At 38.7% G+C, this 72089-nt stretch overlaps 1 protein-coding gene and 1 long non-coding RNA gene across 2 annotated transcripts; both read right to left on the bottom strand.

Moving 5' to 3' along the window:
- Window positions 1–26743: 26743 nt before the first annotated feature.
- Window positions 26744–49215, bottom strand: LOC115837264. Its single transcript, XR_004032318.1, has 4 exons — window positions 49091–49215; window positions 40397–40404; window positions 29275–29280; window positions 26744–26755 (listed from the first exon to the last, which is right to left on the bottom strand). It is a non-coding gene; the product is annotated as an uncharacterized LOC115837264 (long non-coding RNA).
- An 8655-nt stretch (window positions 49216–57870) lies between these two features.
- On the bottom strand, window positions 57871–71563 carry NMUR2 (neuromedin U receptor 2). The gene is made up of 4 exons (XM_003276551.4): window positions 70838–71563; window positions 64425–64509; window positions 61798–61923; window positions 57871–58841 (listed from the first exon to the last, which is right to left on the bottom strand). The coding sequence occupies exons 1-4, from the start codon at window positions 71561–71563 to the stop codon at window positions 58567–58569; spliced, it is 1212 nt and encodes a 403-aa protein (XP_003276599.3). The 3' UTR covers window positions 57871–58566.
- Between the last annotated feature and the right edge of the window lie 526 nt (window positions 71564–72089).

Below are 72089 nucleotides of genomic sequence, written 5' to 3'. Positions count from 1 at the left end.
TATGTTGAGGATTTTTGTGTCTATGTTCATCAGGGATATCAGCTTGTAGTCTTCTTTTTTTTATTGTGTCCTTACCAGATTTTGGTATCAGGATGATACTGGACTGATGTGTCACCATTGTTATTTATCAGTTTGCTATTTTCTTGCATAAATACTGGGCAAGGAAATCGCTGTCTGTATTAAAAGAGTATGTCATTTACAATAGCATCAAAACTTCTACATTCAGAGGAATAAACGTAAAAAAAGACATGTAACCCCCTACATGAAAAACTATAAAATATCATTGGGAAAAACAAAAGATAAAAAAATTATAATATATATGTGTGTGTGTGTGTGTGTGTGTGTGTGTATGTAGTATATATGTGTATGTGCCTATGTGTATGCACATGTATACATAATATATAGTATGTGTGTGTATAGGAATACATATGTCTATATTATATATATATATATATATAAAATTTGCCATAGCTTTATTACAGATTGTAAATATAGTAGCCTATGTTGTTGTTCTTTACTTTCACCGGCCTTGACACTTTAAATTCCCATATACATTTTAGGATTAGGTTGTTAGTTTGTCTTAAAAAATCTGATGTGCTTTCAAAAAGGATTACACAGAATTTGTAGATCGGCCTGGGAAGAATTGACATATTTATTTTATGCCAATATGTCTCATATGTGAACATATACCTTCATTTATTTAGCTTATCTTCTGTTTTTGTCAGTGATGTTTGTAGTTTTCTGTATCTATTGTCACATTTATTCCTAGGAATTTAGTGTTTTTTAATGCTGTTATTAATGCTACGCTCCTTGAAACTTAATTTTTCTAATTTATGGTGTTACTAATATATGGAAATACAACTAATTTTTATAGATTGGCTTTATTTCTAATGACCATGTTTAGTTTACTTATTAACTCTAATAGTTTATCTGTCAATTCTTTTGTATTTTATAAGTATACAGTCATGTTGTTTATTTAAATGACAGTTTTGCTTCTTTATCTTTTTATCCTTATGGTTTTTATTTCCTTGCTTTATTACACTAGCTAGGACAAACACAATGTTATATAAAAGTAGTGATAGTGTATATCCAGTTTCTCTCCTGCTTGAGGTATGTGTCCCTCAACCCATCATGACTTATTGATATGGTTTCCAGAAACCATTTGAGTGAAAGGACTTGATGGGCTGGTAACTGTTTACACGGTCTCTTATGGCTGGGAAGAATAGTTTGTTGCTCCTTCTTTCTTTACTCTGTTTTGAAACTATTCTTCAACTATATATGGAGGATCAAAATCTACTTATTAGGTTTTCTGGGGTAAGTGAGTATAAACCTCTTTCCTTGGTGTATATGCCATAGATATGATCTTAATTAGTATATAGTGAACATGTATTATCTATTAAACATTTATTGACTTTGTTTGCATTAGTTCATTTGATGATACCAATAATCCTATAAGGTAGCCATAATTATTTCTTTTGTATAGACAAGTATCTTTGGAATTAGAAATTATAAACTTGCCCCAAACCACTCAGTTGGAAGTGATAGAGTTGAGTTTTGAACCTAGGTGTTTGACTCTAGAGCCCCTATTCATTGTACAGTACTGATCCACATCAAGTTGAAATTTGCCTTTTTATAATTCCCTGGTGGCTGCACAGAAAAAGCATGCAGTTCCTTTTCCAAAAAGCCCTTTGTTTTTGTGAAGTTAGCTTTTATCAATCTTCTAAGTGTCCTCCAGATTAAATATTCCTAGTTTCTGTCATTCCTTGAATGACAAGGCTTAAAAATCTCTTTTGCTTTTCCAGTTACCAATTTCCTTCCCAAAATACCTCTCCAAGCATGGTGCTCAGAGGGAAGTGGGGCTGCCGATGTTGTATGGTTTGTTGAAATGATTTAAACTATGCAGTAGAACCTTGCCCTTCTCTGTTGTGATCCTTATACCCTTTATATTGCATCCTGAGATTGAAGCAACTTGGTATAGATTTTAGAGGTCAGAGATTTTATTCTGATCTTAGCAAAGCCATTTGCAAGTTATATGACCTTGGGCAAGTCACTAGATTTCCCAAAGCCTCAGTTTTCTTATCTGTAAAATATGGGACCATAACTCCTACCCTGGTTACCCCCAGCAAATGATGAGAGACTCATTTGAGATAATGGAGATAAAAATGTCATTTGCAAACTGTGAAGAGCTCTATCAGTGCTATTTTTAGCAGATGCATCAGGGTGTTGACACATACTGAGTGAGTGTTTGTACAGAGTGGAGCTGAATTCAGTCATAAGGAAAGTGAACAAAAGGGAATGTAGTGACGTCTAGCCAACATAAGGAAATGCTAAATGGGCTGTATAGGGGAGAAAAGGGGGAGAGTGGAATTAGCCTCAGGAAAGAAGGACATATACAGACCTGAGTGTTCAGCTGAGATTTTGGAGACACGGCCATGGTCCACAAGGTCAGTGAGGACCAGGAAATCATCATCAGATCTGGTGACTTGAGATGCTGAATTGTGTTTTTCCTTCCAGTGAAATGGTGAGGCAGAGCCATTCCTGCCTCCTCTCTCCAACCCATCCCACAAGGCTAATTATTATAAAAATTCTCTGCCATTTCTTTGCAACGGTCCACAGCCTAACTAATTTAAAAATGCAAATGAATGCTAAATTACAGTCAGGTTTGGAGCTTGTTTCCTGCCTACGCACGTAGAGAGGGTAAGCGTCATTGCTACAGCTGGAAATCAATCTTGAGCACCCTGGGTGATTTGATAATGGCCAGTGGCATTGCTGCTGATGTCACAAGATGCTCGGTTGATGGTGAATTTCAGCAGCATTGTGGACTATCAATCTTTGGCCTGTCTCTGCCTCTGCAGTGGCATACTGCAGCATCATGTTTTTTTTTCTCCTGAAAACCAAGGAACCCTCCCTCTGCCATCTGTCAGCCTTGTGATAGGCCAAGTGCTAAGCCTGACTCTGGTGGTTGGATGTGTCTGCCTTATAACAGCCCTCCTAGCTGTGGGCTTTGGGTCTGAAAGCCTGTTTGGTGATTACGATGATGATGAGAAATGCAGTCCTGTATGTCTAGTAATCCTTAGATTAGTGAGTCTCACAGTGACCTCCTAGGATCTGGGGTGTTTTTAAAATGCAGACTCCTGGGCTCCATTTTAAATATACTGCATTGGAATCTCTAGAGATGGATCTCAGAAATGACTTTTTAAAAACAGGGATTCCAAGTGATTCTTATGCATATTAAAGTTTGGGAAATACTGTCTTACATTGTAAAATGATGAATTATTGGGGCTGAAAGAAGCCCTAGAGAATTTCTTGTCCGGTGGTTTTCAGCCTTGGCTGCACATTAGAATTACTTGGAGAGATTTTTAATTCGCAGTGCTGGAGGTCCTACCCTCCACAAGTGTCATCAGAATCTTTAGGGTTGGGACCAAGCCATCAGTGTTTTAAAGCTCTCCAGTTGATTCCAACATACAGACAAGGCTGAAAATCACTGTGTAGTCCAACCCTTGCCTTTACTGTGGGGTACAGTGTGGCCCACAGGGGTACCGTCTCTGAGAGGGTCAGTGGGATGAAAACTCAGATTTCTTGCCGCTAATTGGTACTCCTTCTACCATAGAGATTGTTTCTCTTCGTTGAACCAGTGGCAACTCCTGTTCTCTCTCTGGTGTTCTATTTTATCCTGTAATACCTGATAATTTGATTTCCTTATAAGCCAGATCCTGTTCTCTCCATGTAGACCTCTGACTCCAGCCAGAGATCCCTGACTCAAGCTTTAGCCTAAAGCCCATCCCCAGCCATAGACTCACCCTCATGCCACCCCAAGTTCCCTGAGGCCTCCGTTAATTGGATAAGGCTTGCTGAGCAACTAGGCTTCTAGCTCTGGCATTAGTTCGGTGCATGTGACTTTTAAATAAACAATAAAACTTCTTTCAACTCTCTTTTCCTTTCCTTATACAGAGTGCATATAATGAATTTGGAGTGCTTTGCTGAGAAAGGGACTGCCTTTCAATGCCATAGCCTAGTGCTAGGCACAGAGCAGGCATCCAGTAAATATTTAATGATATAAATAATTAATTGAGCAATGCAAGTGTAAACATTACATAATCATTCCCACTGGCTTATCTTCTCCCAAGATGATTCACACATTAAATCTTATTTCAAGAGATTTGCTTGCACTGAAAATTTCTGTATAGTGTATCTATTTCCAGCCCTAGTGAATGGCTTAATGATACCTAACATGTATCTTTCACAACAAAATTTTGTGAACAAAATAACTTGAACTATTCCTTAGAACTTGATGTAATAATGGATTTTCCTTTAGACAAGGAATAATTATATCTTTACCCACCCAAGTCCTTTTGTCACTGGAAAGAAATGTAAAAGATGGGAGAGATACAGCCAACTAATGAAGACATCTCTTTTGTTTTATCTGTGCATGAACTAAAGTTCTGGAATTTTTGAACTTGATGTGTTTTCTTTCATTTGGAAAGGTCATTTGATATCAGTAAATCCTCAGTGTTGACTTAGGCTTTCATAATTTTTTGCCTATCATTCATTGTACCACTGTGCTTGTTTCAGAACTTTTGGATCATGAGTTTCCAGTTTATGGTTAGGGTGAAAAGCCAGTGGCTGTAATGAGGACATGGTCTAGATATTCATTGACAGATGTTTGCTGATATAAGCCAAGCAGTGCGTTGAATGCTGGGAATCCATTGTCTTGAAAGAGACCCACTTCCTGCCCTCCTGGGATTATGGGCTGGCAGGGGAGGTAGGTGTGAATCAAAGCAGCATACGAGTTTCTGAACAATCATAGATAGAGATAAGCATTGTGAAAGAGTGTGCCTCTGTAAGAGTATTTACTAGAGAAACCTGACTCAGGCCAGAGGGTCAAGATGGCATCCCCAAGGAAATGATGACTGAGGTGATACGGGAAAGAGAAACAGAAGCTGCTTGTGTGGAGGGGGCAGGGACATGGCTTAGGCAGATGGCAAAGCATTTGCAAGGCCCGTGAGAGGAATGAACGTGGTGAGTTTTAGGAACTGAAAGAAAGTTTTCAGCTAGGCAGGGTCACCCAATAAGCTGTGCATAAGGATGGGGAAGAGTCCATCTCTGACTGGAATCGTCTGGCCAGTGTATCATAACCTGACTTAGAAGGTTACTCTAAAGTATGTGACCTGAATTAGGGCTTAATCAGTGCTCTGGTAAGTGTCAGGATATGCCCAACATTGGGAGCAAGTTTGAGGCCAATAAATCATCTATATTTTTAACAAACATTTATTGAATTTCTACTATGTGCCAAGTAGGTTAGAGTGGGCCAGGAGAATGGAGTAAAAGTCAGTGTGCAATATGATTAGACATGTCAGCTATGAACAGACAGCTGTGGGGTTGTGTCTAGACCACACAATGTAAGAGTTTGTTCATGTCACCTAATTTTTCTCTTTCCATTTTTTCAATCATCAAATTGGGGATAATAACAGCCTTTTCAAAGGATGGTTATGAGTATCAAATGAGTTAGTGTGTAAAAAATACTTAGTGCCAGATGCATCACAGATATCTAATTAATATTGGGTCTCTGCAAACCAGCTGGAAAAAATAAGAAAAAAAAATCAATCTTTCTAAGCCTGGGCTTAAGATACTGAGAAAACCCCCAGAGTATCTCATGGGACAGGTGAAGAGACAAAGAGATTTCCTGCCAGCTGCGTCATCCACCCAAGAGACTCAGCTGGCACCTTCTTTGTCCCTGTAGACAGCAGCTTGCCATTGGCTGATGGTGGCAGTGGGCCAGTCACTGAATTTAAACAGAATTTTCTTTGCAAATTGACATAGCAATAAAATTATAAAACTGCTCTGTTTATCTTTCCAAATAAAAGACAGATTTTAAGTACATTATACCAGTGTAATTGAAAATCAGAAGCAAATGAGAGGATGTGCTGTAACTTCTATGCTAATGAGAGATCGCACTCTCCTGACCCCTAGTTAGGTATGGGAGGAGGAGCAAGTGGGGAAAAAGATATGCTTGCAGTATCCCTGTATGCAGAACTGTTTAGATGAGCTGAATTCTCAGAGTGATAGCTGCTTACTATTTGGGAAACTCAAAGCCCCAGATTCTCTCTAGGGATGCAAATACAGCAACTTGGATTTCAATTAAGATTCTGCCATCCCCATGATAGAGTTCTCTTAATCCTTCTTTAGAGGTGCTGCCTGGGTAATAAAACCTTCATGCTGCAGGCTGCAGGCAGGTTTGTTTAACCTAAGCTTAACTGACAAAGCTCTCTGAGACACGCTCACCTGCTTAGAATATGTGCATCACCTCCTATTGGCTGTGTGTGGGGCATTGCGATGCCTCCATGTGGTACAGGAGGCTGGCCGAAGAGTTCTGAATTGCAAACCTTCACAGGAAATTCCTGGGCTGGCCGGCCACCTGGCTTAGGTTGTTTATTTATTTATTTATTTAGTTGTTTTTATTGCTTTAGAGGTCTGCACCTGATGGTGGCAATGAGGGAGGTTGAGGTGAGCTTCCATCGCTTGGAATCCCACCATACCTATTCAACTCATGTCAAATTAAATTAATACTACTTCCATGTGAATAATTGAAGATATTTCCTCAACTTTAAAAGTGTGAAAGAAGGCATCTTTTAAGAAAATATTTGCTATTTAAAAAATACTAGCCATACACAATCCAGATAAGAAGAACGTAGTTTGAGACAAGTTCCGGGGAAGATTATCACCCTAAGCCACTCCTGTATATAGTTTTCCCTACTGATACGTGTTCATCCTTCTTTGCTTTATTCAACAGCATCCTATGGCTAACTCCTAAGCATAGTGATGCAACTCCTAAGCATAGTGATGCCTGGAGATACAGATTATCCTCACATGAGGCACAAAACAGGTAGAAAAATGGGCATTCATGAAGAGGGCTGGTAACAGTGTGTTGCCTGCAGAGAATGGATAATAAAATTTTGCTTGAAGAATATTGGCAATTGAGTATTTGCAGAATATTGACAATTGAGTGTGCTTATGGGGGCTTTCATTGATGAAATTGTTTAGAGAGTACTCATCTTTGGGCTTTCTGTGTGAGACTGACTAGAGTGAATTCTTAGGCCAGTGTCATCGATGGTCAGACAGAAGTTGCTGACTGAGAATGCATTTGGAGTTCCCTGTCATTTCTACTTTGACTTGAAATTCTACTCCCTGGTAGTCTCATATAATGAGGCCAGCATGACCTAGAGAATCAAGCGTGTCTATTTTTATTGGGAAACATATAGAGGTGATATAATGGTCAAGATGAGATCTGGCTCTTCTTGCAAGATGCCTGTAGTACTGAAGGAAAAAGTTAAACCATGTGGGCATTATTGTCAGTAATATGGACTGGATGCCCTCAACCAGCACAGAAATGCAGGAAATAATATTTTATTTTTTCTTCAATGAAAAACACTGGTAACAAAACCTGAGTTGTCCTTGCTCTGAGCACTCCTGAGCTGAAAAACCTTTTCTCTTTTTGCCCCAGTTTGCTCAACTATAAATGCAGTGTTGGACTAGATGATCTCTAACACTCAAATGAGGAGAGAGCTTTGGAGCCCTGAGATCTGAGATTGAGTCCCACCTTTAGCACTGATTGGGCAAGTTCATTCTTTTCTCTGGGCCTCAGCTTGCTATTAGACTGAGGGGATTGGATAAGATGTCCTTAAGATCCCTCTCAGTCCTGAAGAGTAGATGGACCATCACTATAGCATGGAGGCAATGATCAGATACTAGCCCCTGAAACATAGCCACATAATGTTGAGAATCTAATAGAACAAAGTTATCTTCCATCAGAGAGAATTATTCATCCTGTTCCTCAGTGGGCATTTTCTCTTCCATCTCCTTGGACTACTTTGAACATCCTGAGAGGCTCAGGCCATGCTTACTGCTCAGTGTTGCAGAGAAAATGCAGATAAATGGATAGTGTTGGGAATTCTATTTCTGCCTGTGCTGAAAGATGTTTTGAAGTTACCATATGCTGCAGGAGGTGAAGTGAGTGTGTACAGAGGAGAGATGTGATAAAGGTAACTTAGTTTGATAGCAATTCAAATGAAAAATCTTTGACATAAGGCAGCTGCTTCACATTAGAGCATTGGGACAATAGTTAATGGGATTGCAGCTGGATTCACTTCTATCAATAGAGGGAAAGATGGTCACAGTTCCACGTAGGAGGGAGAGAGTACTCAGCTCCAAACATGTCATGGGAGATAAGTTTCAATTTTGCTTGGAAGGAAGCATTAACATGGTGGGGCACATCCAGAGAGACAAGAAGGGAGATAGGTTAAAAACACATGGGATATAAAGAATAATTGAAGTTTGCAGGGTAAAGATGTTAAGCTGAAAGTGATGGGAGAAGACCCTGCTATGAGGAAGTGGTATGTGACTGCAGAAAGGAGAAGGGAGAAGATTTATGCCCTTCTAGATGAAACAATAGTCTGTTGTAAGGAGATAAAAACTGACAGGATAAAAAGCCTTTCAGAATTTCACAACAGTGGAAGGCATTTTTGCACTAATCAAGGAGGTTGTTATAACTGGGGGTGCTCAAATAGAAATTGGGAGATCTGTCTTCAGAGATGCTGTATTGAATGGGAGGTTTGGAAAGGAAACTCTTCTCTATATCTGTTATTTTATGCTGGATACATCAATAGAATTAAGCCCTCAAGGTATAGTTATGGTTCCTCTACTGACTTGCTATGTGACCTTAACTGGGTCACTTAACTTTTCTGGACTTCAATTTACTCATCTGCAAAATGGAGACGATAACATCTGTCCAGCAATACCCAATAATAATGCTGTAGAAGCCTGTGAAGATCGAATAATACATGTAAAAATGCCTTGACGAATAGGACAAACTGTGTGTAAATGACATATTAGTGATGTCATAATTCCTCATTCTCCAGTCCTTGTCTTGCCTGGCTGTACATCATTGTGATTAAGAGTAGCAGCTCAAGGGTTAGACTGCTTGAGTTTGAATCTCAGCTCAGCCACAGGCTGCATATGTGATCTTTGGCAAGTTATTAAGCTTTTTGATCCTGTTTCATGGTCAAAATGATAGGGCTGATAAGAGCAATGTTGATTTTAGAGAGTCATTGTGAGGATTAGTGCCATAATACATGTAAAGTGATTTTCACAGTGCCTAACACAGAGTATACTCTCTCTAAAGCTTTGTTCTTCTCACCATTATTATTATCAGCAGGCAGTACTTACATCTGTTCAGTTGATTGTGACACCAGCTGGCTGAGTTGTTGAGGTGTCTTTCAGAAATCTCTTGGAGAGACTTTAGTCCATCTCTCAATGTCCAAGGCTGCAAAGCACAGAGAAGGCCCATATCAGTCCCTCAGGGGAGATCTAAACGCAGCTACCAAAGTTTGTCAATTTGGCGACCCCAATTGTTTTCTTTTATTTGGAAGCTCATAATATTCCATCATAAATGTTTTATAATTGCTTCATGAATTATTCACCTGCAACTTAATAACCTTAAATTTTATGGGATTATGGTTTTATGGGAGAAAAACATTACCTACCTGGGACCCAGCTGTGAAGAGAAAATGCTGATGTTACCAATTTATTTTCACTATGCAATAGGAGTTTTTTTTCTGTAACTATGAAATATAGAATATTAATAAAAGAGCAAATAAAAAACTGAAAGAGAAGGAAAAAATCCTTACATTGCTCTTTTTAAAAAATTTAATCTCAAAACTGCATTTGCAATATTTTTTCCTATTGCCAAGGAGCTGATTTAGCTCCATTAGAGTTGGTTTCACCTTCTTTGGTGAAGCCAAAGAAAAATTGCTTGTTTTCCTTCCTTATGTACTTGGTCTTTGCCTTTCCTATACTTTTATTCATTACTGAATTATTATTTCATCTGGAATCATTAGTGATTTTTAAATTAGTATCACCCTCTTGCCATCCTAGACTGTTAGAGTGTTAGTTTTGAAATGTCAAAGTATCAGTTTTGAAATTTCTAATGCTGTCTAAGAGGAGCATTGTAATACAGTGAAAAAAGGGATAGTTAGATTTGAGTCTGAGTTTAGACTATCACTTAATTTATACATGACTTTAACAATTCCATTAAGTTTTCTCAGCCTTGCTTTCCTTTATAAGAATAAGACGCTACACCAATGTAAGGAACTAATCCAGCAATACAGGCGAAGGAAAGCTGGGATGTTGACAGGGCTGTGGAAGGATGAGTGGGAAGCTTGAAAGAGAAAGCTAGCTCACATCAGATAGCTGGCAGAGAAGTCAACTCCTTTACTTTGTGTTATGGTTTGAATGTATTTTCTAAAGTTCCTGTGTTGGAAACTTAATCCCCAATACAACAGTGTTGAGAGACAGGGTCTAATGGGAGGTGGTTAGATCATGGAACTCCACCCTCATTAATGGATTAACACTGATTATAAAAGAGACTGAGGCTGTGAGTTTGATCTCTTCCTCTCTTGCCCTTCTGCCTTCAACCATGAAATGATGCAGCAAGAAGGCCCTCACCAGATGGGCCTTCTTGACCTTGGACTTTTCATCCTCAAGAACTGCAAGAAATATATCTCTGTTCTTTATATATATCCCAATCTTAGATATTCTGTTATAGCAGCACAAAATGGATGACAACACTTGGATTTGAATTTTCAATGGGAGCAAACATAAAGCAATACCATCCTGTTATCTAATGTCAGGTAAGCGTGCTTACTCATCAGCTACTAAAACTGTTCTATTGAAATCACAGGACATGCATGCACTTTTTTTTTAGAATCAAAGAATAGTAGAAAGATAATAGAGATAATGAAAAGTCGATTCCAGCTTTCCTATTTTACACATAAGAAAACTGAGACCAAGTGAGGACGATAGATTTGCCCAAAGTGTTATGGTAGATTAGTGGCAGAATCTGGGACCAAAAGCCTCGTTCTTGTTTGGACATTTGTTTAACAGAGAAAGTGCCACAAATATGCTTCAGGTAGGGGCCCCTGGAATGAAAGACAGGGGGTCATAAAGAAAAGTGGGATGGGAGCAGATGTTTGGCAAGATGCAAGTTGGAGGAAGAAGGCTAAGAAATGTGATTCAACTGTAAGCAAATAAGCCCTACAAGCAATGCTTGGGAGTCAGTGGGTGTTTTTTTTGGACTGGTTAGACCTGAGCCATCCAGTTAAAACAGGACTAGGTGTCCCAGAAGTGGTACATCTTCCCCTCCCCACAATTTACACTGACCTCTAATAACATTTTACTAAAATGATCTGGGCCCTAATTAATTTTCCTGGCTGTTTTCTTTCTTATTGCTCTCCTGGCCACAAGATAAGAACAATGACGTCTTCTAATGAATGGAGTGAACAGTTGGGCTCAACTCATTTGTTCTAAATGGCTCTTTTTCCTCTGCCTAATGGAGCTTTGGGGATTTCCCCCGCTTGCTTTTTTTGGATGGATGATGGGGGATGACACCTGTTAGTGTCTGAGAAGACAGGCATTACCAATAACTTACCCTCTAGGGCACCCACTATCTGTAAAAAGATTATTGGTTTTGTTTCTGGAAAGTCTGTCTACCTGTCAGCTAAGGGGGGAAGAGAACTGACATTTGCTATTGTGCTTATTGTGTGCTAAGTATTTTTCTGAGTGTTCCTTCTCTGGGTTCCTAGAACATCCTGTGTATTCTTCTAACATACAGTTGCCAAGATCTGTTTTCCTGAAAACATGGCAAGCAACTTTAGGGCATGCAATACATCTATCTCATAGTTGCATTCTTAGTCTCAGTGTGACAGCCAACTCATAGCAAGTTCTTAATTAATAGGTGTTCAACTGATAAATGACTCCTGGGTGGTAAATACAGGCTTTCTTATCCAGTGCTTACCATCACCCTTACTCCTATTCATATTCCCATTTTACAGATAACTAAGGCAAGGCTCAGAGGGAATTGCCTAAGGTCTCACATGTGGTATATATAGTTCTACATGACAGGAAAAAGTTCAGGCTCTTTCCATTGATTAAACATGTTGATCACTTATAGGAACAATGTTTTATCTCTGGGTACCTGCTGAATTTCAGCATAGACCCCAATAAAGTGCTACCTTTGGAAGAGATATTGTGGATATATTCTCATGGCAGAAAAGATGCTATAAGCTACAGTAACAAGTTTACCCTGTACTTGGAGGCATTATTATGAACTAAGAGATGGCTTCAGATGTGGTAGAAGTAGACGTGATAAGATAGCATGTAAATTGGAGTCTGAGGAATTGTAATTATTAAAGGGGAAGATAATTTAGGATCTTCCCTGTATAATATTGCAGCTATTTTTTTTTAGCTATGGCAATGTACACTTGAAATTATTGACCCAAATATTTTTATTTTTAGTGGTTATGGAGCTATGTTGCTTAATGAGGAGATGGAAGCAGGCAAGAAGGGAATGGCTGAAAACCCTTGCATGTAGCAAGAATTAAAAACAGGTAAAAATAGGAAAGGAACAGGAAGAAGTAACATGCTGAGAGTTAAATCAAGGATGGACATTATTAAATGGAAGGCAGGGGATTTTAGTTTTGTGAGCATGGCCAAGTATGGGCTTTAGAAGGCCAAGACACTCCCCTGAAAAGTTTTTATAGGTATATTTCACTGAATATTTTATGTGTATATATACATATATTTCATATGTATATTGCACTAAACAGAAGGCACATAGATTTCATTTTTCAAAGTGATCATTAACTTTCCAAAAGACTAACAACTGGTTGTGGGTAAATAAAAGTAAGTCAAAATGTCCTAGGACCAGAGTTCCAGAATGGGGATGACAATACCTTTTTAAAAAATGGATTTGGCAGATGGATCTATGGGCAAGCTATAATACTTAACATTTATTCCATGTAAAACCTGTTTATACAATCAATTTAAGCCCCTTTTAATACCCCTTTACATGTTATTTTATTGATTCCTCACAATAGTGCTTTGAAGAGGACCCTATTGTTATCCATTTCATATTTGAACAGACTGGGGCATATAGAAGTTATGTAAATTGCCCAAAGTCACATTATTAGCAAATACAGAGCCATGATTGGAGCTAAGCAATGTAACTGCAGGATCTGTCATACAAATTACACCCTGTATGGCCTCTCTAGAGGAAAGAGAGTGCCTTCAGGGATGGTTGAAGGCTCAGCATTTTTGCATGTCTTCCTATATTACCTGACTATATGGCTCCACGATTGCAGCTATCCCAAATGACCTCAAGTTGGGTACATAAACTAATTGTCGGGAGGGATTCTGAAAGGATAAGGGCATGAGATACTGGTAGTCCCAGAGAAGCACCAGAAGAGTAATCCCATGGTGGCAGCAGTAGAAAGGTCTTGGAGATTTGGGTGGCTTAGGGGCCTTCTAATCATGGAGAAGCTTGGAGGACCCATCTATGAAAAGGCTTTCTGGAACAGGACTGCTGGAGAGATTGTAAAAGTTGATGCACCACCTATAGAATTTACCCAGAGTTTTGGGGATGCCCCTTTCCACTGGGGGTGAATGCAAGTGGCTTTCCCTGGATGTTTCTCTGTTGCTCAAGCAGCAGCATAGAAAAGTGGAATGATTTCAGGCTCTAGGGTCATGCAGCCTCGGGCCCTTAGCTAAGCTTGACTCTCAGCTCTTGTCCCACCTGGAAAAATTTCCTAATGTCTTTGAGCCCCCTTTTCTCCTCTGTGAATCTGGGGCAAGTACAACCGTCTACCTTAAAGGGCTGTTGTGAGAATTAAATGAAACAATGAAGGTTTGCATGTAATAAGCCCTTAGTATGTGGTAGCTGTTTAATTCCCTTACCCCAAGAAAGATCATGCCCATTATTTTCAGAAATATTGCTTGACCCAAACAGGTTTTTGTTCTCTTGCCAGACTCTCTTATACTTTCTTTCTCTAACCTGCATCTTCTAAGAGAATATGAGCATTGCTTCTCTCAGTTCTACATAAACTTTGCTCCTTCAAGGAACCAGGGAACCATTTCCAGCCAGCACTTAGAAAGAGAGAGAGTAAGAAAAAACTTTAATGTAATGGTGTGCTGGAGCTATCCTGTACTATCTCATGAGAGCCAATTGTTAATTGTTTAAGAATTTTGTGAGCTGGTTGACTTCACTTTGCTAGCTTGAAATTGATCTAGGTGGGAATATTTATACTACAGAAATGGTCTAATATTACAACTTAGAGTTCCTCTTTTCTTTCTTCTCTTCGAGAGCTTGTGTTAAAACATTGACCAGCACACCAATGAATGTTAATAGTTAGAAAGTGATAGTAGTTAGGAAGCATACCATTTGTCAGATGCTGTCCAAAATCTTTACATATAGTAGGTTGGTGCAAAAGTAATTGCAGTTTTTGACATTATGATACCAAAATTTTTTGCTATTACAATACCGAAAACCTCAATTACTTTTGCACCACCCTAATACTAATTAATTCTCACAACACCTTTTGAGGTGGTTATTTTTATCCCCATTTTATAATGAGGGAAGTGAGAAAGTGAGTTGCCAGAGGTTGTGTAGCTAGTTAATGACAGAATTGATATACAAACTAAAGCAGACTGGCTCCAAGGCCTGCGTTCATAGTCAGCTATTCCGCCTCTTGAGGATTCTTGTGAGGATTTAATAACTTATGTAAAGACTTGGCCCAGTCCTTGGTGCTTAGTAATTGCTTGATAAATATTAGCTGTTATTATTTATATCAAGAGTTCTTAAGTGTTTGAGGTCACGAAAATCTGAAAAAGAAAGCTTTAAATATCCTTTTTTTCTAAAAGATGTACATTTGTTTAGTGTGTACCTAAACACACACACACACACACACACACACACACACACACACACACACACGGTGAGATATAACCTTAGGGGATTCTGAACTCTTGGACACCCATTGATTCTAACTCTACCTTTTGGGGGCCACATATAAGGCAGCCAGTCTCTCCTATTTCCCCATACTGTCTTTCAGTGCTCCAAAGATAGGGATCAAATTTCCTTTGTGTTTATGTTTTTCCAGTAGAACATTCCATGTTTCTTCACCTTCTCTTCAGGGGCTGTTTGTGTACCCTCCAAAGCCACTCGCCCTCCTGCAGGTGTGCCCTCATTTCCTTTGCTTCTCATGGTATGAGACCCAGAGTTGTGTAGTCTTATAGCCTTCTTCATTTCCCCTGCTCTCTGTCTACCAATTGATATTTTTCTAGTTCCTTTTCTCCTCTAGCGTCCTAGCTCTAGAGGACTTTACAAGTTCTCTGGCATCTGAGATATAAAGTTGAGCTACAGTTTTAACACCCCTAACTTCACACACACACACACACACACACACACACACACACACCCCCCAGTATACATCTTACAATCAAACCATAAAAGAATTCTGAATTTGTGAACACCTATCTTGGGGATTCTTTACTTCCTTCATCTGGGCTTCAATGAACTGTAGACATCTAGTTTGGCTTTCTTCTGTCTTTTAAACCAGTGGCCCCCAAACTTTTTGGCACCAGGAACCAGTTTCGTGTAAGACAATTTTTCCATTGATGGTGGGCGTTGGGGGGCAGGGTCAGGATGGTTTGGGGATGAAACTGTTCCACCTCAGATCATCAGGCATTAGATTCTCATAAAGAGCTCACAGCCTAGATCCCTCTCGTGTTCATTTCACAATAGGGTTTGCACTTCTATGAGAATCTAATGCTGCCACTAATCTGACAAGAGGTGGAGCTCAGGCGGTAATGCTCACTCACCTGCTGCTCACCTCCTGCTGTGCAGCCCACTTCCTAACAGGTCATGGACTGGTACCAGTCCATCTGTGGCCTGGGGTTTGGGGATCCCCATTTTAAACTTTCCTTGTACCCTCATTTTGCTTCCTCAACCCCAACCCCCTGACAGCATGTCTGCTCTCTAGCCTTGAATTCCGGTCTCACTTTCACTCAACAAAAGAAGAATAACAACTAATAAAAATTGCTTAGACTTTCTATGTGTGTAAAATTTTGTATACATTCTCATTTAAACCCATGCAACAAACCTATGATGTAGGGGTTTCAAAGGAAATGGAAGCTTAGAGGGATTAAATAACTTGCCCAAGTTTTCACAGCTAATAAGTGGCTAAGCTGGAATTCAAACCCACTTTTAGGAGCTCTATCTTTGCATGCTTTTCTTTGGTGTGCACTGACTCCTTTTCCTGTATTGCAGCATCTAATCGTGGTCTGACACATGGTCCCATCCTGAATATCTGTATTTATCACCGGGCTTTAGAAGTTCATAGTGTTAATAAGACATAAAGAGATTTCAGTCACTGGGTATTGGGGGAATTCTTGCAGGTGGAGGATCTCTCAGGATTGTGCAAATACTGCCACACAAGTCCCACCAACCCCACCCCAGCCAACCAACCATGTTCCTCACTGACTAGGTCAGAGGTCCTTAAGACTCATCTTCCCTTCTCTTCAATCCCAGAAAGAAATGGGACTAAAGCCTTTATAGAAAATAAAGCCACCCCTCCCTGCAAAAGGACCCTGAGCTGGATTTTTGAGAGTCCAGAAAGCTTTTTGTATAAGAAATGTGATTTTTAAAAACCTGACAGGTAGGCATCCTTCCAGCTTTCTGTGGCTTACCAACGGCCCCTAGTGGCCAGTGGCTCCAAGTGCCATGAGCTGTAAACGTTGGCTTCTTCAGCGCTAGCTGCATGCCCTGCAGAGTTCTATTGCACTGCATTAATTCCTGATCAACATATTTTGCAGTACTGGGACAGAAAAAATGATGAAGTCTAAAACTCTTGGCAAAGAAAGCATTACGATGGGTGATCAAATCTATAAAACTGGCAGGCTTTCACGAAGGCCTCTCCCTTTTTAACATTCCAGACCACACACTTATGCAGTAGCCAATATCGTTATCTCCATGAGGTTCAGAGAGGCTGCTATGTAAAGTAGGCTACACACTGGTTAGCAGGAAAGATCACCCGGGTTTGTGTGGGCACTGGTCTGTGTAAACACAGGCTCTAACATTTGTCAGGCATGTCTAAAGCAGCCTGTAGGTTGTTTATTGGCAAAGCAGTCATCTGGTTTTGGGAAATAATGGTAGCTACCATTTAAGATTCACTCAGTGCTAGGCACATGATAAATGCTCTTATGTGAAATATCCCATACACTCTTCATAGCCACCACTGTGCAAGATAAACACCTCCAATTTACAAATGAGAATTCAGTCTCAGCAAGGTCAAAACTGCCTAAGGTCACATAGCTGAAGTGGAAGAGCTGGAAATTAGGGCCCAGGTTCTTTGAATCCAAAGCAATAGCTTTCATTTACCTTAATATATTGCATGTGTGTTCTCCTTCAAGAAAATCGAAGTTGTTAGTCTTTAGCACACACTCACCAGAATCATTCTCTTCCTGTCTCCTAACCCGGCTGTATGCTGGTGAGAGTTCTGGCTGATAAGAGCTCAGGGACTGTTGGCTAGGTGTGGTGGCTCACGCCTGTAATCCCAGCACTTTGGGAGGCTGAGGTGGGCAGATCATCTGAGGTCAGGAGTTTGAGACCAACCTGGCCAACATGTCGAAACCCTGTCTGTACTAAAAACACAAAAATTAGCCAGATGTGGTGGTTACACGCACCTGTAATCCCAGCTACTTGGGAGGCTGAGGCAGGAGAATTGCTTGAACCTGGGAGGTGGAGGTTGCAGTGAGCCAAGAGCATGCCACTGCACTCCAGCCTGGGCGACAGAGTGAGATTCCATCTCAGAAAAAAAAAAAAGGAGCTCAGCAACTGTGGATGTCTGTTGGCCAGTGCCCCTCTCAACATAAGACTTTATACTTGGGAGACTCTTTTGTGTGTGCCCAATGTGCTCAGAAATCCTCTGTAACTGCTGTGGGGTGTAGGTGGCTGCTTTTGAAGGGTCATTGGCGACTCACTCATTTTCTGGAGCCTTGGAGGATTTTAACTAGGGAGGCATGTGGACACTGCTGAGTCTAGTGGTCATTAGGCAGGCTTTGGAGTCAGGAGACATTGGGAGTTACTAAACCATTCAAGACTCAGTTTCCCAATCCATAAAATGAATCTTGTAGGGTTGTGGTAAGAATTAAATAGGACAATACATAGGATATTCTTAACATAGCACCTGTCACAGAGTGCCTTGCTAATGGGTTCATGTGTGAGGGACACGCTGTGACTCGATATAGTTCCCTAGGAAGGTTTCAACAGCAGTGCTAACCACGGAGAGACCTGGCCCCTTGTCAGGTGTCGGCAGATGAGATTAGGTTTTGTTTCCCTTGAAACACAAATCAGTTGACTTAGGGGTTGAAGCAAAACCAACATACTGATGGAAGAAAGCCAGAAGCAAAGAAGTCCCTCTCCTAGGGATGAACAGGTGGAGTGAAATAGTGACAAAGTCTTTATTCGGAGCCACATCCCCCAAATCCGTTGCCAGGAGAGTATTGACTTTTGGTAGGAACAGGGGAAAGAACCATGAAGGAATTAATTTGCCTCAAAAGGAATTGCCATGACTTAATGGCTTTATTGAATCCTTGGTTTTTAGCCCATTGATTCCCATTTACTTTAATTCAGGGCTATGTAGGAGCTGCACCATTAGTTTGCTTGGTCATATTGATTAGTCAATATCCCTCCTCCTCTTGCCTAGGGTTTGTCCTTCTTCACATATCACCATGTATCTCTTGCTTCTGTTTTCTGTCCTCATTTCCCCCAGTGCAGTGACTATGTTACATGCACATGCAGATGGTCCAGGCAAATCCTTGGAACTGGAAATAATGGCACTAGGCAGCTGAGTGGTGCCACCTCACTGTTAGGCTCTTTGTGCTAGTTATAACCATGCTTTTGCTTTGGGACTTGTCTTCACGCTTTGAAAAAAAAAAAGCTTTTAATTTTTGCATTCTTTTGGATGACAATTTCTATGTAGCTGTACCAGGAGGTTTTATTTAAGGCATATTTTTCAAATTTTAGTGTGTACCAGATCACCTGGGAGCTTGTACAAAAGGACATTCCTGGGCCTAACTACTTTGACTCAGTAGATTCTTGCCTCTTCCCCTTTTAAAAATTGAGATAAACATGACATAAAATTAAAATGAACCATCTTAAAATAAACAATTCAGTGACATTTAGTACATTCACAGTCATGTGCAGCCATCACCGCTGTCTGTTTCCCAAAACAGTTTTATCACCCCCAAGTGAGACCCTATATCAATTAAACAATCACTCCTATTCCTCTCTCCTCCTTGCCTTTGGCAATCACTTATCTGCTTTCTGTCTTTGTGAATCTACCTATTCTAGATATTTCATCTAAGTGGAATCATACAATATTTGTCCAGTTGCCTCTGGCTTATTTCTCTTAGCATAATATTTTGGGGTTTGTCTATGTCTCAGTACCTCATTTCTTTTTATCGCTGAATAGTATTTCATTTTATACACACATTTTGTCATTTAAAGAAGGACCTCACTTGGTTCTGCAGCTAGTGGTCTTTGGTTCAGCTTTGGGAATCATTGCAGTGGAGCTGGGTGTGCCCCCAGGCAACCTGATACCTTGTCAGAGCAGATTCTGGAGAGTGCCAGGCCCCAGCTGTCCCTTGGGTGTGACAGACCTTCAGAGATGGGCCTAACAGTGGATGACCAGGGTGTGTTCAGCCTAGCAGGAGAAGTATCAGGACAGAGATAGAGACGCAGGTAAACCCAGTGAAGTGAGGGTGTAACAACAGTATTGCTCTCATAGCATTGTTGTTTAAATTAAATAAAGTAATTTACAGTAAGTGGTTGGTATAGGTCCTGGCACAGAGAGAGTAGAGTGAAGCCAAAAGTGGCCATGATTTTCATTGCTTTTCCAGAAAAGGGGTAGTGTGCAGCTGGAGTCTGGCATGACTGGTGGGTAACTTGTGTAGACAAAGGGAAATGCTCTCAGCAGGGCCAGCCACTGTTCCAGGATTCTATAGCATTTCCAAGAGAATTTATGAGAATAAGACATGGCCCCTGGTGAGGGAGAAACAGGAGACCCAGTTTCCAACATAAGACGCTTAGTCCCAGCAATAAGGCAGGAGTCTTGTCTTAAAATGGAACATATTGTCAGAATAAAAGCAATCACAAGGCTAAACTAATCAGTATCCAAGTTGCTTGTCTGATTTCCCTACTAGGTTGTGAGTACAGGGAGGGTAGGGTTTATATCTGTCTATTTCTCTGCTGTGTTCCTAGCACATGATATAGAGTATGCACTCAATAAATATCTTTTCATGGATGGAAGGATGGATGCTGTGTTACCTGTCTAATGCCTCAGGACTGATTCATATTTTCTGAATCAGTTCCTCACACTGTTGGAGGAATATACTCTGCTATTAGAATATTTGTAAATCTGATAAAAAATTTTCTAAAATGTGCACATTTTTGATCCAGCAGTTCTAAATATTTAACCTAAGGAAATCCCTAGAGGATCATAAAGATTATGACTCAAGAACATTAATTGTGACATTATTTAGAATAGTGAAAACAGTAGAAAAATCCCCTGTCCAACAAAAAGGGAATAGTTAGCTATATTATAATACCTATATTCAATAGTATTTCAAAGCCATAAAAATAATGAAGATTGTTTAATAACATGAAAAAATGATCAAATTATGCAGTTAGTGGAAAAAAAAAGCAAGTTACACAACACTTTTACATAATGCTACTCTGTGTGTGTGTGTTTGTGAGTATAATACTGGAAAGATTTATCTTTGCTGCTGCTCTGATTACAGGTTATTTTATTTTCAAGCTTTTTGAGTTATTTCTGAAATTTCCAGTGTCTTTACTTTGAACCCGTGGTAATAACTTAGGTCTTTGACCTCTAGAGTGTGTCTGAACCTGCATGGGGTATTGAGTGGCTATAGCTATGGGGATTAGAAAGCTGCAGGGAAGGGCTAGAAACACCATTAGGCAGGGCCTCTGCAACATTCCAAGGATGGGATGTGCTGTTCTTGCAGGAGAGAGAACGTTGTCCACCATCTTTCGTGTCGTGTCCTCTTTCCTCTCAGATCAAGTGTTAGCATTAAATACTTTTCAGCCTGTAGTAGCTTTGATCTACATGGAGACTGGATCCATGTTCTGGCCTCGTAACACCTGAGATAATCAGTGGCAGATTGGTTTCAAAAAGATAAATTTAAACCTTGTATAGGATGAATTGACCATGCAAAGTAATTCTGTCCTGTGTTCCAGAAGATTAAAAGAAGAAAGTCTGGGCTGAGAAAGTGCAAATGGAATTAAGTACTTCTGTTTAATGGGAAACAAGATGACATCTCTTTAGGACTGGCTTTTTATATTTTCAGTTAACTGATTATAAGTACCCTCTTGTCCAGGCCTGAGGCTTTGTTCCTGGGCCAAGTGGGTCTGTCTGGTGAGGTTAGGTTCTCCCCAGAGGCTCTTGGGATTTTTATGCCAGTACATGACTCCTGCAGTTCCTCCAGAATTCCTCAATTTGATAGCATTCTAGAGGGGAACATGATTTACATTTATTATGGGACCTCCATAGAACTTACAAACCAACAGTGGTGATGTGTAGTGTGTGCTTTAAAGGGGAAGGATAGGTGCTAAAGGGAATAAGCTCCATGAGTGCTCTGAAAGTAAATGTTTCATTTGAGTCATCTCGGTGGTTGCTTCCACCAATGACCAATGCAGTCCCTTGATTATAATAATGGCTAACCTTTCATTGAGTGATTGTTATGGGTCTAGCATTGTGCTAAATGTTTTACATGACATATTAGAGTTCTCCAGGGAAACAGAACCAAAAGAGAGAGTGTGTGAGTGTATGAGTGTGTGTGTGTGTGTGTGTGTGTGTGTGAATAGGCAGAGAGACAGAGAAATAGAGATTTACTAAAAGGATTGTCTTACATGATTACGGAGGCTAAGAAATCCCAAGGACTGCAATTGGCAAGTTGGAGACCCACGAGAGTCAATGTGTAGTTCCAGCCTGAGTCTGAAGGTCTGGGAACTAGGAGAGACAGTTGTGTAAGTTCTGATAAAAAAGCTGGCAGGCCTGAGACCCAAGAAAAGCCAAAGTTTCAGTGCTATAGACTGAAGTTTGGAAAAGACTAATGTTCTAGCTCCTGCAGTCAAACAGGAGAAGTGTCCTCTTATGCATAGGAAAGTCAGCCTTTTTGTTCTGTTCAGGCCTTCAACTGATTGAATGAGGTCCACCCACATTAGGGAGAGCAATCTGCTTTACTGGATCTCCTGATTCAAATGTTAATCTCATCTGAAAACATCCTCACAGATACACTCAGAATAATGTTTGAGCAAATGTTTGGGTACTTTGTGGCCTTGTCAACTTGAGGAAATATACCATCACACATGGATTATATAATTTAACTTACACAGTCATCTTGCAAGGTTATCCCTGTTTTCATTCCTGTTTTACAGATGATGAAACTAAACCTTAGAAGGTTTATCGTTAGGATTCAAACCTAAGAAACTGATTCCGGGGGCCACATCCTTAACCATTATGCTATAATAAATGCTTTAAAATTGATTATTTACCAACTTCTCATATATAAATTTAACAAAAATATAATCACTGATAGATTATATTAGACATTCATTAATACCTATATAATGAGTAAATAAATGTACTGTTAACACCTTACATCTTCCCTCCAATAAATTTGTGCTTTGCACATTTCTCTTTACTTTGGGAGAGTATTAGCAAAATTTGGTGAGTCTGGTAGAGAACTGAGTTTCCCTTTCCTAATGAGCGTCCTAGGTCATACCGGTTGCATTTTAGGAAGAAATAAGTTGGTACATTAAGGTGTGGAGGCAGTAAAGACTCTCAGCATTGAGATATTTGTGTTGTGAAGAGATTGTGTAACCAGTTCACAGAAATTTGATTATTGGAAATAAGTGAAATCATTTCCTAGGGTTTGTCTTTAGTGGATTTGGATGAGGTTAGAGTCAGCTAAGCTCATTCCAGAATCTCAGGAGTAATGGCTCTCTGGGTTGATCATTAGTAGCAAGTGATATGTCTTGGAAATATGCTATGCAAATCAAATCCTGTTTTCCTATTGATTTTTATGCTTCTCTAAGATATCCTTCAGTGGACATTACTGTATTCTCTCCCATCTCCACTCAGTTTTTATCTTTGAAATAAATGCCTACAGGTAGGCATAGAGTGCTCTGAATTTGAAGAGTTGCTTTGGAAAAGCAAATTTACCCTCACAGTTTATTACAAGTTGAGTTTTTTAAAATTATAAATTTCCTTAAATCAGGGCACATCTGGATTTATAAGAAAGCACGGGAGAGAATTCTCTATTAAGGTGATGGGACATATTTTAATATGACATCTATCCAACTAGTTAATACTTTGTCGACTAGGTTTGGTTGATTGTTTCAATACTTTGAAAAGTACCAAGAGAACAATAAAGCTATTTCAATTTGGAAGTAGGGGAAAGTAAAAATAAGCAGATAATCTTGTTGAAATATTAACTTAATTAGGATTGACTCAGCCGAGAGGAATTTGGGGCTTTAGTGGCCCAGGCTGGAGGGAAAGGCTGGCCTGATCCTGGGTAAAAGTTCAATTTGTCCAAGTGGTAACTCCAGGCTAGAATAAGACCCATGTTCATAATTTGAGGGAATTCAACAGAGGCAAATTTTTTTATTTGTGAGAAACCAACCCCATTCATGCTAGTTCAAGGAAAGGAGAGTTTTGAAAGTTTACAGGGGCACTTCACAAAAGTGAAACACAGTATACACCTTGCGTCAAAAATTGTATATTTTGCTTAAAGCGTTCTAAGGATAGAATTTCCTCTTCTGTCTGTTTTTGTCTCTCTCTCTGGCTGTATTAAAAAATGTTAATAGGCTTTCTCTAGCATTTAACTTTCTGAGATAACTTCTCAGTAAGAACATGGCTGAGAATGACTGTTCTATCCCCGATTCCATGTAACTTACAGTATAAATATTCGCTAGTCTCTGATCAGGGATTTTTCTTTTCTTTGTTCAAACTTTCAAGGCAGAACATTAGTTTATTAGCCAGTTAGTAGGTTGGCTTTCCTTGTATTGGCTTTTTTGTGTGTGTTAAGTTGGCTATACCTTGCAGTGGATGACATGCTATAATAAAACGCACCTACCTTGACTCACCCCTTCAACAGGGGCTGGTGAGTGGAGGCTTCTTCTCTGAGAAGAGATTGCAGGGTTACCTGTATCGCAAAATTATGTACCACAATGAGTTCCAGCAAGGCCTCCTCAAAGAGTGGTATTCCTCTGAATCACAAGGTGGCACGTGTCTGGGAGCTCAGGAGACAGGATTCATTTCTCAGAACAAAGGGATTGATATATGTATGGTCAAAGCTCCAGCCCAGTAAGCTCAGGTTCAGTACAGAATCCCAATATCAGGAAGGGAATGGGGTGCAAATCAGGAACCAAGGTGGAGGTTCTGTCACATGGGGGACCAACATAATATGGGTTCTAAGAAGGCTTATAACTTAGAACCATGACTCCAAAATCCACGGGATACATAAAAATCACCTTGAGGTACTTAATTTCAGGGCACTCGCTGACATCTAGTAATCTGCTGAGGGAATTCTTTTAACAAGATCAGGTAGTGAATATGACACAGGGTCAGGTTTGGAAACTTGTGACTTATTTGGCCATCTGCCGTCTGCACACACCAGATTCTGAGCCAACCTACAGAAACAAGGGCCTTCACCTTCTCTCTTCCAGTCTGAGGCTGTTTATATCCTACCGCTGCCATTATAGTTAAGGTCACTGCAGAACTCTTTTATGTCAGAGAAGTAAGGTTTGTCTTGGTGTGACTATTGGCATTTATGCCAGATGGTCTGGATAGGCTGGACTGTGGTGGAAATCTTGAGAGATTGAATTTTGAATCTGTGTGTCCATAACAACTGAGAGAGAAAAGGTTAGGCTTAATTTTTTTTAAATGCTGTAAAGCAACATTGAAGCTTTGTTGATTGTAGGGAGACCCTCTGAAACTATTGCTATGGAATAAAAGATGAAATGCTCCTGATTATTTTAAATAGAAAATTGCATGCAGGATTGTGTAAAGACAATGCCAGGTTGGACTGCCAGTACGAGCCAACAGCGCGTGATGTGCTTCCTCCTGCAGAGAGCCTATGAACAGACGTGCAGTCAGGGAGGTTTCACATCACCAAGATTCCTATCCCAGAAAAGCAGATGTTCATAGCTCTGGGGATGGAATGCGACCCTTGTGGAAAGCCTATAAATGGACGCATGGGGAGCTCCTGTCCACATGGATAAGATAGGGCTATAAACGCCCTCATCTTGCCACGGCTCTTCTAGGCCTCTTTAGGGTTAAGGTATACTCCCTTCTGAGAATTTCTGGTCTAACCTGTTGTCTAGCTTCATGTCCTGTTTCTATGGATTGTTTGTAACCAGCTTTTGCTGCAACTGTTACTGCTGATTAATATCTTGCTAATCATAGATTATGGAAAGACTGTGTTTCTGTTTTAAGGCTCTGTTAGAAATTACTGATGCACACACAATATTGTAAATTCTTATCCCTGTATACTGTACTTCTGCATACAGATGTTATGTTAAAGGATTGCTTCATCCCCATGTGACCATCTCACCTCATAATCAAATGACCCTAAATCCCTCACTAACCTACCCCCGCCCTCACTAAACTTAATAATAAATGCTGGTATATCCAGCGCATTATCGGCACCACAGGACCAGAAGGCAGTGACCCCCCTGGACCCAGCTTTCGCTGTCTTGTGTGTGTCTATTATTTCTCGACCTGCCGATCCACCTGGGAACAAAGAGAGAGCCCCATTGCATTGCAGGCTTCTGGCCAAATCCCGCAATAGTTGGTGATATATGTCCATGCTGGGTCTTCTGGGAACCCTACTATGCATTTCCCTAACTCCGGGACCCAGGCTAGTTGCTGAGGCAGAGGGAAAGGAGAGCATGGCAAAAAAATGCCCTGGGTAAAGCTACTACCTCACAGTGACACACATCAGTACTGTCTATATTTTCTTGGCCAAATGAAGCCCTGATATCACCTTGGCAGGGACATAAAATCCTAAGATCGGCCTGGAAGAAGAAACCCGTTCCTAAGACCTAGCACAAAGGCCTTTGACTTGTTTTCTGCAGCGTCTCCAGTGTCTAGAATGTTGTCTGGCACATGGTAGGTACTTAAAATATGTATTGAATAAACAACGAACATGCAAGAGAAAAATGATAGTTTATATTCCACTCAGGGTTCACTTTGGTTCCTGGACACAGTTCATTTCCTAGAACATTTTAGAAAATAACCCCAGAAAGGACCATGTTTGTGAAAATTGCCTTTAATACAGATTATGAATGAGTAGAAAGCCCTTGGCTTGAGGAGACTCATTAGATAGGGGCTGCATGAGTTCCAAGTTGTGTTTTATATTGGTGTAGGGGGCATTTTTTCATGTTTCTACAAAGAGTGTTTGAAAGGTCAGTTTGAACAATTGTCTGACTCTCAGAATATTAAAAGGTGAGGTGCAGGACTCATTAGTGGATTTCACAACAGATCTGAGAGTAAAACTACCAAATTGATGATTAACTTTGCAGACAGATGTTAAGGGGATCCTGTTTTAACTAAAATTATGGCTCCTCTTGGGGTTACCATTGGTTCTTTCATGCATGAAATGGCCAAAAGACACTTAAATGGCTATCCTGGGAGACTTGGCTCCCACATCTGTAGACACATTGAGATTAATGGCCAATTCCATCTCCTGCTTTGTCCTCAATAAGCATGGGTCCTCAGACCCACTTCATGCCAAGAGAACAAATGTTTGCAAGTGCCCTTTCCATTTCTGGGAAATCTAAAATCTGCCCATAATTTGGCTAATTTGTAGTTGATCATAGGGAAGATAATGAGTAGGGAAAATCGAGGGAGCAGGGGACAAGGTTGCTAGGAAACAGATTCACTTCTCACATCCAAACAAATAAACTAAAGAAATGGTGTTAATGAGCCCAGTTACAGGCAGTCTCAGTTCTGAGGAAGCTGAGATACAGAAGTAGCATTACCAAGAAAAAGCATTGGACAGAGGCAAAGGCTCTGGGGAAGGGAGTGGGACATGGTGTTTCAGCACATGGATTTTGTAAAGAGATAGACTATAAGACGAGGCAAATACTAAGCTAATTTGTTAGAACAGATTTGCTGATTAAATGAAGTAGGGAAGTTTATGGAAAGGGCTTAGCACAATATCTACATGGAGTAGGTGGTTAGCAAATACCATAATTTTCTTGAGTTCCTGTTCTAGCTCTTCTACTGACTGCAGCATTTTCCTTTACTAGTTCAGATAATTTTTTAATCTTCATTGTGAATGAAGATGATGAATGATGCAAATTCTTATTCCACATCCTCTACAGAGATTGTTATGAGGGGAGATGTATGTAAACACTTGTTAAACTTAAAGGAATTTTATTCTATGAAGGACTTGCCTCATCATGATGCTGAATAGCCACTCCAAGGACCCAAGGAGTAATTTTACACAGATGGTGAGGACTCCTTCTCTGCTGCTTTCTCCTTTCTCTGCACCTGAAATTTCAATCATCTTAGCAGCTGTGAACTCTGATCTCCATTTCCTCAATCCAGTAAAACTGCCGTTGTCTGCTTGACCCTATCTCTCTGCATCAGAATTTAGAAAATGCCCTCAAGAAGAAAGCATTTCATGTGTCAAATTGGCTGTGCTTAGGGATACTCATAGGATACTATTTCTGGATATGTCTGTAAGGGTATTTCTGGAGATTAGCATTTAAATCAGTGGACCAAGTAAGGAAGATTGCCCTCACTATTGTGGACAGGCATAATCCAGTTATTAAACAACCAAATAGATCAAAAAGATGGGAAAAGGTCAAATTCACTCTGTTTGAGCTGGGACATCCATCAGACATTGGTGTTCTTGGTTCTTGGGCCTTCAGACCAGTGCTCACATCACTGGCTCCCTTGGTTCTCAGGCCTTTGAACTCAGAGTGAATTACAGCACCAGGTTTCCTGGTTTTCCACCTTGCAGATGGCAGATCATTGGACTTCTTGGCCTCCATAACCACATAAGCCAATTCCCATAATAAGCATCATCTCTCTGTCTACCTATTTATCCATCCGTCCATCCATCCATCCGTCCAGTTGATTCTGTTTCTCTTAAGAACTCTAACACAGAGTGTATTACCTCATGTGCTTCCCTTCTGTCAAAGATCATAGCCTGACATTAAGCCAGTGCCTGAGAACATTATTTTATATATATTTTTTGCATTTACAGCAGAGGTTAAGTCTGATACTTCCTACTTCATCATAACTGGAACTAGAAATTATCCTAGCTTTCTCAAAGTTTATTCTGCTTGGTGTGACAACAAATAAAATATCCTTCAAGTAAACTGACAAATCAATAAGATAATTATAAATTGGGCTATGTCCTATGAAGAAAAACAAACAAAAAATGGCACTGAAATAGAGATTGCAGGGTGGGGAGGGAGCGCAGGATTTGGGATATGATAATGCTTTGAAGAGGTTTAACTTGAAATCTGAATAATGAGTTGGGTCTCCCTTACATGAAGCACAGATAGGAGTGGAGAACCAAAGAACATTCTGTAGAAATACAGATTCTGAAGAAATATCACTTGCTAAAATTCATGCCACACAAACAAGAATGAGAATATTGTATTTACTCTGAATGCTGTGATTTTTTTTTTTTTTTTAAGAGACGGGGTCTTGCTCTGTCACCCAGGCTAGAAGGCAACAGCATGATCATAACTCACTGCAACTTTAAACTTCTGGGCTCAAGCAATGAGTGCTGTGATTTTAAATGATAACACATTGTAAATGCTATTCAATAGGAGACCTTGAAAGGGGATAGAAATAAAGAGACCAAGACCATGCCTAGGGGCTGTATGTGGGACAGAGTTTGGAGGTATGCTATCATGTGTGCTAACTTCAAATACCTGAAGGGCTGTTATGGAGAGGGTAGGCAATTCTAGAGCATGCGTTGGCAAACTAAAGCCCGGAAACCAAATCCAGCTACATAGTCTTCAAACTAATGGAGAGCTACCACAGAGATTTTTTTATGTTTTAAAATAACTACATTTTAAATGGTTATATTACTAAGTACATAATAGCCTAAATTTTGTCTCCTGGCCCACAAAGCTGAAACTCTTTATTATCTAGCCATTTAAGAAAAAAAGTTTGCTGACCCCTACTCTAGGTCTGTTACAATAATTTAATTTGCTGTAGCAAAAGAAATGACAAGCCAATCTGGAATCAAAATTCCCTAAGGCAAAAGAAACTTCCTGGATTGGGAACTGGAGGGACCTTCCTCATAGGTCTCTCCACCCCTGCTCTGTCACTAGACAGTTTTCTCCAGCTCAGCCATGCACAGAAGACTGACATTTAGTTTCTTGAGAAAAACGCAGAGGCACTGGGCCAGCTGGCTAAGTATTTGACTCCGTGGAATTGGATGGTTTTCTATTTGGTTGAGACAATCATGTGATTTAAAAACACACAATTAGTGACTATATCCAAATTGATAGATTGTTTTACTGAACTTAATTATCCCCCCAGCCTCTCCTCAATTGGATTTAAGCATAGACAAAGTCCTTGAATAACAGATTAGTGACCCAAATTAATCTGTCATAGGTCACCAACTAGCAGGGAAGACTAGATTATAAACTAGACCAGTTTCTCAGGAACTAGGCTATGGGGTGAGGTACTTCAGAAGGAAAACACTTGTTTTAGAGTAGTCTTCCCCAGCAAAAACCACACAAGTGATGGAATGTCCTGGAATATGGTACATACTTCATTCATTTGTGTATTTATCCAACAAGGAGCTCACAGTCCAAAGAGGATACAGATATAAATAATAGTGAGTGTGTGGAATATATATTTAATTTTTATAGGTTTGCAGGTATCTCCAGAGTGCTATAAAACTTACAGGACAAGCATGTAGGTTGGCTTTGAGGGAGGCCAAAATAGTTTTCTGGAGGGGATGGCACCTGGGAATCTTACAGAATGGTTAGAGGTTATTCAGATGAAAGGGCGTGGGGAAGATACATGAGTAGAATGATTTAGGAAAAGCCATGAAGAAACTTGGTGTTCTGAGTAGATCAGAGTGCTGAGAAATGATGCTAGAGAGTCAAAAATGGCAGGGCCATGCTATGCTAAGGAATTTGAATATTATCCTGAGGACAATTGGAAGCTAACAAGAGATATTAACAGTGACATGATTATATTTGAATTTTTAGAAAGATTGTTCTGATAGTACAAGGAGCTGGGTGGAATGACTTACTCAGACTGGGCTTGGGGGTTATGTCATGATTGCTGTTGCAGTTATCTAAGTGATAGATGACAGTGATGTAGGCAGTAGTAAGGGTGATGGGGAGAGGATGATGAAGTACCAAGGAGGTCAAATGAACAAGATTAACTGTTGCTGGGATGTATGCAGCAAATGAGGAAAGAGAAATCAAGAATTCATGTTGACCTCCTTGGTACTTCATCATCCTTTCCACATCACCCTTACTACTGCTTACATCACTGGCATCCGTAAAATAGACTGAATAAATAAAATATGGTACATACACCATGGAATACTATGCAGCCATAAAAAGGAATGAGATCAGCCAGGCAGGTGGCTCACTCCTGTAATCCCAGCACTTTGGGAGGCTAAGGCAGGTGGATCACTTGAGGTCAGGAGTTCAAGACCAGCCTGGCCAACATGGTGAAACCCTCTCTCTACTAAAAATACAAAAAATTAGGCGGTTCTGGTGGCGTATGCCTGTAATCCCAGCTACTTGGGAGGCTGAGGCAGGAGAATCACTTGAATCCAGGAGGTAGAGGTTGCAGTGAGCCAATATCACACCATTGCACTCCAGCCTGGGCAACGAGAGCAAAACTCCATCTCGAAAGGAATGAGATCATGTCCTTTACAGGGACATGGATGGAGCTGGAAGCCATTATCTTCAGCGAACTAATGCAGGGACAGAAAATCAAATACTGCATGTTATCACTTATAAGTGGGAGCTGAATAATGAGAACACACTAACACAGGGAGGGGAACAACACATACTGGGACCTGTCAGAAGGTAGGGGTTGGGAGGAGGGAGAGTATCAGGAAGAATAGCTAATGCATGCTGGGCTTAACACTTTGGTGATGGGATAATCTGTGCAGCTAATCGCCATGGCACATGTTTACCTATGTAACAAACCTGTACATTCTGTACATGTACCCCAGAACTTAAAAGTTAGAAATAATAAAAGATACCATTCAAATCTGTATTAAATGAGACAAGCATAGCAGGAGAGATATAAAAAAATTAAAAGCAAGGGAAGGGATAATTTGCAATATAAAACTGTACTGAGCACTGTGGGGGGTTTGACATAGGAATCAGGGAATGGTCAGTGGAATAAGTGGTGTTCGAAATAAGGATGAGTTTTCGTGAAGGAGAATTGGCTGTGTCTCTTATGAGGAGGTTGAAAGTGTTTGCAAATACTTGAAAGGCAGCAGTGTGTGTAGGGGAATCATCCTTTCAAAGGTAGGTAAGTGCTTACAGTTCACAGTAATTATTGCCATCTTTCCTCTCATTTGACTGTGGCAATATTCTCGTGAAAAGGTCTTGGGTAAGTAACATGATTTCCTTTTCAGAGGCTCTTGGGTAAAATGATGCTTCCAAACTCTCTACTTTGTAAGGGAAACCATGGCTTGAACCCACATGATACTTGAGTATAATAAAACAACATGAAGCTAGATCCAAATGGAAAGGTCAGGCACGTGCTGCTCGGGTACACACCTAGACAAATATAGCTCACTCAAACAAAAGACCTGCTAGCAAAAGAAGAGAGTCGTGCTTGCACTGTATATCCTAGAAGGTTGGAAGCTGAAATATGGGTATCAGACTGGGCATTTTAGGGAAAACTTCAAGGACACTGAACCAGAACCAATCAACACCAATGAGGTGGGTGGGGGTGACCTTTATTCTCTTACTCCTGGGAAGCTGTAACTTGCATGTAGCCATTTGGAAAGGATGTACCATACTTCCAGATATTTTTTAGTCCAAGCTTCTGAGACAAAGATTTAAAGTTGGAAGAACTCTAAGCAGCCATCTCACTCAACGTTTTCCAAAGAGTTATCTACAAAATGAGAATTCTACTGGTTGTTAGTAGGTAATACACAGAAAAAAAAAAGGGAGGATTTGTGGTCAAATAGCTTTGAGAAACTCTGGATAAACAGATATAAATATGTTTTTAAAGAAATGCTTTATTTTAGAATATTTTTACATTTACAAAAACGTTGGGAAAATAGTACAGAGTTTCCATACATCACAACTAGTTTTCTCTGTTATTAACATCTGACATTAGTGTGGTACATTTGTTACAATTAATGAACTGATATTGATACATCATTATTCATTACAGTTTATACTTTATCCAGATTTTCTTAGGTTTTTTTGGCGGGGGGGTCTGATGTCTTTTTTTTTGTTCCAGGACCCTATTCACTATAGCACATTACGTTAAGATGGCGTGTTTCTTGAGGCTCTTCTTGGCTACTATAGTTTATCAGGCTTTCCTTGTTTCAGGTAATCTTGAAAGTTTTTAACAGTACTGATCACGTATTTTGTAGAATGACTCTCTAGTGAAATTTGTCTATTTTTCTCACAATTAGACTGGAATTTTGACTTTTTTTGGAGTAAGACTATGTAGATAAAGTGCTATTCTCATTACGTCATATTAAGGCTATATACTATCAGGATGATTTAACCATTGTTGGTGTTAATCTTGGTTAACTGGCTTTGGTAGTGTTTGTTAATTTTCCCCACTTTAGAGTTACTCTTGTTTTTCTTGCAGTACTGTAATTTTTGGAAGGAAGTCACTATGTGCAGTTGATACATAATGTGTAGAAAGTTATTCTCTATCTCCTTGGGGCAGAGGATCTACATAAAGCATTTGGAATTTTTCAGCATGGGAGATTTGCCTATTCTCTTCCATTTATTAATTTAATTATTTATTTATATCAATATAGACTCATAGATATTTACTTTATACATTGGATTATAATTCAATATAATTTTATTTTGTTGCTCAAATTATTCCATCTTTGGCTACTAGGAGCTTAAGTTTCTTCCTATGTTCTTTTGACATACTTTCATCATTGTGGTTTTTTCTTTGTTTTGTTTTTGTTCTTGTTTTTGTTTTGTTCATTTTAGCATGTGCTTACTTTATGACATAAGATGTTTCAGGCTAATTTTGTATATTTTCTGCTCTAGTACTAAAATTAGGTATTTTCCAAGGAGTCTGTTTTTTAATATATGCATAGTATTAGAAACCAAGACCTGGGGGCTGTATATGCTTTTTGAAACTTGTGTGCCACTGCCTCTAGGAACTCTCAGCTGACAGATAGAAAAAGTATATATTTATATTAATTGATATATGTATACCTATCTATAAATATTTCTTTATGTAACATCTGTATTTATATTAAGCAAAACATAATTTCACATTGATGTCTCCAACTCTAATTCTTCACCGCACACAACATTCTAGGCTTCCTCTTGCTTGTCTGTAGTTTCCAGCTTCAGCAATGAAAATCTGGTTTCCATCATCTGTCATCCAATTAATTAATTGTTGAATTCCAGTATATATGCTTAGAGGTTTCAGACTTGACTTCTACTCCCTGGGAAAAAAACTTTATCAACTAGAGTATAGTGTTTATGTATAGTTTCTTTTGTCTTTGATCTTATAGATTCCACTAATTTCTAACATTAGTTTTATCCTACCCCTTTGAATAAGGTTGCTTTATGCATTTGTACTACAGTCTTTTGCCATATTCTGCATTTCATCCTGGGATTCCCCTACTTCCTAATTTTTTAAAAAATTTGCATGCCTAAGGTATACCCCAATTCCAGACATCTAGAAGGGAAGCAGGTGTTCAACATACACCATATTGTTTGCATGAGTAGTTAAGGCAAAGTGAGCCACCCTTATCAGTCCTTGGAATCGTGGAAACTCTTCTTACATCCAGGTTCCCAGATGCTAGCAGAAGAGCAACCTTGCAAGCAGGTTTTCCTATGGTTAATAGTCTCAAGCTTACTATGTTAACTCTTATGCACATTATATAAATGAAATCATACAGCACACAGTCTTTTTCAGACTGGTAGCTTTCATTTAGCAATATGCATTTTAGATTCATCTATATCTTTAAGTGGTTTGATAGTTTATTCATTTTTGTCATTGAATAGTATTCCATTGTTTGAGCATACCAGTTGGTTTATCAATGCAGCTAATAAATGTCTTGATTGCTTCCAGTTTTTGAAGATTATTAATAAAGCTGCTCTAAACATTTGTGTGCAGGACATAAGTTGTCAAATCAGTTGGATATCTAGAAGTGTGATTGCTTGACACTGTGGTACGACTCTAGCCTCGTGAGAAGCTGCCAAACTGTCTTCCAAAGTGCATTCCCACCAGCAATAAATAAGAGTATTTGTTGCATGTCATCCTTGCTAGCAATTTATTATCAAGATTTTTTATTTTTTCCTTTTCAAAAGGTTTCAGCTATTCTAATAGGTATGTGGTAGTATCTCATTGTTGTTTTAGTTTTATTTCCTTAATGACATATAATGTTAACATATCAGTTGGTGAAGTATCTATTCACATCATTTGTGCATTTTTAAATTAGTTTCTTTTTCTTCTTAGTGAGTTTTAAAGTTTCTTTGCATATTTTAGATACAAGTGTCTTATCAGATATACGTTTGCAAATATATTCTCCTAGGACTATTCCTTGTCATTTTGCTCTTAACAGTGTATTTCATGGAGCAGAAGTTTTTAGTTAAAGACCAACTTGCCAATGTTTATCTTTCATGGATTGTGCTTTTTGTGTTGTATTTAAAAACTCATTACCAAATTCAGGTTTTCATATGTTTTCTCCTGTTATTTCTTCTGGAAGTTTTATAGTTTTGCTTTTACATTTATATGATCCATTTTGAGTTAATTCTTGTGTAAGATATGAGATCTGTGGATAGGTTATTTTTTTGCATACGGATGTCCGATTGTTCTGCCACCATTTATTGAAAATACTATCATTTCTCCATTGAATTAACTTTGTGCCTTTGTCAAAAATTAGTTAACAAGGGCCGGATGTGGTGGCTCAGGTCTGTAATCCCAGCACTTTGGGAGGCTGAGGCAGGCAGATAATTTGAGGTCAGGAGTTTGAGATCAGCCTGGTCAACATGGTGCAACCCTGTCTCTACTATAAATACATAAATTAGCTGGGTGTGGTGGTGCATGCCTGTAATCCAGCTATCTGGGAGGCTGATGCAGGAGAATTGCTGGAACCCAGGAGGGAGAGGTTGCAGTGAGCCAAGATAGTGCCATTGCACTCCAGTCTGAGCAACACAGTGAAACTCTATTTCAAAAAAAAAAAATAGTTCACAATATTTGTGTGGGTCTATTTCTGGGATCTTCATTTTGTTATATTGATTTATGTTTCTTTTCTTTCACCAATACCACACTATCTTGATTACTAAAGCTTTATAGTAAGTCTTAAAATTGGGTAATGGAAGTCTTCAAGCTTTGTTCTTCATCCATTTTATTTCAGTTATTTAAGGTCGGTTAGCTTTTCATGTAAACTTTAGAGTTTATTGATATCTGCAAAATGGCTTACATAAATATGCTTTTATTTCAGGGCTTCTCAGAACCATTAGTGTTGAAATGTGAATTACGAATATCTAAGAAAGATAAATAGTTTGTAGCACTTTCCAAACTTATATGAATTTGAAATTCTATTTTTTTCTGGGCATATATTGCATGACTCCAGAGATGATGCCCTTAATTTGACAAAATGAAACAATGAAGCTCACTGAGAAAAACGTATCTTGCTAGGTTAATAATTTGATGAGGATCAAGGACTGAACTAAACACTTATTACTTTATTTTGTGGCTGTGAATATATTTCAGTCACATCTGTCTGTGGCACATATCTTCACATATATCTCAGATAATCTTATAGTTAGTTACAAGCTCAGAGAAGCATAATGTAGGTATTATCTGGCCTGAAAGATTTCAGTGATTCATGGTAGATGAATAGCTTTTCATCTAACTTAGGCTTTGAAAAATAGTGATTAAAAGTGATTATATATTAAATATAATTTTCTTCATATTTTGATGATGCAGCATTATACAATTTAATATTAAGGATAATAGTAACATAATTCTTATTATCCCTTACCTCCAGTGTCCATTGGCACTCATCCAATAAACATAATGGAGTTGGGGGACACTCATTGAAAAGTATAAAGTAGCGAAGAGAACATATTGAAGTAGTTGTGAAGCCCATCAATCTCACTGAGCTTTCATTGCCTTTAAAATGCATTCCCCTGACTCTTCTCACTTTCCTAAGGGTAATGGCGCTGTTTTGTTACTCTGTTTACCTAAATAGAGCTGTACTAATGAGTTATTCTAAAAGGCTTTAAGATGGTTAATATAATTGGCCTCTCAATTAAATGCTTCTTTTCTTCTGAACCTCCATCAACTTATTCAAGCACTTCTGAAAGGCCGTCGAAATCATCCTTGAGGTCCCCAGACTAAGTGGTTACAGAAATGACAAGGTGTGTGCCTTTCTAGTACCTCACCCTCTGCTTGGTTTATGTCTTTTTATTGAAGTTGAAAACATCACCAGTGGATGGTTCTATTGGTGGACTGGTAAAATATCCAGATTATCAGTTTCTAATCATTTTGTGATCATGCATTCTGTGGTGGGTTGAGTAGCGCCTCCCAAAGAGAAATATCCAAATTTGGCTGAGCGCGGTGGCTCACACCTATAATCCTAGCATTTTGGGAGGCTGAGATGAGTGGATCACTTGAGGCCAGGAGTTCCAGACTAGCCTGGCCAACGTAGTGAAACCCTGTCTCTATTAAAAATATAAAAATTAGCTGGGCATGGTGGTGCATGCCTGCAGTCCCTGCTACTCAGGAGGCTGAGGCATGAGAATCATTTGGACCTGGGAGGTGGAGTTTGCAGTGAGCTGAGATTGTGCCATTGAATTCCAGCCTGGGCAACAGAGTAAGGCTCTCTCTCAAAAAAGAAGAAAAAAAGAAAAGAAAAAAGGAATATCCAAATTTTAACACTCAGTAATATTGAATATGACCTTACTTGGGGTCTTGGCAGATGCTATTAAGTTAATGATATCAAGATGAGATCATATTGGATCATCTGGGTAGTCCCTAAATCCAATGGCAAGTGTCCTCATAAGAGAAAAAGAGGAGAAGATACGGGAAGAAGAGAAGGGCATGTGAAAATGGAGGCAGAGGGTAGAGTTCTATTGGAGAAAGTCAAATGCCTGGAGCAACAGGAGCTGGAAGATGTAAGTAAGAAAGGATTCTCCCGTAGAGGCCTTGGAGGGAGCAGGGCCCAGCCAATACCTTGATCTTGAACTTCTCAAGTCCCCTTATTCTAGGACTATAAGATAATACATTTTTGTTGTTTTAAGCCATAAAATTTGTGGTAATTTGCATATAATCTATGCACATCCTCCGATATACTTTAAATCATCTCTAGAATACTTCTAATACAATATAAATGTTATGTAAATAGTTGTTATACTGTAGTGTCTTATTTGTATTATTTTTATTGCTTTATTATTATTTTTAATTTTTTAAAAAATTTGAATATTTTCAACCCATGGTTGGTACAGAACCTGTGGATTAGGAGGGCCAGGACTGTGTTCAGAACTGGCCCTGCAGGTATTATATACTTAACATAGAACTCCCATTGCAAGCCCTTTGGCAAATTGCAAATGTCAGAGAAGGCAAGAAATACCACTGGGGCATTTTTCAGAGCCCAGGGAGGCTTCACAATTAGACTAACAGCTTACAAGATAAGTTGAGTATAGCCAATTGAGAAGGATTGACATAATTCTTCCTTCTTAATTACCTTAATTTTATGCATCACATAATTAATTGAATGACTTAGTGATTACAGCTGCTTTCTCTATCTTCAGCTAGGGATGAAAACAAGTTGCCATCAGAAACATAGGTGGATGGAGGAAAAGGAGAGATTAGGGAATGGGTCAGAGACAGCAGTCTGTACAAACTCTATGCTCCATAGTGATACAAAAATCACTGTGGTCTTTTGCTTCCGAAGAATGTATATGTCTTCCTGGTAAGAGGAAAGGAAAGGGAATGCTCAGATTCTAGGACTAGAGTTTAACTTTGACATTTTGGGCCAGATATTATTGCAGGAGTCAGCGGGGCTGTCATGTCCATCGTAGGATGTTTAGCAGTGTCTTTGCTCTGTCCACTAGATATCAGTTTTCCCACTAGATAACAGTCTCCACAAGTTATGACAAATAAAAATGTTTTCAGACATTGCCAAATATCCCCCTGGGGTCTTCCCTGAGAGAACAACTGAGATCATCCCCAGAAGAGAACAACTGGACTAGACTGTTGATTAGGTTAACCATTGGTTACAGGGCTGCTATATGCAGCTACATAAGCTGTGCAGTGACAATTTCACAGAGCGCCATTCTCACAGACTTCGATATTGTTGTGACAACTTATTTCAGATTTTTAAAAATATCTGCAACCCAAGGGTTTGGCCTTTAATGTTGAGCCTTTATAGGCTAAGAACATGTACTTCTCAATTTAAATACAATGTAAAAATTTTACAAAAGCCGTGTGTCCATCAGAATATCTGATAACTTTAACTTCTTAGAAGATGAGCCACTGGGATCACGTTGATCTCTGCCAGTGTTCTTGCCTTCCTCCCCACTATTGCCTAGACCTTATTACAGGGTGAGCATCCAAAATTCACAAAATAAATCTGAAATCCTCCAAAATTTAAAACTTTTTGAGTGCTAACATGATGTTCAAAGGAAATGCTTGTTGTAGCATTTCGGATTTCAGATTTTCAGATTTGGGATACTAAATCAGTACAGTGCACGTATTCCAAAATCTGAAAAAAATCTGAAATCCAAAACACTTCTGGCCCCAAACATCTCGATAAAGGAATACTCAACCTGTATCATCAGTAACTGTGTCACCTCTGAAATCTTTATTTCAGGTATCTTACTCCCTGATTGCCAACTTCTGTGCTCTTTGTCTTGATTCATCTTGTCCTCTCTCTACAACAATATTTTTACCCCAACTGAGTCTCCAATGCATTGACCTCATCATTTTACCTCTGACTATTCTTTTACCTACATTTGCCTTTTTACCCAGTTTAGACGCTCTTGTTCATCATGGTAATCATTCCCTTGTAAACATCCTCAATGACCTTGCCTTTCTAGCCCTCTGATACATTAGTATGGCTAAACCAATTCAGATTGAATTTAATTATTTACCTTGTCTGAACCTGAATTTAAACAGATGAGCATTTGTACCCAAATGAAAAACACACATATGGTAGGGTGACCCATTTCAGCTTAATTTCAAGATGTCAGACTTCAAATGGACCTCACACTGCCTAGAATTTTTGCCCTGGTAAGTATGGTTTCTCCTTGTCAGGACAATTCTTTCATACTTTACTCCCTCGGGTGTCTTACCATCCCTGTCTCCTTATCTGATAACCTTGCATGAACAAATAGAAGCAGGGGGGACTTTCTCATATACACATTATCAAATCCAGAACATACCTTTGTTTGGATCCATATTTATGTTTTCCATCTTTTCACTGCTTCTACCAAGGGTCAGTCTCCTGTGCTCTCTGTGCCAGAGACTGCAACTTCCTCAATGATTCACTTCTGTGGTTTCCCCTACCTCTGACAGCACAGTTTCTTCCTTTTAACCAAATTATTCCAATCGCATATGAATACACTGTGGGTTCTCACATTTTACATTGCCCTCCCATGATCCACATTCTACTTCTTCATCATCCTATTTCTCTCTTCTTCTTCATAGTAAATAATCTTAAAGGAATGGTCTGTATTCATTGCATCAGGTTCCCTGTCTTCCACTGTTTCTTTAATCTACTCCAGTCTTGCTTTTACCATCATTACTTCTCCAAAACCTTTCCTGTGCATGATAATCTTGTTGCCAAAACAGGTGGACAGTTCTTTGAACTCTTTTTTTCACCATTTACTATTGACCTCTTCTTGAAGCTGTTCTTTTGGTTTCTAGAATACCACTCTCTCTTAATATTCCTCTTGTCTCTTTAATCATCCTTTTTTTGTCTTTTTGTTTGCTGGTTCTTTCTTCTCAATCCTACCTTTAGTTGTTAGACTTCTCTACCTGTTGGTTCTGGATGATCTTCTCTGTCTACACATTCACATACAGTGACCTCATTTACTCCATGGCTTTAAATGCCAAATGGACAAAGATGGCCCTGAAATTTATAACTACAATACTATATTCTTTCCTGTGTTCCAGATTTATATATCCAGCTGAATCTTCACTATCTCTAATTAGATATATTATAGGTATGTCAAATTCACATTTTCAAAACAATGTTTTAAAATTTCTCTTTTTTCTTCTTTCAGGTTCCTCTTCAACACTTTCTCATCTTAGTAATTGACACCCTTACCCACTCAGCTACTCAACCCAAGAACCCAGAAGTCAACCTTGATTTGTTACTTACTTTCATTCCCTGCATATAATTCTTCAGCATGACTTTTCATTCTGTTTCTGAAATATATCTTCTTTCCCTTGTCAAAAGGGAACAATACCAGACATTTATTAAAGTTGGCAAGACAGATTTTATTTAGACTACTTCAATAGGGGAGAGAGACACAGTATACACTGAGCTCAACTGCAGCTAAGACAAAGGTGACAGAGGGTTTTAAAGGAAAAACAGAGAAAATACAAAGGAACTCTAGGGAAGTAAAAAGGAGGAAATAAAAAAAAGATTAGGGGAGCAGTGGAGCAATAGAAAATTACAGAGGGCAGTAAGTGAAGAATTACTGAAAATGGTTTGGGAAAGTTGGGTTGGAACAATGTATATTTCATGGTTTGGTGGCATTGTGTGTCACCTTAAGGGACATGGTATAGTACAGGTGGCAGCCAGGCTAAAGTTTGTTCAAGTCTCTTAGCACAATGTTTGGGCAAATGCTTTGTGCTGTGTGGAAGTTCATACCCTCTTCACTGTTACCACCTTGTCTGTCATCTATCATCTGGTCTTTTGAAAGGGTCTCTTCAGTGGTCTTGCACCTATTTTTGCCCAGTATAAAAAAAATTGTGTGTTAATTATGGAAATGCAAGTCAAAACCACAATGACGTACCACTTCACACCCACTAGAATGGCTATAATAACAAATAAAAATAAAGACATAACAAGTGTTTGTGAGGATGTGGAGAAATTGGAAACTTTATACATTGCTGGTGGGAGTTAAAATGATATAGCTACTTGGAAAACAGCTCGGCAGTTTCTTAAACATAGAGTTACCATATGACCCAGCAGTTTCATTCCTAGATAACTACCCAAGAGAAAGAAAACATATGTTCACACACACACACACACACACACAGAGTACCCAAATGTTATTGTCTGTTCACTATGGATCACAGAGGGGCTCTGTTTATTGCAGTCACTCAGGGATCTAGGATGACGAAGCTGCCATTGATCTCAACAATTGTTAGTTGTTATTCTACAGGGAAAACATCCTCTGGCAGATCTTGTATCAGCAGTTGATACTCATTACTTCTACTCACAATTTAGAGGCTAGAACTAGTCATGTGTCCCCAATTAATTCAAGAACAAGGAAGTGCAATCCTACATTGTGCTTGTGAGGTAGGAAACCAGAAATGGTCAGTGAACAGGTAAACGACTATTCACTTCCCCACTCCAGAGCCTGAGACCGTGCTGTTCTCTCATCTTGGTATGATGTTCCTTCCCCTCTGCACAGAGCTGGCTCCTTTTCATCCTTTGGTTCTAGAATTTCCCTTAGAGAACTTCTGTGGTAAGTCAGTTCCAAGCAGGGCCTTAATTTTGTCCCCATTTCTTTTGAGCTCTTTATCTCATCCTCCAATGTGTTGTTATAACCCTGTTTATGTCATAATCTAAAGTTATTTGTCTATTTCTTTGCTTATTTTTTACTGACTATTCTCCCTACAATGTAAACTTTTTGAGGTTGTAATTCGTATTCTTCTCTTATTCAATTCCTGAATCTCCAACATTTAGAACAATGCCTAGCAAGCTCATAATAGAAAATCAGTAAATATTCATTAAATAAATGAATGAAGATGCTTTCTTACCTTTCTACCATTTTTCATGCTGTTCTTTCTTCCTTTCTCAGACACAATACTATGCATTGTCTAATGTTCTGAGCTTAATGTCATCCTCTCCATAAACCCTTCCCCTAGTGACAGGGGTAATTTCGAAGTGAACCATGCTCTCATAAAATTTTACTTATTCCTTTTTGGATACCAGACACTCTGCCTTGCATCTTTGTAGTTGTATGCATGACTCTCCACCATTTCCTATTCCACATCTTGGATTAGATTTATACAGCCTTAATACAAAGTATCATACCTTACGAATGTTTTATGTCCCAGTACCAAGCCTATTCAACAAATATCTACCAACCAAATGTGTTCTAGAAAATATTCTAAATGCTGGGGATACAGTAGTGAACAGCCCTGGGGGGGCTTATTTGCTACTGGGGCACATAGAACAACAAACAAATAAATATATAACTAGAAGTGATAAGCACTTTGAATAAAATTAAAGTAAGATAAATGGGACAGACAGTGAAGAAGGAGTGGTTAATTAAAAAATGTTGGTCAGAGAAAGTTTTTCTGAGATGTGATACTTGAATAGAGCTCTGCATGAAATGAAGATGCAAGCCATCCATGCACCTGGGAGAAATATGTTACAGGTAAGCTCAACAGCAAGTGCAAACGCCATGATAAATAAGCCAGAAGAAGCCTAGTGTAACTCATACGCAGTGGGATGGGGGAGAAGGCAGAGAGTTGTTGGGACCGCATTTTACATTGTAGGCCATGCAGTGGGTCTGGGTTTTGTTTTAAATATGTTGGCATGCCATGAGTAGATTTTGAACAGATTAAGGTGGTTTAAAGCATCAAATCAACCATGAGGGTCTCCTCCACGAAGAACAGTCAGGAGTGGGGGCAGCAAGAGTGGAATAAAAAAAAAACAGTTAAGAAGCTATTTGATAGACCAGGTGGGAGAGGAAGGTAGCTTGGATTCGAGTGGTAGTGCAGAAATGTTTGAGAAGTGGTCAGAAGGTGAGAGTGGTATTCAGGGAGTCAAGAAAGAAAGTGTTTCAATAGAGAGGGGAATTAAAAAAAATCAGTGCTGCTGAGAAGTTGAACAAGAAGAGGATAAATAATTGATACCTAGAGGTCATTGGTGAGCTTGATGAGAGTGGCTTTCCTGGAGCAATGGAAAGAAAATCCTGAGTGAAGTGATTCCAAGAAAAGGTGGAATATGAGGATGTGGAGACAGAGAATATAGATTGATGCAATTTTGCTAGTAAAAAAGAAACATATACATGAGAGGGGATTATAAGGATTATAATGTGAAATGAATAATTACTTAAAGAATTAACATATTATTTTTAAAACAACACACAAAAGATAGGAAGAAATTGACTTATTTAGTCTTCTCTCTCCATTCCATTAACTTCTCCCTATCCTCAGGGAAAAGAAAGACCTTCTGTATGGATGAGGGACAAAACGGACTCCGGGGAGACCAGCCAGGCCACTTTGCTTAAAGTAAAGGCTCTAGAGGGAAGAACGGGGAAAAACAGTAGAAACACGCTGGGGCAAAGGCTCTCTTGTCCATTTTAGGATCTCTGTCTCTGTCTTGCCTATCCTTTCTTGGCCATGACATTGTTTTCTCCCATTTTGGGTTTCTGCCTAGTGCTTCCGAATTTTACTTTCCTGAAAGCCAGTTGTCCTGGCAAGAATGCCTTGTTGAAGACGGAAAAGGCAGGGGTAATCAAAATAATAAAAATGAAAGCTAAAACAAAGTCTAATTGTTTTATGTTAAAAAGATGAATCGATTCTGTTTTTTACCTCCAATATTTTTCCTCATCAAAGAAATAAGACTTTAAAAATGGAATCAGGTTGTGGACCTAGAAGAAAAATGACAAAAACAAAAAGCAAACAAAAAATCACTTGACTGTTTTTAGTGTACACCAGGGGCAAACTACAACCCACGGGCCAATCTGGTCTGCCGTCTGTTTTTGTAAACAAAGCTTTATTGGAACACAGCCATGCTTATTTATTTTCATATTGTTGATGCCTGCTTTTGTGCTACAATGTCAGCATTAAGTAGTCGTGACAGAAAGTATATGGCTGTAAAAGCCTAAAATATTTGCTATCTGGCTCTCTAGGGAAAACGTTTGCTGACTTCCTCGTTTACACTAATATTTCCCAAAATGTGCCCTCAGTGACATTACCTCAGTAGGGTACCATGAGCACACAGGATTGGAAAATTTTAAATTAAGTGAGGGTAAGCAAATTTATTCAATGTGCAGGACTCATGGAGGCTTACATGTGCCACTATGAATTATGAGTCTCTAAAAGGAAGGTAAAGTGTTCTTTGTAGGCTTAAAGATAAGATATTAGGGGAATTAGGAGGGGAATTTAGTTCTGAATTCTAAAAATGCCTAGATCCTGGCCTGAAAGACACCTCTTCTTTTCATAGAATTCTGGATAAGTAAAATCTATAAGGAAAAACTATTTTATTAGTAGTTCTTCAAGTAGCCAATGCCCCAATATAGGGCTCGCCTGTAAATGATAATGTTGAAACACACAATATGTAATTTAAGGCATACAAGGGGCTTCCTATCTTCCCCTGGTTTAAATCTTTAAATATTACTATCTCATGCCAGGCTCATGGATAAAGGTAAAGCTGAGTAAATGGACGGAGAGCAATATGGCAGAGGTCTTCACTGGCCTTGGTCTAACTTCTGTGTCTGGAGGTGGGAGACAGAAGAGATGACAATCAGCCATATCTGCACAGAAACAGCAGTGTAAATGGAAGTGTGGGAGAGCACTGCAGCCTTGTTTATGCTTTTAAGACACAGTGATTGCATCCAATCATCATAACAGTCCAGTCACTAACCCAAAACTCTGAATAATATGATATACAATTCTTCCTTCTTTACTGCTGACAGACAATTAAAAGGCATAAGCAAGAGTGTCCTGGCACAGTAACAGGATGCTGTAGTACATTCTTTCCCTACAGTTTGCTGACGTTCCCTAACTTATCTGACTTCAATATCCTTTGTTTTTCACAAAACTCATAGTGAGACCAATCTTCTGGAGACAACCCACTCGATTTTTAGTGAGCATAAGAATTTACTGGAGATTTTTGATTAATAATAATTCCCATCACTGTACTCCAGCTGAAAGATTGCATTTCAGCAGGCCGAGGAGCCTGCATTTTTTTTTTAAAACTCCCACTTGGTTCAAAAACAGGTAGTCCACTGGTCATAATTTGAGAAACAGTGGTCTCAAGGTTAGCTGGAGAAGCAAAAGGAGTCCTTAAGCTGCTGTGTAGTTCTGCCCTACTCAGTAGAAAAGGCTGGAGTAAAACTCCAGGCTGGTAACTACGCTTGAGTTAAATCATGCTACCTATCATCTTTGGAAACCTCTGACACAGTTGGCCTAGACTTTTAGTTTGAAATTTTGGCAAACTGAACTCTCTGAGACATGACTCATAAACCAGATCTAGAAAACCTGGAGAGTCTGAAAGATTGTAGGGGCCCTTTGTGTGTCAGAATTGGTTGAATCATTTACATAAGGAAACAATAGTTGGAGGACTTTTTAGGGTTACACTCAAGAAAGATTAAAATTCAGTTTTCTGTGTTATTTAAATATGCTGTCTGGAAATTTATAGTATCTCCCTTTTTGTAAGTCACTGATAATGTTAAGAATGGTGTAGATGACATGAAAGATCTTGCATGGTTTGCAGGCAGTTTTCAAGAGAAATAAAGACTTATGAGAACAACGCAAATTAAGCTGTCTGAAAAGAGAATGAACTGCCTTGGTAGCCAGCAAACTTACATAATGAAAAAATGTACAAGCATAAGATAGATTGTAGAGGGAATTCAAATATCTCACCAGTTCTAAGGTTCTATATTTTAAAGTTCTAAATTTTAAAATTCTTAGCAGCTCTGAGATCCTGAGTCTGTTGTATCATCATTTCATACCTGTTTTTTGGATGACAATGCCAATTTTACATTTTATTTCAGTAAATATAACTTACATGTCCACTTGGGGGTAGTAAAGTATTTTTTCAGTATCTCTAGGGAGTCTTCAGCATTTCCTTTGCATATCCATTAGATGCAAGTAAAAATAGTACCAACTAGATGTTGTACTATTTCTTTCAGTTTGTAAATGACAGTTTCTTCCAGTGCATACATAAACACAGTGGAAATTATGGGAAACCAGGTTTTATTTTATTTTTCTATTTTTTCTTTTTCTGCAATGCCCAGAGAATTAAAAACATACAAACTAAAGTGGTTTTATCAGCAGCAAATATGCCCAGAGTAGGTCCAGGCTGAATGACATTAAAGTTAATTCTACAATGGTCCCATTACATTTAATTTAATTTAATTCAAAATAAAACAGTCCCAAGGTGGCTTGAAAGTTTCTGTGTTGTAAAGATATGCCAATACTTGAGTTCTTCTCCTCCTCCTAAATAATTTCAAGATTATTAAATTTTTACCGTAACAACAGTAACTTAAATTACACCGATACCCAGTGGCTTAAGACAACACTTTTAAAAAAATTATTATTTCACATTTTCTGTGGGTGAGAAATCCAAGTGTAGCTTAGCTGGGTGTCCCTGGCTCTGGGTCTTTCATGAGACTACGGTAAAGGTGTCCACTGGGGCTGCAGGCACCTTATGGCTTAACCAGGGAAGGGTCTGCCTCCAAGCTCACTGGCAGCTGGTTCCTTCAGAGAGAACTATTCAAGAGAGGGAGAGAGAGAGAGGGAGGTATGCCCAGGAGAGAGGTCAGTCTTTTTGTAACCTATTCTTGAAAGTGACATTCCTGGCCAGGCAGCAGTGGCTCATGCCTGTAACCCCAGCACTTTGGGAGGCCGAGATGGGCGGATCATTTGAGGTCAGGAGTTCGAGACCAGTCTGGCCAACATGATGAAACCCCCATCTCTACTAAAAATACAAAAATTAGCCGGGTGTGGTGGTGGCACCTATAATCCCAGCTACTCAGGAGGCTGAGGCAGGAGAATCACGTGAACCCGAGAGGTGGAAGTTGCAGTGAGCTGAGATGGCGCCACGGCACTGCAGCCTGGCAGCAGAGTGAGACTCGGTCGAAAAAAAAAATAAAATAAAAAGAACGTCCTGTCCTTTCTGCTATATTCTATTCATTAGTAAAAAGTCAATAAGTCCAGCCCACACTCAAGGCAAGAAATTAACACAAGAATGTGAATACCAAAAAGTGGGTATCATTGCAGGGGTCCATGTTGTAGGCTGCCTAACATAGATATAAATTTTACAACTAAAGAGTTTTAAATTATTTCTCATTTGAAAAGTTATTAAGGTAATATTCCTTGGTTAATCAGATTTCTATTTTATGGGCAGGGAAACAAGAGTGTGTCTTGCACTGGTAGTCAGCAGACATAGGTGTCAGTTCTTCCTCCACGATGAGCAGCTGCAGCACCTCAGGCACATTATGCAAGTAATGAATCTTGATTCCTCTGTCATCGAAGAAAGCCAGTCTGAGTACACTCTTTAAGATCCTTTCTAGTTTGGAAATTCTTTTTCAACAAAAAATCAAATTCCCTTCTAAGAACATCTAACTGTCTTTCCTCTAGACCAGAGTTTCTCAACCTCAGCACTATTGAAATTTTGGGTCAGATGATTTTGGGGGCCATCCTGGACGTTGTAGGATGTTGCACTGAAACCCCGGCCTCTACCTACCAGACATCAAAAGATAATCAAAAATGTCTTCAGACACTGGGGACTGAATCTAACATGCAAATATAATTTCCTTTTCTATAATATCTTGATTTTTTTCCATCAAGAAAAAAATCTATAAATCAATACACAGGTGTTAATAACTTAAATGTATTTTTAAATTTAAAAGATAAGTGATCTTTTGAGGTAGAAAGTCGTGGCCTGGAGGTGAGAGGGTGTTTCTAGTGATTGTGTCAGGAATTGGGGGTGGGAAAGACGCACTATTCATACTAAGCATGAATCATGCAGACTCACAGAAAATGAAATGACTAGAGAAAAATCTCTAGGAGCCACAGAAGCAATTGTGTGACAGTATGTGTGAGTTACTGTGATGGACAATTTTTTAAAAATTTTATTTTACTTTAAGTTCCGGGATATATGTGCAGGACATGCAGGTTTGTTACATAGGTAAATGTGTGCCATGGGGATCTGCTGCACCTATCAACCCATTACCTAGGTATTAAGCCTCACATGCATTAGCTATTTGTCCTGATAACTCTCCCTGCCCCATCCCCCCAACAGGCCCCAGTGTGTGTTTTTTCCCTGCCTGTGTCCATGTGTTCTCATTGTTCAGCTCCCACTTATGAGAGAGAACATGCAGTGTTTGGTTTTCTGTTTCTATGTAAGCTTGCTGAGGATGATGGCTTCCAGCTTCATCTGCATCCCTTCAAGGGGCATGTTCTCATTTTTTTATGGCTGCATAGTATTCCATGGTATATATGTACCACATTTTCTTTATCCAGTCTATTGTTGATGGGCATTTGGGTTGATTCCATGTCTTTGATACTGTGAATAGTGCTGCAATAAACATATGTGTGCATGTATCTTTGTAATAGAATGATTTATATTCCTTTAGGTATATACCCAGTAATGGGATTGCTGGGCCAAGTGGTATTTCTGGTTCTAGATCCTTGAGGAATTGCCACACTGTCTTCCACAATGGTTGAACTAATTTACATTCCCACTGACATTGTAAAAGTGTTCCCATTTCTCCACAGTCTTGCCAGCACTTGCTGTTTTTTGACTTTCTAATAATCGCCATTCTAACTGGCATGAGATAGTATCTCTTTGTGGTTTTGATTTGCAATGATCAGTGATGTTGAGCTTTTATTTGCATGTCTGTTGGCTGCATAAATGTCTTTTTTTTGAGAAGTGTCTGTTCATGTCCTTTACCCACTTTTAGATGGATTTTTTTTCTTGTAAATTTGCTTAAGTTTCTTGTAAATTCTGGATATTAGACCTTTGTCATATGGGTAGATTGAAAAAAATTCCCCCATTCTGTAGGTTGCCTGTTAACTCTGTGAAGAATGTCAATAGTGGTTTAATGGGAATAGCATTGAAGCTATAAATTACTTCAGGCATTATAGCCATTTTCATGATATTGATTCTTCCTATCCACAAGGATGGAATGTTTTTCTATTTGTTTGTGTCCTCTCTTATTTCCTTGAGCAGTGCTTTGTAGTTCTCCTTGAAGAAGTCCTTCACATCCCTTGCTAACGGTATTCCTAGGTATTTTATTCTCTTTGTAGCAATTGTGAATGGGAGTTTATTCATGATGTGGCTCTCTGCTTGTCTATTGTTGGTGTATAGGAATGCTTGTTATTTTTGCACATCGATTTTGTATCCTGAGACTTTTCTTAAGTTGCTTATCAGCTTAAGGATCTTTTGGGCTGAGATGATGGGGTTTTCTAGATACAGGATTATGTCATCTGCAAACAGAGACAATTTGACTTCCTCTCTTCCTATTTGAATACCCCCTTTTTTTTTCTTACCCAATTGCCCTGGCCAGAACTTCCAATACCATGTTGAATAGGAGTGGTGAGAAAGGATATCCTTGTCTTGTGCCGGTTTTCAAAGGGAATGCTTCCAGCTTTTGCCCATTCAGTATGATATTGGCTGTGGGTTTGACATAAATAGCGTTTATTATTTTGAGATATGTTTTTGTTCTGTGATGGTTAATTTTATGTGTCAACTTGACTGGGCCACAAGACACCCAGACATTTTGGTCAAACGTTAGTGTGGGTGTACCTGTGAGGGTGTTTCTGGATGAGATTAACATTTAAATTCATCTGAATGTTAGATTGAGTAAAAGAGATTGCCCTTCCTAATGTGAGTGGGCCTCACCTAACCAATTGAAGATCTGAATAGAACAAAAATGCTGAGTAAGAGGGAAGTTCTCCTGCTTGAGTGCTTGGGATGGAACTTTGTTCTTCTGTCCTTGGACTGAAGCTTATACCATTGCCTTTCCTGGGTCTTTAGTCCTTAGACTCAAATGGGAATTACACCCTCATCTCTCCTGGGTCTCCAGATATCCAACTACAGATGTTGGGACTTCTCAGTTTCTACAATCATCTGAGCCAATCTTCCCTTCCTTCTTCCCTTCCTTCTTCTCTTCCTTCTTCCCTTCTTTCTTCCCTTCCCCTCCCTCCCTCCCTCTCTCCTTTCCTCCTCCTTCCTTCCTTCCTTCCTTCCTTCCTTCCTTCCTTTCCTTTCCTTTCCTTTCCTTTCCTTTCCTTTCCTTTCTTTCCTTTCTTTCTCTTTCTTTCTTTCTCTTTCTTCTTTCTTTCTTTCTTTCTTTTCTTTCTTTCTTCTTTCTTTCTTTCTTTCTTCCTTCCTTCCTTCCTTTCTTTCTTTCTTCTTCCTTCCTTCCTTCCCCCTTCCTTCCTTCCTTCTTTCCCTTCCCTTCCTTCCTTCCTTCTTCTCTTTCCCTTCTTTTATTCCTTTCTTTTTTATCTATCTATCACCATCATCCATCTATCTATCCATTCAATCATCCATTCTACTGATTCTCATTCCCTGGAGAACCCTAAGGAGAGTTATGATAAGAGAAAATATGGTCATGGAAAATTTCTCGAAGAGATGAGTTGAGAAGAAGGTGGAGAGAAGAATTTTAGGTGAGTCGCAACTTTTCTAAGAATCATATTGCAGAACCTGGCACTTTATGACACTTTAAGTGTTTTTCCATCTACCCTGGGTTTCTCCTGTTGCCATCCTCAGCTCATAGGCTCACAATTGACAAGGAATTGCTCCTTGATCAAACTTTAGTTAGGCTCCTTTGAGCCTTGTTTTTACTAGGCCTCTCTGTGGCCCCCGTCTTTGGCCTGCTGAGGCCAGTTTTAGCTAGAATCCTACTGAGGTATTTTACAGACCTCGATATTCAGCCAGGCTTCTTTTCATATGCTTTTATCTAATCAATTCTCTCAGTCTCCTAATACCTAATAAAGTTCCTCTGGGTAATTTTTATTGTCTCCCTCACCCTGACTATTGGCTATAAATCCCCACTTGTTTCGGTCATATTTGGAGTTGAGTTCAATTTCTCTCGCCTATGGCGCTAGTCTCTCCCCTATTGTAATTGTGTTGAATAAAGTCTTGCTTGCCATTACTAACAAGTTTCCAGTGCAACTTTTTTTTTCTTTTGCACCATTAGGAAATGACACTCCAATAGGTAAAAATTACAGGGTGAAGTTTGAGACTGAATTCTAAGACCTTCTTTCAATTTCAGTCAAAGCATGATTTTAGATTTTTAAGAATCCCAGTGTGAGCCACCCAACAGTTACCTAGCATATTTTAAAGCTATGTCCTTCTGCTGTCAAGAATTTGGTATGTGTATAAAGAATACAAGCTTTTTTTTTAAAAGCTAATCAAATTAGATAGATAAACCTATTAATGAAATTCTCTTAAATGAGACCCAAAGACATTATTACACGTTGAAGAAGTATGCTTTTTTATATTATAATTTATTTTCTAAATTATACAGGCTATAGGTACCCCTCGTTCATTAAAGGTAGTGAGGTATGGAAGGAGCCATGGGCCCAAGTCAGGATAAATCAGTCCTGATATCAACCTATTGACTCATTGTTTCATCTCAGACAAGCCATATTTCCTTTTTGTGCTTTAGAAAGTTGGTATAGATTTTTAGCTAAGAGCTGGAGGTCTAGGCTTAGAACTAACTGGCTGAATTAAATCTCATCTCCAACATTTATTAGCTGTGTAACTGTGGGCAAATCACTTAAGTCCTCTGTTTCAATGTATTTTTGTTCTATGGGATGGGGATTATGATAGTGTCCATCTCTTGATAAGGTTAAAATAGATGATAAATGTAAAGCTATTAGTAGAGTAGCTAGAAAAGTCTCAATTAACATTACTGATACATAAAAAACTGTTGAACTAGATAATCTTCAAGGCTTGAAGGCTCCTTCCTTTTCTAAACGTCTATAAAATTCATAATGTACATAGGAGTTCAAAATAGGCTGCATGTCTCTATTGAATCAGGGCCACAGCTAAGAAGAGATAGTGAAAGAATGACTATAAATTTCCTTTCAGTCAGTAATCTGAAAACCTTATAATGTATTTATCGTGCATTTCCACATACTAAAAAAAAAGCCTCCAGCTAAGTAGAGGAGAATGTGAAATATTTGCATTTTTTTACAGTGAATCCTGTGGGATATTTAAAAACAGATGTATAGGAAAGATAAGTAGATCTGTTGCTATTTTCTGCACTAATATTAATGGACAGCATTCCACAGTAATACTTCCACTGTAGGTTAATTACAAAATGCTGATGAGGCTTTCATGTCATAATTAGCATGCTTCAGCCTATTTTATCTGGTACCTCTGGGTCAAAACTCTGGTCCATTGACTATTTTTTTCAATGAGTTAACCACAACTTTAAGTGGCCTATAATTATAACAGTGTTATTGGCATTTATTCTAAAAACAAATCACATATATTACAACAAGATGGCAGAATACCAGCATATTAATAGCTAGTGGTGTGCTGATAAGCCAGCTAGCTGGGAGAGGAAAAAAGCCCTGATTTGTGGTGTTTGCCAATTTCTGCAGTATAAACATTTTCACTGTGACTGATTTCAAGCTATCAATCACTTGACAACAGGCCTTCAAAAGTCCTAAATATTTAACAATAAGCTTTTATAAGCCAGTCCAAGCCAGTACCAGCACACTACTGAACCGCTGATGATTTTACATACTGAATTCTTATGTTGGAATAATGTTACTTCTTTAGCTGTCCCACAAATATGTTCATTCAATTAAAATTCATCCATTAAGAGAGTATCTTTATTTAAGACTTAAGTGCACTTTACAATAGAGATTATAATAATTTGAGTCACAGACTACTTTGAGGAGCTAAGCAAGGCTATATACATTTTCTCTCCAAGGGGGGAAAAGTACTAAGAATTTTGAATATAATTTCAGGAGATTCTTGGATCTCCTTACATTTGTTCATGGGTGTCAGATTTAAAACGCCTGCTATTTCTTTGTGTTAGAGAAACTAATGTGATAGGCAACATTCTGAATGTCATTGCTTCAGTTCACTAAGCTTACAGATTACTGGAGTGCTAAAAAGTCACTATCTCATTGCAAAAGGGTTAAGTTACCAATACAGTCATGTGTCACTTAGTGATGAGGATATGTTCTGAGAAATGCATCATTAGGCAATTTTGTTATTGTGCAAACATCATACACAAAACTAGCTGGTATAGCCTACTGCACACCTAGGCTATATGGTATAGCCTATTGCTCCTAGGCTACAAATCTTTACAGCATGTTCTTGTACTGAATACTGTAAATAACTGTAACATGGTAGTAAGTATTTTTGTATCTCAACATATCTCAACATAGGAAAGTTACAGTAAAAATATGATATTATAATCTTATGGGACCACTTTCACATATTAGTCTGTGGTCTACTAATGACTGAAACATTGTTATGGAGCACATGACTATATTTTATTAATCATGTTTGCTATGTCATTTTCTATCTGTGATGTTTACTGTGATATTTACTTCTGTCATTATTCTAAAACTCAGAGATCACAAGGAATTCATAAAAAGATCATGAGGTCAACCATTAGAAGCATTAAACAATTTAATTTTGTTTTCTCCCTTTGTTCTATGAATTTTATATGAACCATTATATAAGCTAACTCTAGAACTTGTGATATTTTAATTTTCATTTTGAAATACATACTTCCTATATGTATATATGTACGTGTGTAGGTGTATGTATAAACAAAAACTCAACCAACATTCTTTTATTCATTGTTTCCTTTTTGAATCTTATTTCCTCCTGACTAGGTCAAATCCCTTTTTCATATGGTCCCAAAGTACTTGTATTTATATTTTGTGGCACACTTCACAATCAGATTTAAGCAATTAATGTTGTCATGGTTTTCAGAAATAATAATCTCTTCTTCTAGACATCAACTTTCAAGGGCAGGAAGTTTATAACCTGGCATGATGCACATCTCCTAATGTCTCCAAGTGAAGATGTGTTTAAGGGAAGAATTTATGTGTAAATAATTATCTGATACAAGTTTTTAAAAGAAAAAGATAAATGAGGAGGAAACGAAAAAGGACAAAGTTTTAGTCAAGCAGTCAAATTGCTAGCTTTAGTTTTAGTGTGTTTCTCTATCTATTCACTGACAGCAGCAGCATTGTTAGTCCTGGTAATTGGGAGTTAATGTTAAATTGATGTTTAAGGACTAATAGATTATCATTCAAGAATATCTCTACCTTAAAAGGCAAGTAGAAAATTAATTTCTCCTCCATTTTTGAGGTTTTGTTTTGCAGAGCCTTTTCAACTCAATCCTCGAATGACCACAGAATTCTGTCCACTAATGTAAATCATCATGAGAGAATTCTGATTTATTAAAACTGAGTTGCAATTAGCAGAGTTTCTTTGTTTGTTTTAATGTTGAGTATCTGAATATGACTATTAAATTAACAAATGATAATGTCAGAGACCAATACCCCCATTTATCATTGGAATCATTCATTCAACTTATGAACAATTCAGAGGCTAAATGCTGGAACTTTGGTGTTTCAGCATCAGTAACTCCTGAGATTGGGAAGGGCCTTCTTGTACCATAGGGACAGCAGGCATGTCATTATAATCACAACTGATTGGGTGGCCAACTGAAGGTCAGGTATCCCTGTCAGAAACATAATCTTAGTCTTTTGTCTCTTAATATGGTTCCATTTGGAATTGTTGCTTAACTCAATACACTGAAATATCAAGCCAACTCACTTTATCACATATTTATTGAACATCTACCATTGTGATAGATATATTGCCATTGTTCCAACAACAGAAAAAATGAACACCAGATACATCATGTCTTTGACAAATTTACATTTTGGCAAAGCAAGAACATAAATCACTGAAATAAAAAGCAAAGTGAAGAAAAACCTTAAGAGACATAAACTGACAGAGAAGTCAGATACAATATCTATTTGAATAAATCAAGCAAGGCTTCAGGGAGGAAGCACCACACTGAGATGAACATTGAAGGATGGGTAGGATAGAAACAGATGGAGATTGGAGATGAAGTGGGCCTTCTATGCATGAAGAGCTGCAGCTGGGAAAAACTGTGGGATGCATTTGCATAAGAACAGCAAGTAATTCCATTTGAATAGATTATACATTACTTGTGATGGTATAATGGAAAATTATTCTAGGAAGTAGTTTTGTCCATATTACATGTGTGAAGAGCATTATGTAGGTAATAAAAGACTGAGTAAGTAAAAGTTATGGGTTTGAGACCAGTTGTTGCCATTTGACTTGTCTTGATTCCAAGATAGTAGAGCATACTTCCATCTATACTATATGAAATTAGACATTAGAAATCCAAGTCCAGACCAATTTATAAAAATAACTAAGTTCCTGTTTGGTATAGTTTATGCTTCTTTTGACCTTCGACCACAGCCCCTCCCTCTTCTCATTCTTCTCTAAGTTGAACTTCTTAGTTTGGATCCAATTCCTAATGAGAAATGACTGGTAATGACTTGGCGATTGGGGTGGTAGAAATAATCATTCTAAGGAGCATTCTCATGTTATAAGGGGGAACTCTTAAAGTAAAAAGCTGTAGGACTGTAAGGAATCACATTATAATGACAGTATATGAGGCAGTAGGCAAATACAGGCATACCTCAGAGATACTGTGGGTTCAGTTCCAGACCATTGCAATAAAGCAAGTCACACTTTGTTTTTTAGTTTCTTAGTGCATATAAAGGTTATGTTTACACTATATTGTAGTCTATAATAGCATGAAGTTCTAAAAATGTATATAACTTAAAAATATTTTGTGGCTAAAAAACAAAAATTATAATCTAGACTGTCAGTGAGTCAATCTTTTTGCTAATGAAGGATCTTGTCTCAATGTTGACAGCTGCTGACTGATGAGGGTGGTGGTTGCTGAAGGGTGGGGTCGCTGTGGAAATTTCTTCAAATAAGACAACAATAAAGTTTGCTGCATCCAATGACTTTTACTTTCATGAAAGATTTCTCTGTAGCATGCAATGCTGTTTAATAGCATTTCACCCACAAGAGAACTTCTTTCAAAACTGAAATCAATCCTCTCAAACCCTGCAGCTCTTTTATCAGCTGTTTGTAGAATATTCTAAATCCTTTGTTGTCATTTCAACAATGTTCACAGCATCTTCACTAGTGGTAGATTCCATCTCAAGAAACCATTTTCTTTGTTCATCCATAAGAAGCAACCTCTAATTTGTTCAAGTTTTATGATGAGGTTGCAGCAATTCAGTGACATCTTTGGGCTCAACTTCCAATCCAGTTATCTAGCTTATTCTACCATATTTGTGGTTACTTCCTCTACTGAAGTCTTGAACCCCTCAAAATTACTCATGAATGTTGGACGTGACTTCCTTCAAACTCCTGTTAATGTTGGTATTTTGACTTCCTCCCATGAATCATTAATGTTCTTAATTGCATCTGGAATGGGGAATTCTTTTCAGAAGGTTCAATTTACATTGCCCAGATCCATCAGAGGAATCACTATCAATGGCAGCTACCACCTCATGGAAATGTGTTTCTCAGAGTTGAAATTATTCCTTGATCTATGGGCTTCAGAATGACTGTTGTGTTCACAGGCATGAAAACATTAATATCCTTGTACAATTCTATCACAGCTCTTGGGTGAATAGATGCATTATTCATAAGCAGTAATATGTAGAAAGGAATCTTTTTGTTGAGCAGTAGATCTCAACAGTGGGCTTAAAATATTCAGTAAACCATGCTGTAAACAGATGTGCTGTTACCCAGGTTTTGTTTCCCCATTTATAAAGCACAGAGTAGATTAAGTATAATTCTTAAGGGCCCTAGGATTTTGAGAATGGTGAATGAGCATTGACTTCAACTTCAGGTCACCAGCTGCATTATCCCCATACAAGAGAGTCAGCCTGCTCTTTGAAGCTTTGAAGTCAGACATTGACTTCTCTTTTCTGAGTATAAAAGCCTTAGTTAGATGGCGTCTTCTTCCAAGATAAAACTGTTTCATCTGCATTAAAAATCTTTTTTTTTTTCTGTAGCCAACTTCATCAATTATCTTAGCTGTAACTTCTGGATAACTTGTTTCAGCTTCTACATCAGCACTTGATGTTTCCGTTTGCACTTTTATGTTATAGAGAATGGCTTTTTTCTTTAAACCTCATGAACCAACCTCTGCTAGCTTCCAACTTTTCTTCTGTATCTTTCTCAGCTCTCTCTGTCTTCATAGAATTGAAGAGAGTTAGGGCCTTTCTCTGAATTAGGCTTTGGCTTAAGGGAATGTTGTGGCTGGTTTGATCTTCTATCCAGACCACTCAGACTCTTCATATCAGCAATAAGAATTTTTTGTTTTCTTACAATAATTTATGCATTCACTAGATTAGCACTTTTAACTTTCTTTAAGAGCTTTTCCTTTGTATTCAAAACTTGGCTAACAGCTATGAGAGGCATAGCTCTAAGCCTATCTCAGTTTTTTTACATCCTCACTAAGCTTAATCCTTTCTAGCTTTTGATTTAAAGTGAGAGACTTGCCACTCTTCCTTTCACTTACACTTAGAGGCCATTGTAGGGTTCTTAGTTGGCCTAATTTTAATATTGCTTTGTCTCAGGGAATAGGGAGGCCCATGGAGAGGGACCAAGATGGGGGAATGGCTGGTGAGTTGAACAGTCAGAACAACACAGTATTTATTAAGCTCTCTATCTTCTATGGAAGCAGTTCATAGGTTTCCCAAAATAATTACAATAGTAATATCAAAGATCACTGACTACAGATCACCATAAGCACATATAATAATAATCAAGTTTATTGTGAAAATTATGACAATTGACACAGAGACATGAAGTGAGCACATGCTTTTGGGAAGAAAGGTTCCAGCAGATTTGCTCAACAGCATTGCCACAAACTTTCAATTTTTTAAAAAGTGCAATATTTGAGAAGCACAATAAAATTAAGCACAATAAAACAAGGTACGCCTGTAGACTGCTGCCAAGGGACACTGATGTTGGCTTCTCACATCATATAAAGTAGAACAGCATGTACATGTCTTCCTTTTGTGGCTCACAGTGGCCATTGGTAGCAGGAGTGACAGCCTGACTCAGAACGTAGATGACTCAGCACAAACCATTTCCATTAATGGAAATTAATCAAGATATAGGTGCCATGCTTTTCCAGTCATGTTCTTGGCTTGAAAAAACTAGTGAAGGGGCATGAGGCAGTTAGGATAGTGGAAAGATAACTAAAAATCAGGCAGTTCTGGATTTTGAAACCAGATCTAACTCTCAGTTTTCATGTTTATTAAAAAAAAAATTAGCAATGGATACATGAGTTGTCAGAGCTATTCTACCTCTCTAATATCATATGAAAAGGCATACATTATGGGATGTTCCTCTCTGAAGTTTTGAGGCATAGAGGAAAGTCAGCTCTGAAAGAATTCAGGTTTTGTTAAAGTGGCAGCTTTGATAGTTTCTTCATGACATCTGTTCACTAGAGAGGGCTGTTGAGAGGTGAGAGTTGTGCACGGATGACTGACATGGGAACTGGGGACCTGTATCTTCGGTCAGCTCCACAGAGTGGCATTGTGTCAGGAAGATGTTCCGCTGGGCAGGTGGCAACTGTGGGTCATGCTGGGAGTGCCACTGTTTGTGGAAAGAAGAGATCACATTCTGGAATGCTGCCTGGAAGCGGCGAGACAGTAGGTTATAGATAATGGGGTTGACAGCTGAGCTCAGGTAGAAGAAGACACCTGAAATGCAGGGGATTTAAAAAGATGTGCTGAGAAGAACTTGAGTGACCGGCATGAAGGAAGAAGCATAAATATTTACAAAGGCCTAGAATCCCTGTGATTGCCTCTTTTGGAAGTGATAATACATAGAAGCCTCTAATCGAGAATACAAAATGCTCTGAATAGATCTTCCACTTGTGCACTTAGCAATCAAATACAAAGATTAAAGAGTCTTGGAGTAAGTTAGGCTGACATGGGATCTCTCTGAGATGTTCAGCAACTTTCTTTGATCCCTACTTGTTTAATTAAAGACCATGTTTCCATAACATGAATGAAAGATGCTTAAATATCAGAGGGAAGAGAAACATTTCTATCTCATTGGAATTTTACTTAAATCTATAATTTGGAATTGCAAGTAGTAGAAGAAGGTAAATCAGCCAAGGCTTAATTCCTGCTGAGACTCCTTATAATGCTAAGATATGGCTTCAAAGAAATATTCCCTAGTGTGCTGTTCCTACCTACCCTTTTCCCTTGATGGTTCCTCCACCTTTTGAAGAATTGTATTTTACCATTTATTTCCTCTACCAATTAACCTTCACATTGTCATTTTCCTGTTTGGAATACACTCTTCCTTTATTGCCTTTTTAAATTTTATTTCTCTAAAGCCCAAAATGAGCCCAAGTTTGGGAATCAGAGGACCTAGTTTCTGATCTTGGCCCTCACACATCCTGTGGCCTTAGACAAACCCTGGCACTTCAGTTTCTTTCTCTGTAAAATGGGAATGTAATTTCCAGCCTAACCCACCTCCCTGGATTATTGTGAGGGTAAAGTTAAGATACCATCCACAGAGAGGTTGAGAATGGCTAAGAATGTAAAACAAGTGATGGTTAATATTGCCAACAGATTCCTTGTTGTCCTTATTTATGTGGTTCAGGACATTCAGAGTGCTATATGCCTTGTCTACAGAATAAACTTGGAAGAATATTAAAGGAGAACATTTTTATGCATTAACACTATTAGTTCATTCAAAAAATAAATATTGATTTAACTCTTATTATGTGCCATGAACTTCAAGGCACATTGGGAGGCAGTGAATTTAGACTTTGTTCTCCAAGATCTTGGAATGGTACTGCAGAGACAAGATTTATGGCTAAGTTAAATAATTAACAATACAACAATACCAAGCAGCATCTGTTAAGAACAAATATGAGATAACAAATCATGCTATAGCAATTCACATAATAGCAGAAACACAAGGACTGTGATAGTCATAAAAGATTTAGTGGGGGGCGATTGAACCCTAGCCAGGCCTCAAAATGGGTAAGAGATAGTTGAGGAAGATAGGAGAGGGTGTTGCAGGTACAGGGTATATAGCATGCACAAGTATTCAGGGGCAGGAATGGCCATATTGTGCAGGAATAATGTGCAGAACTCTCTAATTACCAATTTGATAAGTATATGGTCTATGAATAAAAATAATAAAAGTTGGAGGATTAAAAGGCAAGTTGGGGGTATTTTCTGTAGTGTTTAAGATATTTAGATTTAATCTAGTGTGCTAATATAAAAGGGGGGAGATGGTATCTGAACAGGATCATGTCATTATTGAGGCTACAACTTGAAAATCTTAAGATAATTGCCTTGATGCATCCAGAGATATGTAGTCAACTAGTCAAGTCTCATTTGACCTTGTAGTGCTTTCTCATTTATTTAAACATTTCTGTTTTCTGCAGATTAACCAAAAGGATAAACTAAGAGGTATACGTATTTTTGAGCTTTGGTTGCAAATGGTTGAACAGGAAAGTGCTAATGTCCAGGAATAAGCTATACATTAGGCCTGCTGAGTACAAAAAAGAGGGTGACAGCAAATATATAATATACACAATATTCAGTATAGATGTCATTGTTTCTGCTTTGTGCACATCTGGAGCTTAACTTGTAAAAGGTGATCTTATCTTTCCTTTCCGGTGATGTCTTCGATAATCTAATGAGCCCACAGAATCAGCCGGTGACCAGGAGAGGTGGGGGGACGAAGAGGTCCGAGGCTAAGGCTAACACTGAGTTAGCTGTCACTGACTGAGAAAGAAGAAACTGGGTGGCCATTCTCTGCTCCATTTTAGTAGAAACAACACTGAACTTGAAGTTAGATGACTCGGGTGGGTTATTTGTTAGCTAAGTGCCTTAGGGCAAATCATTTCTTCTTGTGGAAGTGTTTTATTTTTGACTATACAATGTTAATCATAATATCCACCTAATGACCTTGTGATGATTATAGAAAGATATACAGCAATTACAGCTTAAAGAACTCTTTAATGTCTATTATTGCATTTGCTCCTTACCATCAGTCCGTGGTTTGTCTGCAGGAGGATTTTTTTTTTTTTTTTTTTGCCATTTTACAGTTGAGGAAACTTTGGTGTGAAGGTAGCCATGTTCTCCAGATCACTCAGAATAGCAATGGGGAAATTGGGTTGCAAATCCAGGTCATCTGACTTACTGACCTTACTACCATTGTTTCCACAATATACTATGGTATCCTCAACAAGCAGAGTTACAGTAGCCTAAAAGGAGAACTTGATGACCTATGAATACCGTTTGGTTTTCCTTCATGAGGATATAATACTTCCCAAAGGCAATATGAGATTTCAGGGACATGGGTGTTTACTAAATAAGAACCAACTTAATTGCATGGCCATTTGGAGGATAACCAAAGGAATCACTCCTTGACCATTTTCCTTCTGTAATCATCACAGTTAGAGTTGAGGTTTTCCATAAAGTAGCCTTGAAAATAGTGATCTGGTATATGTGTATTTGGAACAGTACCAAACATAATCAATCACTGAATAAAAGAAAAATCAAATGTCTTCATTATAGCATGGCAGATCCCCATGATAAACTGGAGTACTTAGGTGTCTAAGCAAGATGAAGAAGAAGCTGCTGTTACCTGAATACTAGTCATGCACCAAATCCAGCTAGGTTTTACCTGACACCACATGGATGAGGTTGAACACAGCAGCCAGGGATTCAGTCCACTCCTCCACAAAGCTGAAGAAGAGTCGGTCAATGTGGAACGGGGCCCAACAGATAGCAAACACTAAGACCAAGACAACTGAAAATGGATGATAAATGGGAGAGCAGAAGGCAGTCTGTGCAAGGATAGGTATACAATGCTCTCTCTGAGTCAATCATTTCTTCTAGTAGTTTTTCCCTTCAACTTTGTTAAGCTATAACAGTTATAGAGGCAAACTAGATCCCAAAGAGCCTCAGTACAAAACATTTAAAACACAAGAATGAATTGTATAAGATCTAGGATCAGTTTTCCATAAGATTATACAAGATTTCTTGTATAATGTAAAACTTTTTAGAACATTTAAAATAGAACTTAATTTATTTCAAAGTCCTGAAAACATCTTATTGTGAAAGATAAATAATAAACTGTTAAATGTATATATAAATTCATCTTGTTGTTATAGGAATAATTAGAAGTTTCTCTGAATTCAGTAATTTAAAATTCTGTAATGGGTAGGCAAGGAGAAAGAAGGGATCAAACAACCACAAGCATAATAGTACTTTACAAGAATCTTTTGATTGGAAGTGATGTGTCCGTCGTATTATAAATTGCTACAGCACAGAATTCCTTCCCATCTCTTATTTTCACCTCCCCAAACAGAGACTGGTATTTCTGTAGTTTTTCTTTGGGACATTTAAGCTCCACAAATTAAACACACACACACACACACACACACACACACACACACTTTTTTTTCTTTTTGAAGTTGTAAATACTTTGCTATGACATGACTCTTGGGATTTGCCTGAAGATAATCTTTTGGGGCTAGGGGAGAGATAAGGGTATACATGAAACAAGATTAGCTATGAGGTAATACTTTTTGAAGCTGGGTGATGGGTACATGGGTATTCATTTTACAGTTTTCTGTACTTGTGTACAGATATGAAGTTTTCATAGTAAGTTTATTATACATGCACTTCCTGTTGGCATTAAACACATTCAGAGTAAGTTGTTTGCCTGTGTGGTATGGCTTCAAAGATAACTATAGGTTTCTACTGAATTTGCCAACCCAAGAAAAGTCCCTAATCTGTTCACTACTGCCTACAATTCCCTTTAATTAAAACTTTAATTCCTGACGGGCGCGGTGGCTCAGGCCTATAATCCCAGCACTTTGGGTGGCCAAGGGGTGGATCACCTGAGGTCAGGAGTTCAAGAACAGCCTGGCCAAAACCCCATCTCTACTAAAAATACAAAAATCAGCCAGGTGTGGTTGCACACGCCTGTAATCCCAGCTACTCAGGAGGCTGAGGCAGGAGAATTGCTTGAACCTGGAAGGCAGAGGTTACAGTGAGCCGAGATGCCACTGCACTCCAGCCTGGGCAACAGGGCAAGACTCCATCTCAAAAGCAACAACAACAACAGCAACAACAAACAACTTTAATTCCTGTTAAAGTTGAACCCCATCCCAACGCAAATACTTTACAGTATATTCTGTTATTGTGACTTTAATATGAGTGAGCTTCTTGTGTTTTTTTTTTTTTTTTTTTTTTTTTTTTTTTTTTTTTTTTTTTTTTTTTTGTGAGAGTAGATTATGACCAAGGAGAAAAGGGGAGGGATAATGAAGAAATTATGTTTCTTAATAGAGAAAGTCAAGTGCCAAGAGGAGCTAAAATATTTCCAAGAAGATAACTCTTAGAATCGAGAAGACCCACTTCAGGGACTTCACAGTTTATTTTTTGTTCAGAAATGCTGTATAGTTACAGTGAATGTTTCATATGCATATTAGCCTGGAGGATTAATTTCTTCTAAACTTTAGACTTTGATTTGCAAAATATATTATAAATCTCCTTTCCCTCATCAGTAACTCTCATATAGTAGTGCTGCATCATATATTTTTATAACATTCTTCTGGGAGACTGTGGCTCAGTAAGTGAATTTTAAAAACGATCTTATTTATTCAAAAGTATACTGTTTGAAACAAAGTTATACAATGTCATATGTGAAATGGCTACTTGGAGATGCTTGCCAGATGTTCTTAACCTGGAACTGAAAGATCCCATGGAGTCTATGAGTATCAGGGGTTGGTTCATGACCTCCTGAAATGGGTTGTAAAATCTTTTGTGTATGCATATTTGTTCATTTTTTTTTTTTGGAAAGGAGAGTCTACAGCTTTCATCATATTTTAAAAGAAATCCGTAATACAAATAGGTTAAAAACCTGCTCATTTCACAGAGGGGGAAAGTGAAGCTCAAAGGCTGAGAAAGGGAATGTAATTTACCAAGCACCACACAGAGTGTATGTCAGTGGATGAAACTGAGAGTGTTGTTTTGAGGGTTCAAAACCAAAAATGAAACAAAACACACAGGTCCTGGAAGCTTGAAGAAGCAAAGGAAGACAGGTCACCTAGCATTGACATACACCATTAAGGAGGTGTCTTCATTATATATCTCTCCCCTTTGCTCCTTGATCTTAATCTACTCTCATAAATACTCTGTTTCAGGATAAATTGGAACCTACCCCAGCAGCATTTAGTTGGTACCAAATGTACCTCCTTTGCTCTTATGAACAAAACAAAACAAAAAACAAAATGTGGCACTTACACAGCATCTTGTTGACTGATTTTCTGCAGGGTTTTTGAATATTTGCATTCCCTTCATCTGCCTCAAGAGATTTGTCTTTCTTTAGCTGAAAGGGAAGTAAGTTGGGAGAGATAGTAAGAAAGAAAAACATTTTTCCTCCTGTTAAAATCTGAGAAACATAACTCAAACACTCATTTTGAAGACAGAAGAACTGGGACCTAGAGAAATGTAAGACTATGTCAGATGTTTAACAGTATGTTGAAGGTGGAATTGGATTCAGGTCATCTACTCAACTGGATAAATGATTGTGGCCAAGTAATAGCGCAACCACTTTTCGTATACAGTTATGTGGAACCTTGGCTGTGTAGCATGTTAATAGGTGTTCCATGAAAAATGTAAAATTCTGAAGTTCAAGAAAAGTTAGAAAGGCTTTTCAATTCACTCATTCACTCATTCATAATTATTAGAAATCTGTTAAAGTGAAATCCTTCTGCTATGTGGTGGATAAATAGTAGAAAACAAAAACAGGAATTATTCTTGCCTCATCAGTGTTTACTGTGGATCTTCTCAGAGACTTAAATATGCTGATGGGCATTATGAATTTTCAAGGGGGATAGTGTATCAACTTTCTACTTACCTCCCCTCTACCTTCCACACTCACATCACCTACTCATATCTTAGCCAAAAGGGAGATAGTGTTTCTTTGACTAAACAATATTTTCCCCCGACCCTTTTCAGTGGATTACCTTGTACCATCTTGACAAACACAAATTGGGAAATGTTGTTTTAATATTACAGTAATATTAATTACTGAAAACAGTCTTATGTGTCTCTGAGTTAAGATGTTTAAAATATATTCATCCTCGTTGGAAGATACGAAGATATGGAGATCCTTGATGTAACATTTGAAACTTTCAGCTATCAGCACTACTTGTATGCAGAATCTTCCTTGCTCAGTTCAAGTCCTGTCTGTTCCTGAAAGACTTTGATGGCCACTTTAGCCCACTATCTTCTCCTTCCTTTGAACTCCCATAGCACTGAAGATCTACATCATTCATCCAGTTGTGGAAGTTTTTCTCTTTATTCTACACATTTTTTAATTTGTGGGGATGTTTGGCCAAATAAAGGAAGCTTTAAGGACTCATGATAAAATACCATCAAATATCCAGAAATTAGTATAGTACATAGTGAATATATATTTGCCCATTGGTTCTCTAGCATTTACTTCTCTCTTCTCTTAATAATAGTACCCTAATTTTCCCTTAGGGAATGTACTCCTTCCCCATTCTTAGTCTTTAATTTGGATAGAGGTGTCACTAAACTTCAGCTCCAGGTATAGTCCCTAAACAATTTAGCCAATCAACTTGTCCTATCCTCCAGTCACAATGATTGAATAATGCAGACCAATAAGATATCAGATATTTGCTTGTGCTTCTGAAGATGAAAGTTTTCATTTATTTTTTATTGGGACTGCCAGAGGGAGTCCTTCTCTGCATATGAAGTCTGGAATTACAAACGTTATTTTTTTTCCACCACAAAGAAAAAATGCTTGGAGCCACCAAAGGATGACTGTGTGCAGTTTGAGGTTGAAACCACCACCATAGAAGAAAAGAGCAAAGAAACAGAAATAAAGTTAGGTTTCTAATGAGACTGTGTGTTTTATTTAATTAATCTTCACCAAGAGCTAGCTTGGCTTCTGAACTTTTCATGTCTATGCTCCCTTTGGGATTGGCCCAGCGTTGGAATCTCTCATCGGCAATGTAAAAAGTCCAGGCTAATTGATTGAAGCCATCAGGTGGAACGAAAATTTAGCTTATTTTATACAGTCATGGCAGTAGATTAGAATCAATCTATTTAGTTACAGGTAGATAGATTCTAATTCAAGATAAGGAAGAAATTGTTGTGATTATGTGCAATAATGGAACAAACTGCTATAAGAAGCAATAATCGTCCTGGGCTGGATAGCATTTTGAAGGAATATTCCAGAACAGGTATTTAAAATTAAATCGACTTGGAAGAGTGGGTCATTAAAAGCTGCCTCGAAACTTCAGCAAATCCATATCTAGTCTTCCTAACAAACATATATGCTGCTTGCAGTTAGGTAGTGCTCAGGACCACATAGGACCTCAAGAATCCTCTTGGATAATGTATAAGCCTGGCCATTTGTCTCTTCAACATATAAGAGTGTTCTACATGTATCTCTGTCTTCATAAAGTAAAGGATTAAAGACTCTGTGAGATTAGGACTAGACAGGAAAAATCTGAAGGTGAAAAGTATTATTAATGCAATAGTAAAACAAAAGCATGCAGGTAGAGTGCTTATCTCAGTGCCTGGCACATGATACTCAGCAAGTTGTATATTACTGCTATTACAGTGATTCTGATGATTATCCAGAGTATACTAAAGAGACATCAGAAAAACTGATTTTTTAAAAATAGAGTTGTTTGTTTATATATGTGAGGTTACTTTTGTGGAGTACTGAGTCCCTTCTAGAAATTCTTTTCTCATATTACCACTTGCTCACAAAGAGTGTCTGTACTGATACAAAGAAGGAGGCAGATACGCTGAGAAGAAAAACACATTCAAGGTTAGAGCAATGCATCAAACTTCAAACTTTACTAACTCATCTTAGATTAAATCTATTAAAGGTTCTAATTATTTCATGCCATTTAAAGATTGTGGTTTTTGCAAGATGCAGTTATTATATTATTTTATTTCAGTCCATAATTAAGAACAATAAAAAATATTGAGATATATTAGTCACTTCCTGCCTTGTGTTTAATAGTTCTCAGTGGCAACTTCTCCACCCCAAGGAAAAATTTTTTAAAAAATCAAACATCAAACAAATAGTTCACACAATTCTTTTATGAACAGGCTTCCTGTAGCAGCATAGTTTACACTAAAAAGAAAATCATGTGCTGATGAGTTGTTGCTTATTTTGCAGCTTCCTTAGTTTATAATGACATAACTAGCTAACTAGATGAAGAGTGAAAAATTGATTACTTACGTATGGTGTACGTTGTTCCAACAGAATTTGGAGTGGTTGACAGAATAGAATAGAATCAAAACAGTTAGTCTAGCCAATATTAAATGCTGCTTTGTCATTGAATAATTTCACTTCCCTACAGATGTTTAGTAAAGTAGATATTCAACCATTCATTATTCTTCCCCACCCCAAAACTTTTATTTTACAACTCAGGTTACAAAAGGAGGAGTGAAAAATTGTGATTACTATTACTAAATATTGTGATTACTGAAAGTTGTGATTACCATTACTAAATAGTGTGGTTACTAAAAATTGTGATTACCTTCTTTAGCTACATAAGAGCAAAGTGAAAGGGAGGTTTGCGAGGTTATTATTCAGGTTGATACACAATGCTGATCAGTTGTTTATACTGCCTGAAATCACTCTACCAGATGTTCATTTATATAGTTTGTGGGACTTAGTTTCAGAATACCAGATTATAATATAGGTTTTGTGTAAATATCTCTATAATCTTAACACAATATATTTACTTAAAAAAATTAGTGCAACCCTGTGTTGGCATGGTTGAATTCTGCTGCAATTCATACATCCATCCTCATCAACTCAATCATGAATGTAGCATGCAGGAGATGTAAGAACTAAATCAGACTGTCACCAGAACTTCCTCCCAGATGTGGAGGGACTTGCCCTAGAATTGTCTATTTTCTATCTCTATAATGTTCAAACCCTGGAGAACAGCTCAGTGGTGGCTGTGTCCTGGAATGATGCAGCGTGACTGAATGCCAAGATGTGAGCACAGATATGGGTTTCCTCCTTCTTCTCTGGTCCTGTGATTTCATCAGTCTTGGGCTTGCTGCCTTCTGAAAGCAGTGGGTCCCAGAGTCAATCACACCTTCAAACTTTCCAACAGACTCAATCACTTAACAATCATTAGGATTGCTTGGGTCTCTTTGAGATATTTCCAAGTCTTTGTTTTAAAGGTAGAGAAGCTAAAGCCCAGCAATGAAGGAAGTAATTTAACCTCATTCATTCACTGAGCTTACAGTCTAGTTGGGGAGAAAAAAATTAATTAAGGAATCCGTAAGTGTGGAAATATAAATTGTAATGAAGGAAAATCACGGAGAGCCGTGAACACCTACAACAGGAAATAAGAATGCTCAGGGAATCTGGGAGAGCTTCCCTGAGGAAGTGTGATTGAAGCATGACACAAAAAACAAATGAGGGTTAGAAAGGCAAAAAGGGGAGTGGTGGCAGACAGTAGGAACATTTCAGGCTACAGGTATAGTGTACATAAAGGCCCTGCGATCAGTGACACAGAATAAGGCCTACTTTTCCTGACTTTCAGTATAGAGATTTTTAAATTCTTCTAGGAGTGACTTTGCAAGCAGTTAGTTTCTGTCCTGGTGTCCTCTGGTACCCTGGATAACAGCTCATCCTTCCTGAAAACAGGCTGTCAAAAGTTGCATTACATACAGAAAGCAAACCAGGGTGGTTTTTAAACTTTTGTCTGAGCTATCACTTACCTCCTGATACAAGGTAGCCATGGACTTTTGATAATAAAACACAATGAAACTGATTGTAACAGATTGGAAGAGGAAATGTGCATTTCCTACTCAAAGTTAAATATTTTTCCCAAATTGACCCAAAATAGGCGACTGTTTGGCATTGGATGAGGTAATACTAAGTGGGTGGGTATTTTTCATAAGACTTTCTTTGGAGTTGTATAGAAGTCTTTTCCCCGCAGTGAGATGTGCAGGACATTCTTAAGACATGGCTGTGAGCTAGTGCGAGGTGGGACATGTCTCTGGGAATACAGGTGCTAGCCCTCCAGGAGGGGACTGGCACAGCTCTCTGCGTAATTGGATTTACTCTTGTGCCCAGATGTCTGTGACACTTAGAATTTGTTCTTCCTACCTAGACCTTGCTATTCACTTTAAGGACAATAGGTATTCAAAAGGACTACCATTGGGCACTCGCTTCTGACAATCAGCTTCTCAGAGATGGACTGAAATAGGAGTATATTAGTTGTCACATAATGTGTGATGTTAGAGCCATCTCAAAGCGAATGATGTGAGTGTGATATCTGCTTGTCCTCTCATTTAAAACTCACATTGCTTCAGCTCACAGGTTTTTTTTTCTTTTTTTAAAGGAATAATTGTTAGAGCTAGAGGGGACGTAGATAGGATCTGATGTGACCTTTTCATTTTATACATGGGAAAACCAATTCCAGGAGAATTATGTGGCTTGCCTAAAGGCATATTATGTGTCAGCTGTAGCTCTGGGAGTCTAAATGGTCTCGTAACTGTTTACTACACAAGCTATAATACCTCCCTTAAGTGGGTGTAAAATTGTCATTGTCAAGAACTTTTCTCTTCATGAATTTGGGTGCAGAATATACCAGAGAGGAATTATATAGACTAATTCCTACCCTTATTACAAATAGTTTCTCTCAGCTAATTTAGACACCCCCCTTCTGAAAAAGAAATCAGTTTACCACCATAAACATAGGAAAAGAACCTCTAATTATATATGTTGCAAAATAAGTGATATCTTTTTCTTAATTTCAGATAAGCTCTTATTCACATTTTTTAACTCTGTCTCATGTGCTGTTTACTTCGCTATCTCTCAATCTGCACCTGCTCAAAAGAAGCTCAAGTTATCTCAGTCATGTCATTAATATATATGACTATATATTATATATAACTATATATTATATATGTGACTATATATTATATATGACTATATATTATATATAACTATATATTATATATATGACTATATATTATATATAACTATATATTATATATATGGCTATATATTATATATATAACTAAACATATTATATATAGTTTTATTTTGTTTTGTTTCAACCTCATTTTAATGAAAGGGTCAGAGCAACCACAGGAAATGTCTGATTTTAAAACTGAATACCTATCTTGGACTATAAAATAGGCAGGGATAGTTTGTGTTATACTCAGACCAAGTTGGTATAGAGGAAAATCTCAATGCAGGCAGTGGCCAGGGGCTGGAAAGTGACAACGGGATGTGGAGAAGTCTCTCAAAGTGGCCACCTCACCCTGGATCACCTGATGTGCTTATTTAAAATGAGGCTCCACCTCAGACCTTCTGAATCCCATTTTCCTGGGGGTGAGGTAGCATATTGCTCCCAAGGTAAGTTTTCTGGATGATTCTTAGGAATATTTAGATATGAGAACCCCAAGAATAGAGGGAAGAAAAATAGAAGACGAGCTAAAGGAAATGATAAATAGTTGTGGTTACCATTCATCTCATTTGAGGCAAGTCCTTTTAAGTCTCAATTTCCCATCTGAGCTCATTCTATTTTCCCTCTGTTCCCTTCCATTTCTGAATTTCTAAGTTTTTCTCTGAACTTTGAGCCTGTGAACAAAGAAGGGATGCTGCCTCGGGCCACCCCAGCCTAGATACTCACTCTGAGTGCCATGAGGTAGTAGAGGACACTGATGACAGTCATGGGGAGGAGGTAGAATAGGAAGGAGGTGACCTGGATGATGAAACTGTAGATCCACATGGGCTTGATGACCGTACAGGTGGCCGAACCTGGGACCAGGGACCCATTGGGGAAGTAGTGGAACTTGATGCCGTGGATGCTGGTGTTGGGCAGGGAGAAGAGCACGGAGAAGCCCCAGACGATGCCGAGGATCCTGAGGGCCCGGCGCCGGGTGCTCTCCAGCTTGGCGCGGAACGGGTGTAGGATGGCCACGTAGCGCTCCATGCTGACGGTGGTGATGCTGAGGATGGAGGCGAAGCACACGGTCTCAAAGAGGGCTGTCTTGAAGTAGCAGCCCACGGGCCCGAACAAGAAGGGGTAGTTGCGCCACATCTCATAGACCTCCAGGGGCATTCCAAGGAGCAGGACCAGGAGGTCAGAGACCGCCAGGCTGAAGAGGTAGTAGTTGGTGGGCGTCTTCATAGCCTGGTGCTGCAGAATCACCAGGCACACCAGGACATTGCCAATGACCCCTACAACAAAAATTGGCACATACACCACAGACACGGGGAGGAAGAAGTGGCTGCGCCGAGGTCCGCAGAGGAAGGCCAGATACTCCTCGGTGCTGTTCAGGTGTTTCTGGAATGGATCTTCTAGTTTCTGCTGGTAGATCCAGGAAGCATTCTGAAGTTTTTCCATCCCTGACATTAAAATCCAAGGCCTGAGTCTCCCCTGGTATGAGGCTCTGTTTCAAGCTGAGCTAGGAAAAAAAAAAAAAAAAAAAAAAAAAAAAGAAAGCAGTCAGGAAAATCATAGGCTTAGTAAGGAAGGCTGGGAGACAGTGAATGTTTCAGCCTCAAGTTTAGGCTGCCTGGACCGCCGATCCCTTTTGAAGAGCCCCGGAGACACAAGCCCCTCCTCTTGACAGGCTGAGGGCCAATGAGAGTGTGTCAGGCTGCACTGGAAGAGAGGAGTGATGGCTTTGAGTCAGGGAGCAGGGGAGGAGGCGGAGACCTCTCTCTGAATGGGAAGGAGCTGGGAAGGCAGAACTGACACAAAAGAAGCCACTCTGACTTCATGGATGGGCACTTTGAGCAATGCATGTTGCAAAGTTGTGGGAATCTGGGTAGAGATAGAAATTAAAGTTGCAGGGTCATGGGAAAAAGAATACCAATCTCCACTAATACTTGTCAGCCGTACAGCATGATGAAAATAGGAGATCAATAGATTTCTC

Source organism: Nomascus leucogenys, chromosome 2, assembly GCF_006542625.1.
Source record: "Nomascus leucogenys isolate Asia chromosome 2, Asia_NLE_v1, whole genome shotgun sequence".
In the NCBI taxonomy this organism is placed as follows: domain Eukaryota; kingdom Metazoa; phylum Chordata; class Mammalia; order Primates; family Hylobatidae; genus Nomascus; species Nomascus leucogenys.
The sequence above is the reverse complement of the archived record's forward strand: the minus strand, read 5'-3'. Positions and strand labels throughout refer to the sequence as shown.

Coding starts and splice junctions, on each gene's coding strand:
- NMUR2 (XM_003276551.4), bottom strand. CDS start 71,563: ATGTCAGGGATGGAAAAACTTCAGAATGCTTCCTGGATCTACCAGCAG. Junction 64,510..70,837: donor ACTACCTCATGGCACTCAGA/GTGAGTATCTAG, acceptor CTTCCCTTTCAG/CTAAAGAAAGACAAATCTCT. Junction 61,924..64,424: donor ATCAGTCAACAAGATGCTGT/GTAAGTGCCACA, acceptor ATCCATTTTCAG/TTGTCTTGGTCTTAGTGTTT.